At 40.1% G+C, this 72,089-nt stretch overlaps 2 protein-coding genes across 2 annotated transcripts; one reads left to right on the top strand and one right to left on the bottom strand.

Annotated features, from left to right (window-relative positions):
• Positions 1 to 25,960: 25,960 nt before the first annotated feature.
• On the bottom strand, positions 25,961 to 40,107 carry Ddrgk1 (DDRGK domain containing 1). Its single transcript, XM_089234309.1, has 8 exons — positions 39,875 to 40,107; positions 37,671 to 37,829; positions 37,427 to 37,530; positions 36,536 to 36,637; positions 34,423 to 34,545; positions 30,667 to 30,702; positions 29,855 to 29,911; positions 25,961 to 26,251 (listed from the first exon to the last, which is right to left on the bottom strand). Exons 1-8 carry the CDS (start codon positions 40,002 to 40,004, stop codon positions 26,045 to 26,047), a joined length of 918 nt encoding a protein of 305 aa, XP_089090435.1. The 5' UTR covers positions 40,005 to 40,107; the 3' UTR covers positions 25,961 to 26,044.
• Positions 40,108 to 40,770: 663 nt separating this feature from the next.
• On the top strand, positions 40,771 to 57,043 carry GCS1 (mannosyl-oligosaccharide glucosidase). The gene is made up of 3 exons (XM_089234308.1): positions 40,771 to 40,850; positions 48,896 to 49,475; positions 53,697 to 57,043. Exons 2-3 carry the CDS (start codon positions 48,900 to 48,902, stop codon positions 55,596 to 55,598), a joined length of 2,478 nt encoding a protein of 825 aa, XP_089090434.1. The 5' UTR covers positions 40,771 to 40,850; positions 48,896 to 48,899; the 3' UTR covers positions 55,599 to 57,043.
• Positions 57,044 to 72,089: the final 15,046 nt, after the last annotated feature.

Genomic DNA, 72,089 nt, shown 5'->3' with positions numbered 1-72,089 from the left:
TCAAAATGATTTTAATGTGGAGAAGAAAAAGTAAATTGAAATATCGTGTAAAAAAAATATCAAATATGAAAATGCTCGCCCATGGTCTTTGCATGCGAAAAGAAATTTAAAGTATTAAGTGTGACCGAGCGAACAATTTTTGTAAATAACTTTTTAATTTGTGGTTATACATACATATTATATATTGGAGAAACAATTGTTTTTTGATTGCGTCAGAAGTTAGTTTTGTACATTCTCCGTCGTCGCTGACATTTCGATGTTAGTGAATGTTAAAAAAGAAAAGAAAAAAACAATGGGCATTAATGTCATGTTGCGAAATAATAAGCCCCTTCCCCCTGTTTTTCTTATTTCCTTACTCTTTCTTTATTTTTGTGTATAGAATTTGTAGATTGGTGATCGATCATTGATTGCCTATTCACCTGTGTTCGATTAATTTCTGAAAAGTCAAGATATTCCTTCGCCAACTCCCTCACATCCCTCGTTTTGTTCCTTTTTAAAATTTGTTGGGTTTTTTTTTTTCATCCTTAACGACGTGATTTTAAAAGAGGAAAAAGAAGAAAAAAAGCACTCGTTGTCTTTGCTTTGGATGAAATAAATTTATAAATTTAATACCAATTTATATTTGTTTCGACTTGTTTACTTCATGGGGATGTAGTCAAATCCCGTTATAACGAACACCAAGAGACCGTAGATATCCCTTCTTTAAAACGAAATTTCGTTATAAAGGAATTCCAATTTTTTGCATTGTTCCTATGTGAACTTGATCTGGGGGATTAGTAAAGTGTTCGTTAAAACGAGATTTTTTCGCTATAACAGTATTCGTTAAAACGGGATTTGACTATTTCCTCGTGGTGCATGCTCCCTCATTAAGTATCGTTAGACTTGGAAAAACCAAAAACTACTAGTCCGCTAAATGAAAATCTGTTCTAAATGATAATTTTCGCGAATATATTAGCATGAAGGCTGGGATTACACAAAAGTTTCATAAAAGTTCATTTATAAAACTTGAAAAATGCAACCAATAAGTATCGGTTACATTCGAGCAAATGCAACCAATAGCCTTACTGGTTGCATGTTTCAAGTTTTATAAAAAAAATTTATGAAACTTATAGTGTAATCCCGGCCTTAGAAGAGTGGTATACCACCAGGGAGGTGCAAAAAGCTATAAAAACAAAATCCACTGCTGATCGGTGATTTTCCCATACGAGATTCTTCCGTGACCAATGTATCACCACGGGGAGAAAGCGAAGTAGGTTTTTCTAGAGTGGTCCCCGCGGAAACCCGACCTTCGTCGCATTGGTGGTCGGCTGAAGTTGGTTTCCTGTGGTTCCCAACTTCGAGGCGCAAATGCGGGCTGATCTCCCGTTAAAAAGTCTCGCCAATGAAAGCAACAGGTCTCTACGATAGCGTTATTCAATCATAATTTAAAAAAAAAAAAAAAAACTGGTAGTGGCACTCCACACATAAGATAAACATTACGCAGAAACAACGCTCACATCCCAACATGTATCAATTGGTTAGCGGTTCCGCTGAAGAATATGGACGAGGTGCGTGTGTGGTTTAGTAGTAGTAGTCCCGGGGACGACCACAATTTTTTTTCTCGGTAGTCCGATTGTTGAATCAGTGGTCCACCTACGAACAAAGCTGCATTAAGAGTTTCAAGCGGCTTTGATGTTGAACGCTGCTCATAAGTAGAGCCCGGATTATATGCACTGAAAATGCCAAATAAACGAAGTTAGAAATCCCGGAACATGGACCAAAACTAAGAAAATATGCATTTAAAAAAAATCACTGCAAAAAAAAGATGTTTTTAATATGCATATTTTCTATTTCTTAAACCAGGATTACACTATAAAAGTTTGATGAAAGTTCTTTTACAAAACTTTTAAAAAAAAACCTATATTGTTTACGTTTTGCTCGAATGTAACGGATACTCATTCGTTGCAATTTTCGAGTTTTATAAAGTAAACTTTCTAAAACTTGTGTAATCCCGACCTTAGTGCATATTTCTTTTACAAAAAATATATATACCGTATATACCCACGTATCTATACACTGCATTTGCAAATAACTGGAGTGGTGTTTTGGCTGGCATGCCCATAAGTTAAGGGGGCCCTGGGATAATTTATTTAAGTATCAGGCAATCTCTTCCTTCAATTCAGAAACAAACTCAAGTTAGGTGGAAAACAACACCCAATGCCTCATAATTAAGAAATACCCTATGTTGAAAAGCACCAATATATATATATATAAATGAACACATTGAAAGGGGTCTGTTTTGGGGGTGGGGGGGGGATTTTTTGTTCAATATTCTAGCTATAGTGGCGTCATCTGTTGGGAACATAGTGGAAGACGCGAGCGCATGCGTCCTCGTGACCAAGTTTGGGACGTTGTTTTATACACTTTACTCTTCAATGCTTTCCCTCGCATATTGAGTAGGTAAAGATTTGAAGTCGTCATTTATCTTTATCGGATCTTTCAGGTCAAGATCAACGACTAACTATCAGTAGAGAGACGTATGACCGCGGGAATTTGCCAAGCTTCCAACTTGGGCCCGATGATCCACAATATTTTCGTGGTTGATTAGCCTATGGTACCAAAGGGCATCCTGCGTTTATACGCTGACGAGGTTTTATTGATTGTAACCGACAGGAAACCCGTGAAGGCGCTTAGTAACCTCCAGGAGCTGATCACAAATGTGGAAAGATGGAATGCATACAACAATGCCAGGTCGAATGTGAACAAATGTGTGATGATATGGCTCACAAACCGAGATATCCCATCAAACACGAAGATCATAGAGCGACAAGATATTGTGCCATCGACTCAAACTTAAGTACCTGGGTGTCACCCTGGATGAAAGACTCAACTTCAGGAGCCATATCAAGAACAAAATCAAAAAGGCTCAGATCCTCTTAGAGAATCTAATTGAGATTGTGCTATCCGAAGTCGAAACTGTTTGAGGACCGAAGTGTTTTGATGCACGAACAAATCATTCGACCAGAGTTGGCAAATGTTGCTCCAGCTTGGGCTTTCGCATCTAGCAACAATATGTATAAATTACAACGATTCCATAATCGCGTCCTCAGGCGCTTCACTCTCTCTCTCTCTCTCTCTCTCTGGAGCACCAAAATTTTCCCGCCTCAACGATCTGCATAAAGATTTGTCGGTGTCGTCCATGTATTCCCACATCAAGGAACTAGCTCGAAACTACTTCAAAAACCAAGAAAGCTCGTTTCACCAACATCTGAGAGAGATCTCCAATTATGATGCTCACGAGTTTCTGATACATCTAAGGGAGAGGTCTTCAACCTTTTTATAATCGCTCGAGCACTGTCTGTACCCATCATGAAAAGAAGAGCATTATTTCGGCAAGTTTAACATACATATGCCCGAAATCAGTATGACTTCATCCTTAAATACAATTTTTATAAGGTGTTTATAATTGGGAAGTTGATCGAGCGACCATGAAATGTGACACGAGCTTCGAGCACTCTGGGTGGTTCAGGGAGCACCGTAGTGCTCGCGAGCAGAGCAGCAGGTTGCTTGATCTATAGCGTAAAAACATTTTCTATATACAAAATGTGAAAATACAGTGTGTCGTAAAATAAAAACTCTTCATTTTTATACGGTCCCCCCCCCCGTCCCCTAACTTCCATTTGAATAGCTGTTGCCCTATCTCTCCTGAGGCCAACAAAAATAAAAAAAAGTACATGTTTCTAATAGCAATATTCCCTGAGATATTCGAATTCAAATCGGATGGGAGAAAAGTTATGAAAGAACAGCATATAAACCAACGGGCAACGCTCCTTTCCCTCATTTATGCTGTTCTTTACCCAGGGCCGCAACTAGGGGGGAGGGGAGCAGGCGGTTCTTGTGCCCGGGCGCTGGACCCGAGGGGGCGCAAATTTCATTCTGAAACCTCTCCTCCAACATTACAAGGGGGGCGTCAAAAAGCGCGCTTGCCCCGGGTGACCAAGCATCTAGTTGCGGCCCTGTCTTTACCATATATTCTGATTTTTTGAATTCGAATACCCCTCAGCGAATATTGCTCTTAGAAATGGAGCTTTTTTTGTTTGGCCTAACAAAAGACAGGGCAACAACTTATTAATTGATTGGAAGTTAAAGGACATTATTTTATGACACACGTTATTTTTACTCTCGAAACTGGTACAGAGCGATTTTTGAACACATTATTGAGCATTTACTGAATTGGAACTATTCCTCTACAGCGAACGGTTGATTAGGTAAATGCTGCATTAGGACTTACAGGACACCCTGTACATACACGGAGGTTTTCGACAGCTGACTGATGCGGAGACGAATTCAGGGAAGAAATAAAATACAACTGTCATTGCGGAGAATCGATTACAAATATACAGGGTGTCCTGTAAGTGCTAATGCGGCGTTTATGTCATCGACCGTTTGTCGCAGAGGCACGGTTTCAATTTAAAATAAAGTGTGTTCGAAAAATTACCCTGTACAAGTTTTGACAGAGAAAATTCGGTGTGTCATAAAATAAAAAAATCTAAATTTTTATACGGTCCCCCCCCCCACCATGTGCTCTAACTTACAATTAGAAAGTTGTTTTCCTGTCTCTCCTCAGGACAAGAAAACAAATTGCATGTGTTTCCCAGTGCAGTATTCGAATTCAAAAAAATCTGAGAAAATCTGAGAAAGGACAGCATTAATGAGGGGAAAGGAGCGTTGTGCGTCCGTTAGTTTTCGCTGTTCTTTCATAACTTTTCTCAGATTTTTGAATTCAAATATCTCAGCGAATATATAATATCACTAAGAAACATTTAGAATTTTTTTTCCCGTCGAACTTTCTAATTGGAAGTTAGGGAACAACAGGAGGATTGTATAAAAAATTAGATTTTTCTATTTTGCGAGACACTGGATTCTCACTCTAAAAACTGGTGCAGGGTAAGTTTCGAACGCCCTTTGACCATTTTTTTAAACTATAATCACCGGACGGTTGATCAGATAAAGGCCACATTAGTAGGGGCGTAGCCAGAAATTTCGTTCGTGGGGGGGGACCACTTTCATTTCGGGGGGGGGGGACCAAAGTGACAGAACAATGGATTTGGCCATCTTTTTCCCTTTTTTCGGTCATTTTCTCACATTTCGGGGTGGGGGGGGGGAACCATACCCCCAAGTTCCCCCCTCCCACCCCTCGCTACGCCCTTGCACATTAGCACTTTGGGGCCCTTCAAGTATTACGTCAGCAGATTTTTAGCCATTTTCGACCCCCCTTCTCAGCAAAAAATTTCGACAGCAGCTTACTTAGAACATTTCATATCTTCAGAAAGGGTGGTTGATGACGTAAGCAACCTTCAAAACCCCCCACCCCCCGTCATCAATTGTCAGAAAATCCGAAACCCCTCACCCGCTCCGATGCTGACGACGTAATACTTGAATGGCCCCAGGGACGTCATTTCAATTTTTTCCGGGGGGGGGAGGCAAATAACATGTACTTAATGTATGTGTATATACCATATTTAGTGTATTTTCAAAAGCCGGAGTGGGCAACGGCCCCCTGATCCCTCCCCCCAAATGACGGGCCTGAATGACCCCTTCAACACTGTGTACACAAATATGTATTTTTGTAAAAATTCAACAGTTCATCTTTCAAGACAATGTTTGAGGTAGTCTCACGATAAAATACATCAAATAATGTATATGACGAACTGGTGGATAAGGCAATTTTCCGCAACAAATAAAATTTCACTTTATTTTTCTCTTTTTTACCTTCAAATATTATAATTTCACACAAATACAACGCCATAACCGGCAAATTGCCCGACGAGGTGGTGGCTACAAGACAACTGCATGAACTGCCATATTTCCTGCCAATGTAATATTGTGTTAGGCCACGATTACACTATAAAAGTTCTTTCATAAAACTTGGAAAATGCAACCGGTAGTCTTATTGGTTACCTTTTTTAAGTTTTATAAAATAACGTTTATCAAACTTTTATAGTTTAATCCCGGCCTTACTCGAACATGAAGGAGAATAGTGCTCTTTTGAGCTCGGTGCTCTGTATAATGGTCACGGTCACCGAAAGAGTCAAGGTTTAACTCCTCAGTTTTGTAACATGCCACCATAAACTTTCTTTCAAATCGAGCACAACTCAGGTCTATCGCCATCTACGTGCAATTTACTACCTGGCGAGTTGTGCCGGAAGTATGTGTGTGTACCTAACAGTCTGAGTGCGTATTAAGAGGGTTGTGTCTGATTTTCCACCAGTGATGCCATCTATATTTCAGAGGTGAAGTGAGTGTAATGATTGAATTACATTTGCACCGTTTGTGGGTCTGTTGCTCTCTGTGGCGAGACTTTTTTTTAAACAAGAGATCGGCACGCATTTGCGCCTCGAAGTTGGGAACCACAGAAAACCAACTTCAGCGGATCACTATTGTAGCGATAGTGGGATTGTTATGTCCCCACAGCGGCACAAATATATGCTGTTGAAATTCCGAGGCACGCGTAACAATCTAGTTACTATTATTACGCTTACAATGTATTTATCAATATGCGGCACAGTAATTGAAAACCGGTCACCATTTTTGATGGAAGAATTATTAAAGTCGTTTTGTATTTGATAGGTAGTAGAAGGAGTTCCAATTCAATTATGTTTCATGTGTAATATAATACTGTAGTGTACTGTATAGTTGTTTTCAATATTTTCTTGCAGGCACATTTTTTTTCTTTGCTGAGGAAACTTCATTCTTACATGTTTATTGGTCAAGGGGCCATTCAAGTATTACATCAGCAGATTTTTAGCCATTTTTGACCCCCCCCCCCTCTTTCCCCTGTCAGCAAAACACTGATCTCCCTTCCCCCCTTGTCAGCAAGATTTCGTCAGCCGCTTAGAAAATTTTATAACTTCAAAAAGGGTGGTTGATTACGTAAGCAACCCTCGAACCCCCCCCCCCTTTCCCCCCTTGTCATCAATTGTCAGAAAATCCGAAACTCGCTCTTCCTCCTCGATGCGGACGTAATACTTAAATGACCCCTTATGAACAAAAGTGACACAAACAAAGGCACCATTATTTTATTGTAAATAAGTTTACAAAGTACGGACGTTCAGGGTCTGAGAATGTTTCCGCGTACACAGAGTTTTCTTTGCCGCGGAGAAAAAAAAACAATTTCCCCCATACTGTGTATACGGCAGGATGTTATTTTGCCATTGCGCACAGATATCGAAATTGTGTGGGTAGAGAAACAGGTCTGTGCAAGTGAAATGAAAATAGAATACGCATCTGTAAAAAGAAAATTAACACGCACGTATTTCATTTAGGAATAAAAATTTTCTTTTTCAGGGGAGTGTTAATGCTCTCTCACCCATGACAGCCCCCTTCCCTTCGTTAAGCCAGACCCCCAAGTCTAAGGATCACGTTGAAAGTTTCCATGGCCTTGAACTGTCATGTAATCACGTTCACAATTTCCGTGGTCGGGGAATAGCGTGGAAATTTTTCTGGGATTCATGTGGAAAATTTAAGGTCTCGGAATAACATGCAAAATTTCCACGCCTTCTAAATCGTGTGGAAAATGTTCCTAGGAATCGCATGCACAATTTCCGTGGTCTAAGAATCGCATGCAAAATTTTTATGGTTCAAGAGTCATAAGCAAAACTTTCGTGGTTCAGGAGTCATAAGCAAAACTTTCGTGGTTCAGGAGTCATGAGCAAAACTTTCGTGGTTCAGGAGTCATGATCAAAACTTTCGTGGTTCAGGAGTCATAAGCGAAACTTTCGTGGTTCAGGAGTCATAAGCAAAACTTTCGTGGTTCAGGAGTCATAAGCAAAACTTTCGTGGTTCAGGAGTCATAAGCAAAACTTTCGTGGTTCAGGAGTCATAAGCGAAACTTTCGTGGTTCAGGAGTCATAAGCGAAACTTTCGTGGTTCAGGAGTCATAAGCGAAACTTTCGTGGTTCAGGAGTCATAAGCGAAACTTTCGTGGTTCAGGAGTCATAAGCGAAACTTTCGTGGTTCAGGAGTCATAAGCAAAACTTTCGTGGTTCAGGAGTCATAAGCGAAACTTTCGTGGTTCAGGAGTCATAAGCAAAACTTTCATGGTGTACGAATCACAAAGAAAATTTCCATGGCCTTGAAGTCACTTTGAATTACTTGGAAAATTGCTGGTCTGGGAATCGCGAGGGAAGTTTTATGGTGTGGGAATCACGTGGAAAGTTTCCACGGCCCCGAAATCGCCTGCAAAACTGTCATGATCTGAGAATCTCGTGGAAAATTCTCCCATGGTCTAGAAAAAATTTCCATCCTGTAGAAATCGTGATGAAAATGTCATGGTCTGGGAATCAACTGGGAAAATGTCCATGATCCAAACCAGGGATCTTTAACCTTTCTTTATGTCGCGAGCGCTGCATATGCGGAACAACAGAAAGAAAGAGCGCTCTTATATGGCAACATGACCACTCTGACGAATGCTCAATCCAAGAACAGCATTATGCGATGTCTCGAAACGCAACAAGAACGGGATGGGCCATGGCCCGATTTCAGGCGGCGAGGGGGCTTAGGCTGGGCTAAGACTGGCCTAAGTCTGAATTATTATCTCGAATCTATTTTTTTGGTTAATTACTGGCAATTTTGGTCGTTTCAGCCTATCATTTTCATTTGGCTGCAATTTTTTGCATCTAGTTTTCAATGTTAGTTTTGTTTCGGATCACCAACAGAATTTTTCGTCCTTTGTTCCACTCAAGATAATAAAGGGGAAAAGTTTCCACATTTTTACTTTCATTAATGAAATAAATCCCTTACTTTGAATTTTTGTGTTTGTGGTTTCATTATTATTACTATTATAGAATTCGTATGAGCCTAAAAATCTAATTTCCGTCCTGTTTGGTCGGCAGGCATCGAATTATTCCCAAAGCAAAGCCTCTTTTGGTTGCTTTTCTTAAGCTTAATCTAATGAGAGATTTTCCAAGAATAACTTCCTATGGTTATAATCTAAGAATCATTATATATTGCCCCATGTCTGGAAACGTTGAATGGTTTTATGGTTTTTCGGCCGGTTTGTGATTTCATTGTGCCATCTATTCGGAGGATAAATGATCTACGGATCAATAGCCCATGTCTAGAAATTAAATTAACTTTCGGGTAATAGGTTGAGCTTCGAATGGGGCTGAATAGATAAATTCTATGGAATTCGAATGTTCCGTACGTTATAGTACTCAGGCTATCAATCAAAATGAATACAAAATGTAGAATACATATTCTTATAAAATATGTATTCGTATTGTTATCTTTCTATGTTTTATTGATGCACACTCACACACATGTAAATGGTTGAATATTGCTTTAAAAATTCCAAACTGCGCCTCAAAGTTAAAAACCATTCGAAAAACCTGAAGAAAGCACTACGAAGTATCAAAATTTGCCTATTAAATCTTGTAGTTCCTCAAAAAGTTCACGTGTAGTGTAGTGTAGTGAATGACTCAAAAAAATGACAAAAAAAAATTATAATTTTTTGGCAATATTTGATTAAAAATTATCAATCAAATATTGCTTCGAAAATTTTGCCCTGTCTGAAAAGAATACCTGCAGAATTTTACAAATTTCACGAAATCTGACTCGATAGGTCAAAAGTTTCGGCTCTCAAAGTTTCTCTCAAAACGTTACTCAACAATGCTTCAATGAAGCGAAATATCGACCCGGGGAATCTCAAACAGTAGTCAGAAAATTTTCTAGTGTCTCTAAAACTAAATGAATGCCTTAAAATTTTTACTAATGCCGCTAAACGTGACTCAACAACACCTAAAAAAATGTTACAATTGTCGAATAAATGTGAGTCAACAAAGACTAAAAAAATTGACAAGTATCGTAAAATGTGTCTCTGAACACTGCTTTGATAAAACGGAAGAATTTCCCAAAAATCTCAAAACGAGTGCTTCGAAAATTATAGTGTGCCAAAAATGAAAACTAAAACTTTTAACGAGGTGCCGGAAATATTTCCTCAATAATACATAAAAAATTTTATGAGTGCCAACATTTGTGACACGAAAATGCCTCAACCGTTAAACAGGTGCCACGAAATTTGACGCAAAAAAGAATTACAAGTGTCAAAAATTTGAAGGGAAAAAAAATTACAAGTGTCACAGGATTAGACACTAACAACACACATTTTAAAAGTGTCGAAACTTGACTCAAAAATGCCATCAACATTTGAAAAGCGTTGCAAAATTTGACTCAAAAGTGCCTTGAAAAATTAAGAAGTGTCACAAAACTTGACGCAAAAATGCCTCAAACATTTAACTTATATTGCAAAATTTGACTCGGAAACGCCTTAGACATTTAGCAAGTGTCACAAAAGTTGACGCAAAAATGCCTCAAATATTCAACAAGTACCACGAAATTAGGCTCAACAAATCATATTTTACTAGTATCTAAAATTGACAAAAGAAATCTCTCAAACATTTAACAATTGACTGAAAATGTGACTCAAAAATGCCGCAAACACTTAACAAGCAACGCGAAATTTGACTCACTTAGCATTTGAACACTTAGCAAGTGTCTGAACGGGTGAATCAAAAATGCTTCAAACATTTAACTAGTATAGCAAAATTTGACTCAAGAACGCCTTAAAAGTGTGCAAACTTTACAAGATGTGACTTAAAAGTGTCTCAAGTATTTAACGGATGCCACAAAATTGGCTCAAAACCACTTCGAACATTTATTTATTTATACATACAATAATGTTGGCCGAGGCCTAAACATGAGAATGCGGTTGATGGTGACAGAAAAAAAGTTTTATATTTTTCGAAAATATAAATGGCGTGGGTGAATATAAATGGCAAAATTATATTCACCCACGTGTAATTTAACAAATGTCACAAAATTTGACTCGAAAATGCTTCAAACAATCAACAAGAGAAGCAGAATTTTACTTAAAAATGTCTCAAACGCTTAATAAGTAACGCAAAGTTTGACTCAAATATTTGGCAAGTGTCTGAACGGGAGACTCGAAAATGCTTTTAACATCTAACAAGTATAGCGAAATTTGACTCAAGAACGCCTTGAAAATATACACATTTTACAAGTGCAACACAAAAATGTCTCACGCATTTAACAGATGTTACAAAATTTGACTTTGTTAAGTGCTTCGAACACTTACAAATGTCACAAAGTTTGACTCAAAAATGTCTCAAACATTCAAGTGTCGAAATTTGACTCAAAATGTCTGAAACAATTAACAAGTGACGTAAAATTTGACTCAAAATGCCTCAAACATTTAACTAGGGACATAAAGTTTGACTCAAAAATGTCTCAAACATTTAAGAAATGACGTAAAATTTGACTCTCAAACGACGTGGCAAAATTTTCGTCAATGGCTCTTACAATTTTCACAAATTGCGGTTCAAAAATGTTGCAAATATTTGACCAGTGTCACAAAATTCGATTCAACAAATTTGACAATTTAAGCAACTGTCAACAACCATTTCAGTGGCAATGGTATTTTTTAATGATATTTATTTCCTGCGAACTACACATTTTATAAGCTGTTCACTTTTGTGAATCACATTCACATTAAAAACAATTAACAATCACATCTTGCACCAAAGACAAGGTTTTCCAATGCAAATTAGAACCCAACCCCCATTGTTTTCGTGAGCCACATTCAACTAGAAATCGGAGACACGATAATATTCATGGGACTAATAAGAGCTCATTTTTTTCAAGCTGAATCGTCAATAGCATGCACGTCAGTATTATACAGCTGTGTTTACAGAGAGGCCCATAATAGGTAGATGGAGTTCCCATCCATCCCGGGATGATTCACCATCTCCCTCTCTTTTTTACTATTAACGTGACCCATTCTACCTCTCGAACCGCCCTCACACACTTTTTCTGCCCCCATATATAAATACCTTCCGCACAAAAATCATGGTACTTTAGTATCCTCTTTCATTTGCAGGACATGTTGTTCTCTTCCTACTCGATCTTGATGGAATGGACGGAAAGCTTTTTGTGTCTATAGTTACATCGATACCCCGGGCTCTGTAGCTCCTCCTCTAATGTTGAGGACTTGCTGATAATGACATTGATGACGTCAAACATTGAGGAAGAGAATGAAGATTTCGCGGGTGCCCATTTTTTTTGGAGGATTAATAATCTCTTGATGATGAGTTTTTTGGCAGCGGTTTCCTAGTAGTCATTAGTTAATGATGATTTTATTATTATTATTATTGAGAAATGATAGTTATCATTAGCTTGAGAATTCTACTATATACAAAGGATTCGTCAAACTGCGCTATTATTAATGACTTCTTTTGTGTGTGTGTCTATTTTGGACGGACAGGCAGATGCGGATTTAGGTTTTTTTTTTTTGCCGCAATTTTCCCCATTCTAGCATAATTTTCCGGACCCCACTCATTTTTGAAATTGGCCGTTCTGGCTTAGCCTCTTCCCCCGCTCCAAGTCACATTTTTTGTCAGTCACATGCTTGTGCAATTTCTTCGTCACTTTTCCGGTCGCTCACTGACCTGGTCATTCGATCTCTAGGTCATTAGTTTGGTCATTCGATCTCTAGGTCACTCTTGATCATTCGATATATAGGTTACTCTTTTGATCATTCGATCTGTAGGTCATTATTTCGATCATTCGATCTATGGGTCACTCTATTGGTCATTCGATCTCTAGGTCACTCTTTTGATCATTCGATCTCTAGATCACTCTTTTGATCATTCGATCTCTATATCACTCTATTGGTCATTCGATCTCTAGGTCACTCTTTTGATCATTCGATCTCTAGATCACTCTTTTGATCATTCGATCGATGGGTCACTCTATTGGTCATTCGATCTCTAGGTCACTCTTTTGATCATTCGATCTCTAGGTCACTCATAATAAACATTCAAAATTTCATTGCATGGACTTTTTTTTGCATGGACAGAAAATATCAATTTTATTTTTCCTTAAATTGATTGCCAGGTAGGCCTATATATGTTACGGTAAATGTGATAAATGTGGTTATTATGCATAATCGTGAGCACAGTTGAGTGTCGTGAGAATTCAGAAAGATGTCGGCGATACATTGAGCTGTAATTTGAGTCACTTGCTGAAAGTAGCTGAATAATAATAAACCCGCAGCATTATGCTAATGAGCAAAAGACGCGTAGTCTGATGAGCAGGGCCGTTTTAAGAACATCATGGGGCCCCCCCGGGCCAAGTGATTTTTCTGAGGCCCTACCTGGTAAATTCTCGAAAAACTCAACTACTTCTCGTTTTTCTGAGGCCCCTGTTCTCTTCAGGCCCCCGGGTGGGCCCATGCGTTAAGACGGCCCTGCTGATGAGAAACGCTCGAGCCTAACACACGAAAACGACGTTAAAATGGAAAAAAAAAAATTGAAGGAAGTATAAAGTTCGCAAAAAATCCCATTCGAACAGTATTTTTGAAACACCCCGTACGTAAAAAAACCTGCGTAAAAATTCAACGTCAAACGCTGTACCCTGTAGATAAGGAAGATACCCTGTGTTATGTAAGGAAATATCCCAAAATAAATCCGTAGAAATAGTCAATTTCAGGAAAAAATAAATAAAAGCGTCTGTAGAGAAGTATCGTCAAGATATTTTTTCCCCCCTTTTTGCTTCCAGGAAAAACCGGAAAAGAAGAAAAAAGGGGGGGGGGAAAGGAAATACTTCTTTTCCGGGACCCGATGCACGTCTAGATGGTTCTGATTGCCCGGAAATTCTTGGGATGTCAAAAGTAAGGGGAAAAAAAAACCTATCGTTTATCGATAACTTTTATCCCGAATACTTTTTTTTTCCCCAAGAATTTCTCTCCTGTATAGAAATAAAAGCTTCAAAGCTTTTGAGTGAAAGCAAACCACATTCAGTGGGTCCGGGTACAGCCCGGGGGCCTCAAGGTGTATACAGGGACGGGTCCAGCACGATGTAGTGGAAAGGAAGGGGGGGACTTGTAAAGCCACGGTATTCACCCTTCAGGGAAGTGCGGGCTACTTCATTGATTTCAAAACGTATCGTGGGCCACTTAAGTGATTTGAAAATGTGCCGTTAGTCACATTAGTGATATGGAACCACGCCGGGGGCCGCTTGAGTGACCTGTAAATAAGCCGTGGGGTCACTTTAGTGATCTAGGAATGTGCCGCTGAGTTCATTTTTCCAAAATTACGTTTTAGGTCGCAGTCCACGGCAGATGACGTTGAATGTCACATTTTGCCCTCGGGCGATGGCGGTAAGCATGCGTGGTGTAGAGGCTCCTTGGATCGTCCCTATTTGATATGGCTCGCGACCTCAAACCAAATTTTGTAAAAATGGGCCGTGGCACATTTATAGAGCACTTGAGCGGCCCGAGGTACGGTTCCCCATCAATCAAGTGACCCGCGACATATTTACAGATCATTTGAGTGACGCCCGGAGAACTTAGCAGCCCCGACACATTTTCCAGATCACTTCAGTGATCCGCGGCACAGATATAGATCAGTTAAATTAGCCCGTGGTACAGTTCCACACCACCTAAGTGGCTCGCAACCTATTGAGAGATTCCCGTTCCCTGTGACAAATTTACAGAACATTTAAGTGGCCCGCGGCGCAGTCCCACATCGCGCAAGTGGGCCATGGCATGTTTCCACTTGACTTTACAGATCACGTGACGTTTGGAGCAGTTTCAGCTCAGCTCACTTGTTTTCCGCGGCACAGTATCAGCTCACTTCAGTGACCCGTGGCACAGTTCCAGCGCACTTGAGCGGTCCACGACACCTTTCTAGATCTTCCGGGCGTCCCTTATCACTTAGGTGGCCCGCCACAGGTTTTAAAATCAATGAAGTGGCCCGCACTCACCTAAAAGGTTGAGCACTCTTAGCGATGGGAGTTCCTCAACTCAAATTTTTTCCACTATACAGGAACTAGCCACAATACGCGTCGACACCTTCTTAGGTGCTCATAATGCCGTATGTCGAGAATGCTCAACTTTTTAATAAATGCACTTTATTGGTTTGAAAACGTGTTGCGGGCCACTTAAATGATCTGTAAAATCACCGCATGTCACGTGGAACTGCACTGCGGGATCACCAGTGACCTGGAAATCTGCTGCGAGTGACCTAAGTTATCCGAAAACGTGCCGCAGGTCACTCCAGCTATGTAGAGCTGCACCATTGTTTAGAACCACACCGCTCCAGTTCCAAATCACTCGACCGTAGGTAGCTCGAGTGATTTGGAACTGGGCCGTGGGCTATTAAAGTGATCTGGAAGTGTCCCATGGGTCGTTTAAGCGTTCTTGAACTGTACTGCGGGTCATTCAAGTTATCTGTAAATATGCCGCTGGTCGCTCATTTATCTAGAAACGTGCCGGGAGTGAATCTGGTCATCTTGTCTCGAAACGTGTCGGGGAAGGGGTACGCTGAAGTGATATAGGAATGCACCATGGTTCACTTGAGTGATCTGGAACTGTGCCATGGGTCACTCAAATGACCTGAGAATGTGTCGCGGGCATATTTATGATTTGCGGCCTTTCTTTCATTCTACAAATTTTCTCGGCCACTCTTTCGTCCCCGTCACTCTGAACTTGCCGCCCTGGCTATAGCTCGCTAAGCCTCCCCCGTTAATACGCCACTGCGTCTACCACCATGAAGGTTGCCGTCAGGTCCAATGGCGTCGGAGCCAGGGATGTAGTGGGTGCCCAAGCACCCACAGTATTTTGTGGCATCGGTCTGAGCACCACTAGAATTGATTCAGAAATCAAATCAATGTCAAGTGATCTAGAAACGTTCCGCGGATCACCTAGATCAGTATTTCCCAAATTGGGCAATATCGCCCCCTCGTGGGCGATGGAATGGTCCAAGGGGGTGATAGAACCTACTGATTTTACATAGGATCCTATGGGTTATTATCCAGTGAGTTGGGGGGGGGCGATGTGAGGAAAAAATTTCTGATGGAGTAGGCGATAGAACAAAAAGTTTGGGAGACTATGACCTGGATCAGTGGTTCTCAACCTTTTTTTTGTCCATGGCCCCCCTTTCAACCATTTCTCATTCCTGTGGCTCCCTCTTGCGAACATGAATAATTTTCTACCTCCCGCCGGCCGTTTTTTCATTAGAAGATAGTTATTAAAAAATTGTCTGAAGTATATAAATATGTTTGAATTTAATTTGATTAATTTTTAATTCATGAAAATAACGAAAGAGCAAAATAAACGTAATAGGAATACAGTAAAAAATATTGAATAAATTATTTTCAATCAATGTAAATTCTGCGCTTGAAGACGACACAATGTCATCAAGTTACTGTACTGCATGAAAAATTTGTATTATTTCAAATTAGTTTATTTTTCTGTAAATGTGATTATGGTTTCGTTGAGAAAATGCCAGTTGTAGCTTCCAAAATACGCATTCTTGTAGTGATAAAAATCGCCAAATGTGGTAGGTAGCAAGCAGTTTTATTAATTTTATTCTCTTCATGCGGATAAAAGTAAGTACAGTCAAACCTCGTTAGTGCGTCACCCGGTTAACACGTCACTCCGCTTACCGGGTCACTTTTTGGAAGTCCCAATTGTCCTCAGGAAGGAATTGGCACAGCTATGGTTCACTCCGTTTAACGAGCCGTCACTCCGCTTACTAAGTCATATTTTTGCTCTCCCAAGAGTGACCCATTAACGAGGTTTGACTGTATATAATGAGGGAGTAGCCACACAGAAATGAATCAATAATGTATCGTTTTCAATAATGTATCAAGGATATACATAGGTCCATGTTGTAGCCATACTATGAACTTAAAAACGTGTGAAAAATTTTTTAAATATTTGTTTGAAACATTCATTCCAGAGAAATCATGTGCGCAGTCACCGGGCCGGATTAGCCACTAAGCAAAATAAGCACGTGCTGAGGGCATCAGTACTAAAGGGGCACCACCAAAAAGATATCATATGGTATTTTCTTTTTAATGCGCGATTTTTTTTTCAACATCGATCATCCGATAGAAGATCCTAAAATTGTAAGAACACTTGATTGTATAGTCGAAGATCGTTATCACAAGGATGGCACAAAAGATGAGAAACTAATAATATTGCAAACTAGACTTCACATTATTGCTGAGTTTTTCGATTAGCTTTTCACAATTTTTCATAAAGCCCGCCCGGGGCTGTCTTAACATTATCTTACGCCCACATACAAAGTGACTTTTCTGAGAGAGGAACTACTACTTTGCTAAAAATTCCTACCTACCTATTTGCATATTTACTCTTGAAAATCGGAACCAGATCTAATTGTCACTTGGTTGCCAGACGTGCTCAGGTGGGCCCATGCAGTAAACCAAGTTCTACAGAATAAGGACATGATTTTTGTGGGTCATTACTGGATCAACTGTGTAGTTTGATCTGTAGAAGTAAAAGAAATGCTACCAGGTGTAAAATACAAACTTGAGAATGTATCTAAAAGAAAAAGTACCCAATATAACGGCGATTCGTCAGAAATAAGATACCTATTGGCAGGGCCGCAACTGGATACTTGGTTAGCAAGGGCAACTACTCATTTAGGCAACGTAATGCTGAAGGATAGGTTGAATGGTTGAATTTGCGCCCCCTTTTGTGATGCGCCCGGGACACCAGACTCGCCTGCTCCCCCCCCCCCCCCCTAGTTGCGGCCCTGCCTATTGGTAATATTATGGCCATTATAAGATTCAATGGTTTCTCCTTGGAGTGTTGGTACAGCCTTTATCCATCAACCGTTCGCCGTAGCGGTATGGTTATAATTTTAAAAATTATCAAAATATGACCAAAAATAACCCTGCACGAGTTTTGAGGATGAAAATACAGTGTACACGAAATAAAAAATGTAAATTTTTGTACGATCCCCCCCCCCCCACCTCTAATTTCCAATGAGACAGTTGTTGCTCTTTCTCTTCCGAGTCCAACAAACAAATCACATGTTTTTAACTGCATTATTCCCTGAGATATTTAAATTCAAAATCGGACACAGGTCCGGGCTCGGAAGAATTTCGCGGCCCAATGCAAAAAAAAAATTTTTGCGGCTCCCTCTAAAAACATTTTATGTAGGTGTTCCCGACTTACAAACTTTTCGAGTTGCGAACGTAAATCTTGGAGGGGAATTTTTTTCCAGAAAGAACGCCTTTCATTACTCTAATTTTTTTCATTATTTCAGGAACGCGTCGATAGTCTGTATCGTAATCAAACACGACCCATTGAGAGAGAACGACATTTAAATTAATTTTACAAAATTCATAGATTATTAATAATAATTAGCGCGTGGTCCACCTGCTGACATCGTGGCTCGAATCATATTGTACAGTCATAAAAGTTTTTCATGCTTTTAAAGCGCTTCATCATCTCTTTATCAAATATACGTTACAATTCGATAACTGATCATTTTTCAAATTTTTTATTGCTATTTTTGTGTAATTAATGTAAATTAATAGAAGTAAGGGAATCAATTACTGGAATTCCATGAGAGTAGGACTGACAGGCAGGATCGTCGTAATAGCATCATAGCCCCCCCCCCCCCGAGCCAAGGGATTTTTTGGAGGCCCTACCTGGAAAATTCTCGAAAAATTCAACTACGTCTCGTTTTTCTGAGGCACCTCTTCTCTTGAGGCTCTTCGGGCACGGCCCGGGGTGGGGGAAGCATGCGTTAAGACGGCACTGCCTAAGGTTCGCACTAGGCGTCCCCCTTTTTTCAGTTTTGAATCTGGTAACCCTATCTGAAGAGCACATAATCCGTATCTTCACCTATTTGTTCGATCATACATATTGTCCGAATGTTTTTGTGGAAAGGAATAATAATTTTTTCCTACATAAAATCGATTATTGCAAATGTACGAATTTTTGGTACCGAAATTTTCGTCTCATAAAAAAATTTCATGCAAAAAAATGACAAAGAACTCTCTTATCTCTCTTTCATCATCTCATGAGTTGCCTGAAATTTCGAGATTAAATGGCAGCACCAACAGTATAATAAATCAAGCCTTTGGAGAGAGTAGGTGGTCGCCTTGGCAGTGCTGAGAACTGTCCCCCCCCCCCAATATCTTCCGTCGGAACATCACGTGACTCGGTGAAAACAAACACGACCCCCCCCCCTGTTATTTTCTTATGGAATAAATAGGAGTTTCAAACAATAAATGAAAAAATAATTTCACAGCATGGACGAGATAATTCCAAAATTAATGAAAGTTATAATTTCAGCATTAATGGAAGAAAATATTCTAGAACTAATGTAAGAGAGAATTAAAGCATTGATAAAAGTGATAATTCCAAAATTAGTGAAAGAATTAATGAAAGAGATAATAATAAAATTAATGAAGGAGACAATTCCACAATTCATGAGATATAATTTCAGAATCAATGAAAGAAATAATTTCAGCATTAATGAAAGAAATAATTTCAGCATTAATGAAAGAAACAAATCCAGAATTGATGAAAGCAATTATTTCAGAAGTAATGAAAGAAATGATAATTAATAAAGGAAATAAAATACCAGAATTAATGAAAGAATATTAAAAAAATAATGAAGGAAAATTCCAGAATTAATGAAGGAAATGATTCCGGCATTAAATAAAAATAATTTTATCTTTTTTCACCTCTCTTTAGATCAATGTTCTTCTCTATCCTTTTTTTAAATCTTTTTTAAACCCAATATTTAGAGACCGAACTGTACATTTCTATGGAAAAATTGCCAGGCGGGAACTTTGTTTTCGCCGAGTCACGCCTCACATTTGATGTCGCTGCAGTCGCGGTGGCTGGATTCTCCCTCCAGTAATAAGTCTGACCGGTAATGTCGTCTGCTTCTCTCCAGGTTACTTGTTTTGGACTTCTCCTTGTGTCCTTAAAAAATAACCGAACGGAAAGTTTGAACTTCCAGTTCTATTTGTGAGCTTAGCTTGTAGGGAACCGAACAAACCGTCTGTCGTCTGCTCATTAAGAGGCCCTTTGTTTTGGACGTCTCCTTATGCTCAAATAAAATAACCGAACTTTCAGTTTGAATTCCCAGTTCAGTTCACGAGTTTTGTTTACAAGGAACTGAGCGGAATAAAGAATATAGTTGTTTTCACTTTGAACTTCTTCATCACCATATGAGTCACTTTTAAATTTGACATTAGATGGCAGCACATTACTATAACGTGGAGAGTGGAAAAATTCACTTTTTACGATCTTACCTGTCGTTTGCTTGTGTGGAGGACCTTTGTTTTAGATGTCTACTTGGGTTTTGAAAAAATTACTGAACTGGAATTTTGATCTTTCAGGTCAGTTTATAAGCTTTGTTTATAAGGAGCAAAGCTGAATGAAGAATTTAGTTTTTTATACCTGAGCTTCATCACCACCTCATAACGCACTTCTCATTTTGAAAGTAGGTAGCAGCACCAACAATATTTTTAAAAATGAATTTCTTAAAGTATTCTAGAGTATTAAATTAATTTTAATTCCCTTTTAAAGTTGTTAGTGCCATTGTGAATTCGTGGCAAATGCTGCTACAAGGCAAAAAAAAAAAACTTCTATTGGCGGACGGCGTAACATTTCGAGTCACCCGGTATATACGGATTTTGTCATTGCGTAACGCAGTGACAAAACTGTTCATGTGAACATAATAATGATTCATTATCAGGATTTCAAGCCCGTCGGAAAATATAAATAAGGGGCCATTCAAGTATTACATAAGCAGATTTTCAGCCATTATTGACCCCGCCCCCCCGCGTTGTCAGCAAAATTTCGTCAGCAGCTTAGAATATTTCATATCTTCAAAAAGGGGTGGCTGATGACGTAAGCAACCTTCAACCCCCCCCCCCGTCCCCCCATCATCAAAAGTCAGCAAATCCGAAACCCCCTCCCTCCCCTCGATGCTGACGTCATACTTGAATGACCCCTAATCAGATTTTCAAATAAGAAAGTTATCAATTTGTTGACTTCAATTTCGATACGGTGAAAATCTTATATTTCGTTGGATGACAAGCTGCCTTCAAGCGGCTTTTTGGTTCGTAATATGGCCGCTCTCTCGCAGGCGAACGAACCAACGTGCGAGTTGGCTTAAACACAACACAATATTTCACATAATAGTCTGTACTATATTTAATATACAAGGCACATAGGTAACGGGGCATACGGCATTTTAATGGCGAACCGTTGGTCCTAGAGGCATACTTCCAGTTAGAAAAAGTACCCGAATAATGTGTAGTACTCAGATATTTGATTCATGTTGCCAGGGGTTACATAGTTATTAAAATAAAAATTTTAACTTTTTATGTGGACACCCTGTGCCCCAAAACCCAATTGGAAAGTTTTGTTTCCCGGTCTCCAACAAAAAAATTCATCGTTTCTAAGTGCAATATTCACTGAGATATTCGAAGAAAGTTGGAAAAAAAAAATTATTAAATGCGAGGAAACCATTTCACCCACATTTAATGCTGTTTTTTTTCCCCCAAATTTCCTCAATTTTTCGAATTCGCATATCTCGGTGAATATTGCAGTTAGAAACGTGAAATTATTTTAGTTGTCATCGGAAAAGACAGAGCAACAACTTCTTAATTGGGTTCTTTGGCACACGGGGATGGTATAAAAAGTTGTTTTTTTATTTTATAACTATAAAATATGAATGACATATCTGAGTTGGGCACGTGATTTGGATACTTTTTCTAGTTGGGTATGTCTTTAAGACTAACGGCTCGCAAGTAGTGCCATACGCCATGGTACCCATGCAGTCTGCATATACACGTAAAAAAATAGTTTGAGACGAAATACAGTCGACTCCCGTTCTAACGGAAAAAATATCGTTTTAACGAAAACTTTTCTAATCCCCCCCGGATAAGTTTACATAGGAACAATATAAAAATCTGAAATTTAACGAAATTTCTTTATTACTCCGGTCACTTGGAGTTCATTATAATGGGGTTGACTGTATTCCCACCAAAAAATCTGATATTTTTGCAATTTTTGATGTGAAAGCAGTCCTTTTTATAATGATTATGTCATTTTACTTTTATAAAATTTAAGAAGGAAACAAAAGGAAGAAAGGGTGGGGAGAAAAAAAGAAAAATGGCCAAGAGGGGCTCGGTTGTGCGTAAATGCCTTGAAATTCCACTTGTGCGCAAGGGGATTCGGGCCTCACTCTCAGTTTTATGACAAAATTTCACATTTATGAGACGTTTGACTACGGGCACGATTAATCTCTATATATAGCTTTTAATATTAAAATATTTCATTTATACGAAGCACATTTCAATTATTTGACACTTTCATTTTGACTCGAACTCCAAATCTTTGGCATTTAGACATCATTTCCAACTATCAAATCCACGAGGTTTTTGCAGATTGTGAAAAATGCGTCGCTTAATTGGTTTTGCATGCATATTATCAACACTAAAAACTACAAATTTTAGGTTGACAGATACAAAGATACGCATTGAGCCAGTTGTGGACATTTCAAAGTGAAGACTTGCGTGAGAATATATTGCACTTTTCTGAGAAATCAGCAGATGCAGTGAGTCTCAAATAAACGGATTTAAATTGCTTTAAATGTGGTCATACGCCATTTTAGAATTTTGTTTTTTCTAATGTCCACAACATTGTTTTTACAGGATAGGAAAATTGCATTGAAATTATTTGGGATGATGCAGGCCAGTAGGCTTAAGTAGTAGGGCAGTTAATAGGAAGCATTACAGTATAGATTAAAAAAAATTTAAAGATGTGGTGTCAATCTTAGTCCTACCAAGTCCCAATACATTATCTGCTTGGATTGCATATAGAAACCAATCAGCAAACCAAATGACGTTAAGATCGTCTTAAATATGTTTAAAATCCCGTTTTTCCTGTTAAATTGAAATGAATGGCATATGAACACTTGCGATTTTGAAACAACCGTAATTTTATGCAATTACAGTTTCTTAAGTTATACAGCAATTTAATTTCGCGGGTATTTTTCCTCACGTATGATTTGGTCTCTTGGAGTTCGTTATAACTAGGCTGACCATATTTTCTCGAGAGAAATACGGGACATTGCGTTTCCAAATACGGGACATCGCCAATTTTCACCAAAAACAACGCCAAATTCAAACAAAGTTGCCAAATATTGTTGAAATTACAGAAAAATCACAATGGCGAGAAATGATGCAAATTGCAGTGAATTACAATGTATTCCACGAAAGACAAACCTTCAAGGCAAATGTGGGAGATTAATATTCTCATATATAGTTGTAATTATCGTAAAATAATTTTTATGAGTTGAAAAATAATGTCAATCTTTGACTTCAATAAAGAATAAAAATTCAAGTTGGCTTCGTGTAAAATACGGGAAAAACCGGGACACTTTTGCCAAAAAGTCGGGACGGCCAAAAAAACAGAAAATACCGGGACTGTCCCGGGAAATACGGGACGTATGGTCACCCTAGTTATAACTGAATTCGACTTTATTTCTTTTCAGTGGAGGCAATGGATTGGCACCCCCCTCATCAAAAATTCATTGAAAAATTACCCCAGAGCAATCGTTCTTTATTCGATTTTTATAAATATATTCCTCATCGGACCACTCAGGTTTTGAGGTGTCGCGAGTTCGTTACCCGGTTCGTCCTTGTCAGAAAACTTTCCTGACACAGGGGTACAACAAAAAATGGCGACTTGACCGCAGCAAAAAATTTCTACCTCAGGGAGTCTCCCATCGAGGGGGTTAGCACACCAACCTCTCGATGAGTATAAGAAACAAGCCTGCCGTTCGGAATCGGCAATAAATTGTAGGTCCCGGGGTCTAATTAGCCCTCGTGTGCAGAAAATGACCGTGGTGCGACAAAAATGATCAATGATCAGACCACTCAGTGCCGGTTGAAGATAGCTTTGAGCTAAACTAGATGGCTATCCGTCTGTAATTGCATGAAAACGATGGGTTTTTTTTTACACACAAGCTTTCATTTCTCACCCATCTAGTTCTTTGATTGCATTTACTAGTAGCATTCAAAAAAATGTCAATGAATGGTCAACAAATCTTTGTCTGCTTTCTTTATGGCAGCCCTCTTTGAATGAAAAGTCTTCGAGCACACACAACTGTGTCTTTACAGTTACTCCATTTTGCTTTAAACCTCTTCTATAGTTTGTGTCAGGGCCTACTGTCACCCCCAAGTCGTAAACCCACCGAGATTACATGCAACGCGCTTTTTTTATTTCCTTCCTCATGTTAATGCTACTTGAATAGCGGAAAAATTGCGAAAAATATATTCTATGCATTTTTTGTTTGAAATTAAACTTTTTTTAGTCAGAGTGACTAAAAAAATTTAATTCCACAAACTTCTTCGTGGCCCTCGTATCAGTAGCCGTGACCCCCGTGGAATATCCTAGGGCCCCCCTGAGGTCATATGGCCCCCGGTTGAGAACCACTGACCTAGATGTTGTGGAACTGCACCGCGGATCACCTAGATGTTGTGGAACTGCACCGCGGATCACTTAAATGATCTGGCAATGTGCTGCTCAATTCATGTTTTCAAAATTAAGTTAGAGGTCACGGGACACATTTGTCCCGATGATCATGGGTTGGAGCATCATGCATGCTGTATGCAGGGGTGGGAAGTGACTAAGTCCATTTCGGAGCAGCTTTGGAGCAGCAAAATTCAGGATTCGGAGCAGTTTTGGAGCAGCAAATTCGGGATTTGGAGCAGCAAAATATGGGATTTGGAGCAGATATTTATAAATTGGAACAGTGAAATTAACAAGAATATTTTCGTTAACCCTCAACCCTTTTCAAAATAAAACTGCATTGTCTTTTGTTATCAAACATCTTTTCGTCAGCTTGATTTTTGTTTTTGGTGTTTTAGGCTTTTGACACCTTGTTTGAAAGAGCGGCTGTCATAAAATTTTTTGCACCCGTCTATTTAAGATGATTTTTGCTTACTGTGGGCACTATTTGCTGCCTTGAACAGCAGCACTTCAAATGAGCTAAAAAAATTTTATAAGTTTTTAATTTTTTTATACTTGGAAAGAAATTGTTGCAAAATGGGAGAGAATTTCGGAACAATCAACTCGATGTTTGGCGATTCAGCACTCATTATATGGCGAGATTGGCGATCTGACACCCGCTATTTGGCGAGATTGACGATTTAACGCTCGTTATTTGGCGATATTGACGATTTAACGCTCGTTATTCGGCAACATTAGCGATTTAACGCTCGTTATTCGGCAAAATTAGCGATTTAACGCTCGTTATTCGGCAAAGTTTCTAAACTAACATTCGTAATTTGGCGGATATGCGCTTTTTACTCCCGGAATGAAAATTTTTTTTCACGAAACATCGGGATTTAACACAATGACAATCGACTACAGTAATTTCTGCTGCTTCCAGTGACGACTTTTTTTTTTTAAACGGAAACACTCGAATTTGCACTTTAAAGCTGAAAGGCATTGCAAGCCATCTCCAGTTCCACGATCACGGACAATATCGGGGTTTCGCGATGGTTAAGCCCGATCAGGGACCGATAGTTTAAGTATAGTGGAATAAAACACGCTTTTCTCTCTCGTAAAGAAACGTTTCGTGGCTAGCAGGAACAAAATTTTTTTGGCGTCCTTTCCGAAATTCCGGACATACTGAAGCAAAATTCGCTATTTGGCGCAGAAAAATGCGAAAATACGCTATTGGAGCAGGATGGCGCAAGATATTAGTTTTGGCGCAGTGCGGCGCAATTGGCGCAGAGTTCCCACCCCTGTGTATGTCAATGCTCGTTACTGTCTCCTTTGGTACGTAAAAACATACAGTAGACTCTCGCTAATCCAGCACATACCAGAGCAAGGTGCGCCGGATAACTGGAAGTCAATTGGAAAAGCCCATTCAAATAATATAGACTTCTACGCAATGACATGTTTTTCTCTCAGATGCTCGAAGAAAACCCGCCTCAAAACGCCGGATTACTGGACGGGCCGGATTACCGAGTCTACTGTACAACGTTGTACATTTTAAACACTAAAAGGGGGGAAAAAAACAATCGAAAAAATAAATGGCAATACATATTAATAAAATAAAAATATATATTTATTTAATTTTTTTTTTTTTGAAACAGATCACACAAAAGAGAAAAACAGTTTCGGTTTCTTTCAAGACGAAGGCAAGTCCACTTGTAACTTAATGAGCGAATTGCTACACTCGGCTAGTTCTGATATAGACACTCGTCCCCTCTGTTTTATGAACTGTGCAACAGATTCTAGTTCCTCCCTAGTAATGTGAATTAACTTTCCTCTGTCATCGATGACGCCGATGAGCGTCTCTTGTGCCAGAAGGTCTTGAACTCTATTTATAGCATCCTGGCAAATGGAGAGAGGGAAAAAAATGCATCTCTTAACACACGATAAGAGTCAATCACAAATTCTTCTATAGCAAAACATGCAATGAAAAATAGAATTCAAAAGTAGTTATGCTATAAGAGAGAGAGAGAAAGAAGCACCAATGGTTATCGACAAGCCCTGAGTTGTGTGGTGGTGAGTCTACCCAGAAGCGGTTTTATGGTTTTGCCGCCCTTGTCCCATTCTACTCCAATTTTATTGCCCATTCTTTCCTTGAATTTGCCGCTCTATATAAACCACCACCAGCTTTAAGTCCCTCTTTTGTTCACAGACGGCCTTGCAAGCTCTCTAGGTTACTCTTTTGGTTATTGCACAAGCTCTAGGTCACTCTTTTGGCCATTCGCACGCTTGCACACGCTCTAGGTTGCTCTTCTGGTCATTCATATGCTGTCAAACGCTCCAGGTCGCTCTTTTGTTCACTGACGTGATTGCAAAACTCTCCAGTTCACTCACTGACCTGATCCTTCACTCTCTAAGCTGAGGCATATTTATGATTTCATTCTACAAATTTTCTCTGCCACTCTTTCGTCGCCGTCACTCTGAACTTGCCACCCTAGGCTATAGCTCGCTAAGCCCCCCCCCCCCCCCCGGTTAATAATAAAAGTACTAAACCCTAGACCTGAGGGCTCGATGTCTGAATATTAAAGGTTCTGCCATGGACAGAAACTCCATCTCTCCATCCACTGCATTGAATGTTTTTTTTGTCTCTGGTGTATACTGGTGTGAATATGTTTCACCCACAGCCAAAAATTAACACAGAAAGTCTCAAGGGTTGCGAGACAAAATTGACGATCTATCATGATCAATCTTCACACCCATCTTAGACAAAGCTTTTCCAATTTTTAATATTCATGGAGGAATACTGTAAACTTGTTCTATTGAGATGCCCACATCATCAGTTATCTCGAGCAACTTTAATCTGCTATCTTCCATGACTATGCCATTGACTTTTTCCATTATTTCCAAGGTGGTGGCCTAAACCGGATGCCCAGGATGCTTTCTTCTTTGGCAGACGGTTGTTAAATTCATTGATCTAAAATAAATTATCTTTGATGGGGGGGGGGGGGTGAAGAGTTCCCATGAACACATTTCAATTAAGCTTTGATCAGGGCACAGCTTGCAACTATTTTAGATAAAAAAAAATTTTTTTTCATTGATTGACACCAAAAAATAAACCACAGTAATCAATAAATGAGCTCTTTGCGCTCTAATTGGTTGTGACAGATTTTGAAGAGTGATACTTACAGGTAGACTTATTTAACTTGATTTTATCAATTTGTTTAATGTAGGACAGTCGTTCCCAAAGTATTTAAGCGATACATACAGTTGCAATAATTTGAAAGTGATTGTGTTGCAATCTCACAGAGGTTTACTTTATTTTTCGAATACAACCTACTGTATTATTCACCCGTACATGTAGCTACCCCATATATATATATAAACATTCCTTTATATAATTTCTAACAAACTGCACAGGCAACTGTGTCTTGGGGGTGTGTGTGCATGTGGAGTATATACAGAAGGCATAACAGGGCTGTAGCTCAGGGCAGTCACAAAAATGAGTGGTCACAAAGTTTGTATAGTCCACAGCTGGTAAAAGCCTGTCTAGAGAATGACCACACTGATCCAGTAATTTTAATGTTCCACTTGATTTCATCTATACCCCCTCCTTTTGTTTGGTAGATTAGGTACAATTCACCCTGTATATATTGTCCCATCGAAACAGTGAAGGCAGTAGAGGGGAGCTTTCCCACAAACTTAAAAAAATAAACAAATAAAAATATATTTCTTGTAATTTTTGTAGAGATATGTGACAGGCATCGCCTATGACAAAGCTGTGTTAAAAACGACACAACTTCTTTTGGTTTAGAAGAATCCCATTAAGGCTTCTGAATACCAAAGCAGGAGAAATATGAAAAAAATTACATGCCCGACTGGGCATGTAACTTAAAAAATGCATGCCTGAATGATATTTTACATCCCTGAAAAACATTGCTTATTTTTCCCTTTTGTGTGAGCAAATTTTCCCCACACATTCAAAACGAATGTGCTCCACTCTACTGATGAAAATATGCAGATAATATAGAAAATTAAGAGCATTGTACTTCATTAAAAAAAATCAAATTATTCCTTTGTTTGTTGAAATCTCAAAATTTTCTACAACGCAAAGAAATTTCCCTTGTGGGCCAATTTTGGACAATTTTTCTCCAGAGTTTTGATCAGTGATGGCCACCTAGTCTGAGGTTGGTATGACACTAACCTCGACAAATACAACCGATGAGCATATCAGTTACACTCGAGCAAATGCAGGTGATAATCTCATTGGTCGCATTTGACAAGAACTTTCATAAAAATACTATAGTGTGACCTGACTAAATCCCCCCCCCCCATTCAAAACAAATATGTTGCCATCTATTGATGAAAATATTTACCAAAGAATTTAAATAATGAAAAATATATACAGTAAAACCTCTCTTTTGTGAACACCCCAGCAGGACAAAAAATTTTCCCATAAAACAGGGGGTGATCATTAATCATGCAATGCATACTTTTATTACCAAGGGAAATTTATTATTTGGCCATAAAACAGGATTGACTGAATCTGAGGGGTGTTCCTTAAGGGGGTTTTACTGTATATATATATAGTCAAACCTTGTTAATGAGTCACTCTTGAGAGAGCAAAAATATGACTTAGTAAGCGGAGTGACTCGTTAAACGGAGTAAGCCATAGCTGTGCCAATTCCTGCCTGACCACAATTGGGACTTCCCAAAAGTGATTCGGTAAGCAGAGTGACGTGTTAACCGGGTGACGCACTAACGAGGTTTGACTGTATATATATTTTTTTTTGCATTTCCCATTTGTTGGAGAGAGAGCTCTCAAAATTTCCCATACACTCTAAAAAGGGTTTTAAAAAATACATGCCTGAATGGAATTTTTGCATGCCCCAGGCATGTCAGGAAATAGATTTGTCCAGTTGCCATTGTTTGTACAGTCAGCGATTGATATAACGACCCCCCCCCCCTTGTCCAATCGAAAATGGATGTTATATTGGAAGGGTCTTTATATTGAAATCAAAACATGTGCTAGTTATTTTGTGACAAAATTTAGGACTTATCCTTCCAGTGGTTATGGAATGGTCACTATAACCTGGGGGGGGGGGGGCGTCATAACAAGTGTTGACTGTATCACTGTTGCAGCTTTTTGCAAAATACATGGAGTCTTTCAATGAAATCAATTTTATTGGAATCATTCTGCTAATGTTGTAAGACATGCATTAAGATTGGTGGTCATCCTTTGAAGCAATTCTTGTAGACATATTATTATTAAATTTTATTTTCCACATTCACTGTCATCACCGCTTTTGCATGATTGAGAAATACTTTTGTCAAAAGTTGGAAAAGAGCTTATTACCGCCATCACAGTTCCAACTGGATCACATGTTTTATGACAACAAAAAGGTTTGTTTTGCATGCATGTGTTCTGCTGCCCAACAAAATTTTAATAGAATGTTGTAATCACCCTGTATTTGAAAAAATATTAATGAAAAAGAGAAATATACAGACCTGCGTTTTCAATTTGAAATGCGAAGCTAAATCTTCTAGGACTACAACTTTTTGTTCCTACAAAGAAAAAAAAAAGGGCAAAAATTTAAAGATACAAAATAAAAGACGAGACTAAGAAGAAGTATAAAGATACGAGAACAGTGGAGATCTCGAGTCAGTTGGGCATGCCTGTGCAGATTGGGAAAAACTCTCATTTTTCTTTGTTGACGGAAGTCACATGATCAATTTTAACGTATACATGTTATTCTTTGTATTGTCTTTCATGGAGATTTCATGTTTAATTTTGACAACCCCAGTAGGATGTCAACACTCAACTACGGCATGTAGCAATCACATATTTTTTCACCGTGCGCATGTACAAATACATGGAGGGGTCTGTCAATTACATCACGGCTTGATTAGTATTGGTGTGTGCGGCAAAGCAGTGCACTACCATTGGAAAAATGTAACCCAACTTACATTGCCAGTCTTGGAATGAATTACTGATGCAAGTCAGGATGTTGGTCTACTTGATCTTTTTTTTTTTTTTTTTTTTTGGCACAAAGGCTATTCGGGCTGTGTCAGTGGTATCGGTCTACCAACGCACCCACATTAAAAATGATATTGATGAAACATATGTGATGCAAATTCTGTTAAACATAAATGCTGAAATATTGTATGAACTGAATCAATGAATTTATTCCATGACGAATGGAAATTTATTTGGTTCTTGTTAAAAGTGATCCAAAAAGTGTTAAAGAGTGCAACTTTTTTTTTTTGGCCAAGCAGTGTACCTCAAATTTGAAAAATAAATGATAAAAATGAAATCTTACTTGAATGTAATTAAGAAACTCTTGAAACTTGTGTGACTGCAAAAAAATAAACCACAAATTACTGAACACATCTAAAAAAAATGACAAATAAAATTGAACAATTTAAAAAACTGAAACAATACTGACATCAATTTCTGAAACAAATCTGCTCTATTCAAATCTTTTTTGAAACCTCCATCAGGAACAATTCATCCTGACATATTCATCACAGATAAGTTTCCAGTTGCACAATTCTTGTATTTCACCACAGGGAAGGTTTAGTCTCATACTGGCATCTCGATCCGTTAAGTTCATGCATATTTCGTTCGACGTCCTTGTCTGACATGCATGGTTTAATTTAGATTTAAACGTGTTTCTTTATGGAGATGAGTTCACACGTCTGATCAGGACTTGACAATTGTCGCCATGGCTACCCAGGCTACTCAGCACCTGGGGGTAGCAATAACGACTAGAAAACTGGTATTGGCACCTATATGTGATTTCTAAATTGAAACTTAAATGACTGTGTTGAAAGATGACACCAAATTTACAGGATTGATTACATAACTGCTTTTCATGTTGAAAAGTGTAATAGCCTAGTCCCAGAAAAGTCTGAAACATTGTTTAGGAATGTTTTTCTTGAGCAAAAACATGATTGTCCCGTAATAAATTTGTCTGGCACCAAGTATTTTTTAGTTTGTCAAGCCCTGGAAATGATATTATTGCTAATGATAAAGCAATAATTAAGCTAATGATTCTGAATCTTTCATTGACCTTTGAGGTAGGCAGGGGTGTGTGTGTGTCCATAGGTATATAGCTTGTATCCCCCCCCCCCAAAGTAGAATGTTTAGCACTGTTCTGCGACGAGCCCTCGGCTGACTGGAAATGTTCTGCAGTAAAAATTCCCATACATGTAATAGTGTTTTTTGCACTTTTTCTTAAAATTCTTCCGAATTGTTCTGCAATTGAGCTAATTGTTCTGCGACGTATGTCACAGATTTTGGCACATTCTGCTTTGGGGGTATCCCCTACAGTATACTGCGGAAATTTGACCTACAACAGTTTATCACCAGTCACCATGACTATTCTTGAGTGAATGAGCCACCAAATAAGCAACAGAGTGAGTGAGAAACTGAATGAGTAAGTGACTAGCTGAACTTCCATACTCTCTCTCTTTTGGTCTCTCAATCACTCATTCCGATAGTCACTCAAGAACTACACATGGAGATCAATGGAATCTGAGCCAGGGGTACAGAAGGTGCTTGAGCACCTACAGTATTCTATAGCACTGGCTTTAGCAAAACCAGAATTTCCTATCTATATATATAAAATTGATTTTCTGTGTGTGTGTATGTTCTCTATACAAATCTACAATTTTAGATCGATCTGCGCCAAATTTTGCATATATACCAAATGGGACCCGACTTGAACGATAGGCTACTTTAAAATTTCGTCAGAGTAGGGCAAGTGCCCCAAACGGGCAAAAAACTGTCGGGCAACAATGGTTTTTGGACCTCAACAATCACTTTCCGAACGTTTACTTTGGTTACCGTGGTTCCCTAGCAATGCGTTTCAGACATGCATATGCCTTTACAATGGTTTGTCACTCCTTTAATGCTGCCAGTTATGTATAATAGTTTATGTCTTTATAATGGTTTGCCACATTTTCAATACTCTCAGTAATGAGGCTTTTGGAATAGACGTCATAATCATCACCAGCATCATTTTGAGGGTCAGGAAAAGGGTGATCCTCCTAGAAATCAGTGTTATAATTGCCGATTCTACTGTATAAATGCGGAAATTTAGTGGGGTTTACTGTCACATCAATAATTTTAAAAATTGTATTGAAATCTCGATTTTTGAAATATTGAGGTCGCTTAGAGATAGATATACGAAGCTCAGGAGATTAAATACGAATTAACCGGACCTACTTTTGAGTTGGATATCCATGCAATAACATTGATTTCAACTTTTTATTTATATTTTCTCAAGCATGAAAATTAATGTCTCCGTATTGTCTTTTGATATTCAACTGCATAAATTCATATGGTTTAGGATGTTTTAAAATTAATTATGGACCCATAAAGTACATCGAAAAAATTCCACAGCTTTAATTAAGCATTTTTGGAAGCTGAAACAGGCAGATGGATAACTTGAAGTTCAGGGGGAGGGAATCGAAATACCTAGCGTCCATCAAAAAAAAAGGGAGGGGGGGGGAAACTCTTCATTTCCACGTTTCTTTAAATCTAGATGTGGTTATTTCATGAGTCGCGCAGGAAGTCGCCATATTGGTTAACTTTAGACACGGTTTGCATGTCCCTCAAAGAAAGAGGGAGATATCACGTGTTTCTAACAGCCCCATTGAAGAAAACCCGGGCAACGCCGGGTATTATAGCTAGTAATCTATATAAATGCAGAGTCTAGCACCCACAGATCTAAAATACTTCCGGTGACTCTGATGAACTGTTATAAGTTAGTTCTCATTTAAATGTATTTTCTTGTGAATCATTAGGACATTATTTGATCTGTAGATCTATGAACTTTAGTAACACTAATTCTAAGACTTTTACTTTACTTACTTGGTGACATTAGTGATTTAATGTTCGTTATTTGGTGACATTTTTGGCAATTTTACACTTGGTATTTGTAGCACTTTAGGCACTTTGTTTACATTTGGTGTTGATAGCTCTTTTCCTCACAAAATAAAACATTTCCTTGAGATTTGGGGGAAATGACAATCAGCAACAGAAACCCTGGTTGCTTTCCCGCTCACCAGTGATTTAAAAAAAAACCCAGAAACCGTCCAGCATTTGCGCTTTAAACTTGGAAAACCAGGGAAAAACCATCTTCAGCATCCACCACTGCATGATCCTGGGTATCTATTGGCTTTCAAGATGAAAAGCCTGATAAGGGAGGGGGCATTCTGTGATAAAAGCAACCATGGAAACTTGCCAAGAAAAGTATAAAAATCGGTTCACAAGACATAAAATTGTAACCTTCTTCCTTCTTTTGTGATTTTTACCCGTTTTTAGTGACCTGTTTCTCATTTCGTGACTTTTCTACGAAGGAAGACACCACGTGTAGTCGCTATAAATCTGTTACCAGATCAGTGAACACCTTATATTAATTCCTATCTAGATTTTGATATTATCATTAAAGTTTTTAGAAAATGTAATTACTATAGTGACAATGGATAGAGCTTGGTCAAATGACTCAAGAAAATTCTGTGTAAACAAACTAAAGTAATGAGAAACCTTCTTTTAAAGGCAATCAAGACTTTACAAAACACAGTTGTAGAGAGTTTGAGATTGGATGTGTCAGCAATGTTTCAGATAAAGATCTGCACCAAGTGTTTGGCGAGGTAAGCCCTATATGTGCTATTGTCGGAGGAGTGTTGAGCCATCAGATAATAAAGTAGAAATAGGAAGTATTACATTCTCTGCAGTGAAAAATAATACTTTTGAGGGACCGAATGTACTCATTGGTATAAATGTTATTGATTCACCAGATCCGATTACAATTCGAAAAGAAGGTAAATCACAATTTGTGTGCAGCGAAGATTTTCATCTACTGTGCAAAATTCTGGTTGAAGAAGCATGTCATACCATTCCCAGGTCAGTAATGGAAAATGTTGAATCAGTGATGATCAAACCTTGTTTTGACCAGATCATCACAGTATCAAGTGGAAATAACCAGGAATACAATGGAAAAGGGAGAAATCATGAGAAATTACTAACATACGTGGAAACTACTATTTATACTGCAAACAACAATTACCTCTTCAATGGTATCATCCTGATCGAAACCTTCTTCCTCAACTTCAAATGCTGCTTTCAGTTTTAAGTATTCCTCCAACTCCCGCTTTTCTTCTTCTTCTTTCAGTGCCTTTTCTTCAGCTTCCTATAAAAAAATGAAAGCATTAGTACAGCAGTCGGTTGAAAAACATTCATAAAATTATAAAAAGCCACTTGTAATGAAGTGTTTGCAGATAGCTCAAATCTTTCCAGCTCACGTGATTCCATTAAAGCAAAGGAAATTTAAAAACTTCCTTTGCTTTAACTGCTGCCCAGGCACACTGGACCCCCTTTCGCCCTCGTTTAAGTCAACCTGCCAAGAGTGTAACAAACCGCTTGCAAACTGCTTAAAAACATGTTTCCGTATTGAAGTGTATATATGAGATAGCAAATTCAGAGGGGATGATGCAAATGGGTTAAGCGAGATCGCTTATGCCAGGTATTGACAAATTATACTTTAAAAAATCAGGAGTCAGCCAAATTTCTCAAGAGCTGAGCATATTTATTTCTAAGAAAAATGGTCTAAAATGTGCTCTTTTTTTTGTTTGTCTTTCTGGGATTTGGTGACTCCCTCCCCTTTTTCCAAATTGGCAGAGACATTATTGACACATTACAAGAATGTTGCTTTCCCCACAGACAAGGTAATCACACATAGAAAATGTTATGATATTACTAAATTTTTATTTACTGTTGCCATAGGTGGATGCACGGGGGAGGGGCAATTGCCCTGTTCAGGGGAAAAAATTGTATCGTCATAGGCAAAACCACAGAGGTGGACATCCCCCTGTTCACTATGCATAATTTCCGTGATTTGTTTAGCCCAGACTTATGCCATGATGGCAACTTCACGTGGTTCATGAAAAACTAGAAATTTAGAGAGAGATAGATGGTTTTTTCTCAGTTATTTTCCGGATATTATGCTGGGGTCAACTCGCAAAGAAAAGTCATCACGTCTCCGCCGAGACATGAACCCAGGCCCTCTTGCATACCGGGCAAGCATGCTACCATCTACACCACTGGCAACATGACCCACCCTGCCTTCTTTATTTCCCGGCGGACACGTGATGACTTTTCTTTCCGAGTTCACCCCAGCATAATATCTGGAAAATAACTGTTTACTAGAAATTAGTTACAGTGAAACCTGTCTAAGACAGAATCTAAATATATAGTCCCATCGGATAATTAATGCTTTCACATGCACCTTTGTGAAATGGAAATTTGCCTTAAATTGAACATTATTTCAGTACCCAGAAGTTTTGTTTTACGCAGGTGTCACTGTACCACACGTAAGCACTCACACTGATATATAGTAGGACATATGTTTATTTTTGATTGAAGGGTGCAATTTCTAAGAAATCGGTTATGAAAGTTAGCAAGCAATATTCAAAAATCTGACTTCTTTTCCTTATATTTGAAATTGTTTGAAAAACTCAAAAAGTATGTGTCTGTGGAATACCCTTTTGACACTTTTTGCAACACTTATTTTAAGTAATACGATATACAGAAGTGTGCAAATAAATATAAAAAATCTAAGCTAATCAAAAGAATGGGGGGGGGGGGTTAACTAATTTTGGGGTGTGTGGACTCCACCACATAAATGAAGGCCAACCAGTTGAACTATCATATCATGAATTTTGAATACAATTTCCCTGTCTGGAATTCATAGTAGACTAGCAATAATACCCAACGCTGCCAGGGTTTCCTTCAATTACTGGGAGGATTGAAAAAGTTACAAACCATTATAAAGGCATAAATTGTTAAACATAATACTGGCAGGATTAAAAAGTGGCAAACCATTGTAAAGGCATATGCATGTCTGAAAAACATCAACCACTGTAACCAAAGTAAACATTCCGAAAGTGATTGTTGAGGTCCAGAAGCCATTGCTGCCCGAAAGTTTTTTTGCCCATTTCGGGTATTTGCTGAGCTCTGACAAACTTTTAAAGTAACCTATCATTCAAGTCGAGTTCCGTTTGATATATTGTAGTATATCTAAAATTGTAGATTTTTGTATAACACACACAGAGACAGACAGAAAATCAATTTCATATATTATACAGATGTTTGAAAACCGTTAATTACAAATCAATAGTCACCTGCTTAAGCCTCTCTTCAGTTTCTTTAGCTTCCTCTTTCTTGCGTCTTTCCTCCCTTTCCAGTTCTCTTTGCCGCCTCTCTACCCTTTCTTCCAATTCTCTCTGCAAACAAAGTATTCCATGACTGTTCGTAGCTATTCGCACATCAAATGAATCAACAAATGTAAACACAACAAATTTTTGAAGACATGATTCTTTGGAAGAGTAAATAATCCTTTGCCTGATATAATCACAAAAGAAGTCCAACAGAAAGGTAAATGCACCAAAAATAAAATTTTAATTTGAATGCATTTCGACAAACTATGGGTGTCATCTTAAGAGGATAAATATAATAACCACTATCACATCGGGGATCTAACCCAGGGATCCCGCTGGACTAGATACTAAATCTTAACTCCCGGTTGCTCAGCGGAAAAAATATATGTCTGTGCATGATGGATTAGGAATTTCTTTTTTTTTTTTGGGGGTATTTGCTCTTTCATTGAACATGATGTATAATGGAGAATGCAATTTTAGAAGGGACAATTCATTGAAATAAATTGGAAAAAGAGTGGGACTGAGTGATGTTAACTGAGGAATTCCCAATTTTTTTTCAAGATAATTACTTTTTTTCATTTTTTATGTGGACTGCATGCATTCGTCCATGACAGTACATCTCGAACCACAGTAAAAGTTCAACCACGGATTCCAGCGCTCCCTCTATCTTATGTAATAGTAGAGTTAGGATTACATAAAAAATTACAATTTTTGTTCAGACACAGATATTTTGTCAAAATTTCAACGCAATAGAAAAATGAAACTAACTTGCGTAGTTAAAAAAAAACTAGAAAATTTATATATGCAACATATATTTCTTCAAATAAATTCGAGAATGCAAAATCATAGTCATACTTCTCTCTGAATTTTTTTCTCTGCTTTCATCTCCAATTTCCTTCTTTTTTTAGCGCCAATCTTTCCTTCTGGCAGTGCAATATCATCAGACAGGGGATCAGGTTCTATACAAATACAAACACATATTTTCATAACCGAGAGCTAAATACAAGAAAGCAATGTTCTCCCCAAGGCCTTAACAATAACTCTCTGCGGGTTATGAATTTTTTTTCTTAACTTGAGCAGAATTATCAAATTACCATACCAGGTTCGCCATCGTCTTCCTCTTCTTCGCCACCTCCTCCATCTTCTTCCTCTCGTCTTCCAGCAGCAGCTCGCATTCGAGCTCTGACATTTCTGCCTGGCCTTCGAGGAGCATCACCTCTAACTGCTCGACCAGCGAGAACACGTTCCCTCACGTCATCTGGGAAGGAAAAAAAAACAAGACCAGTAAGACAAAAATAGGCTAAGTCCTTGATTCTCAAACTTTTGTCACCCACAGTTCCCTTGCCCAATTCGTGGTTCATCAGAGGCTCCCCAAAATAATTTATAATGTATATTCTCACAAATAAAAGTACCACCTCAAAGCATAAATAGGCACACAAATCAATATCTCCAGCATGTCGCAACGCCCCCTGACAACAGTTAGTGATGCACACTTCGAGAAACACTGGGATAAGTCTTAACACTTATTATCGTGATCGTGAATTTTCTGATTTTTTCATGTGGATGAACATTCTAAAATTAGATGAAGAAATACTTCCGTGTTTGACAGAAGTCTGCATGATGCTAGCAAAAGATACAAAGTTTCTTACCCGGAAATGTGCTACTAAAATGGTTTCAAACTGCAATCAGCTTAAAAATTTAGGTTGCCATTGGGTTTGCTGGAACAGGTACTCCAAATGTAAAGGTTTGATTAATCCTGTGGCCAACACTTTCTTTTATGGTTCCAGAATTCTTCCCCCTCCCCTCACGATATTCTCACTATTGTTTTTGCGTTCATCCTGAAACTGCTGATAACCTTTGGCAATTGCATATATTTTGTGTAACCTACACTTTGTATACAATCATTTTCGTGGCCCGGGGGATTTGGGGGTGACACACACTCACACTGTCAGCACAACTCAATCGGTAGTAAATTGCCTATGGCGATAGACCGGAGTTGGGCTCAGTTTGAATGAATGAGTGAATGATAACCTTTGGCAGCCATCTTAAACTTTTACCATGTTGAAGACTTACGGCGAGCACAAAAATTCTATGTCGCCAAGGGCTCGAAACCTTGGCCAAATAGTCAATTTGTATCAACCCGGTTAGCTGGTACCACGGTAATCTGGGTTTCTCTAAGAGCATGAACATACAAGAGGATGAGGGTCTTTTGTAGGCATGTGCTATGCATGAACCCTTGGAGCTGAGGAAGGTGCCTTCGAGTCGGTAAATAACTATTATACAGAATACAGCTGTTTGGTGAGTTTTTTCTGTCAGACTTGATTTAGTGCTCTTTGTTAAGGTACAATCAGAAAGATAGGAATACCCCAAAAAAAATCCATGTTTTAGCTCCAGAAAGGATCATGTTGGCAACAAATCACCATTTTGGAATCGTCGAAAACTTGATGGGAAAATGATATACCATTCGAGTCAAAATTTGTTTGAAATTTTTACTTTTTGCGGATTGGGGTGGAAACGATCGCTCCTTCCAAGAGCCAAATAGTATGGAGGAAATCCAAGATATCGGCTTCTACTCAATTTGAAGCTGAAATGCCTAGCTCAGCTTCATTTGAAGTTCAAGATATCAGTTTCTACTCCATTGAAAGCTGAAGATGTCCGCCTCTGTTTCATTCGAAGCTGGAGCTGTCTCCACTCCATTCACAGCTGAAAATGTCTGCCTCTGCTACGTTCACAGTTGAGAATATCTGCCTTCGCTCAGGAGCGGATCTAGAAGGGGGGTGGCAATGGGAACAATCACCCCTAACGAGAACCCAATAACATGGGAAAATTTGTCGGTCCTGTAAAATATGGGTCTCAATCTAATATCCAGTCCGTGAGGACAATGAGCTGCCATATGGCGATGTGGTCTGGATATCTTTCAGTTTGACTGTTTCAATCCAAGGAGCCTACACAATAAGTCACCACCAACCAACATATCGTCCTTGATGCTGTTGAGAGAGAGACAGCCAGAGACTAAAAGAAATACAATAAACTATTCCCGAAGCCAATCAAATTCATTTTCAACCACAATCACAATCATTTTACTCCATGGAAATACCAAATTTACAGATTTAAACAACAAACATATGTTTGACTATAACTGATATTGAAGCTAATCACCAATAAATGATAATTACCATTAATTTTGTGAGGGGTTATTATAAGGCCGAATGATTAAAGACCTTAAATGGAGAAGTGGTAATTATTCAAATGAATATAATTATGGGAGATATAATTATGGATGGGGGTTTCTCACTTTCTCACCTTGTTGAGCATCAACAACAGGAACTTCGAGGGCCCTCCTCCTCCTCCTTTGGATGAGAGTGAAAGCGAGGATCGAGATGGCCACGACGACGCATCCCAGCGATAATATCAGCACTTCATACGATGCCATAACTTCATCTCACATTGGATGAAAACAAAACTACAAATCACAGGAGAGAGAAGAGATGGCGAATGTTTACATGCATCGTCAATGGCTCTGGGCGCCGTGTCGTTTGAAACTGATTGTTGGCATTGAAAAGCACTGCGATTAACGCCAGGAGAAAGAAAATTCGACAATCCAAAACAATTTTTTTGCATCTTAAATTTTTTTTTTATAAATTTCTATTTTTAAAAAAATGAAAAGACAATGAATTTGAGTTTTAAATTTGCAGAATGATTGGAGGATAGGGCAGAATATACTGTTGGTGACCATATTCTGTCGTTATAAAAAAAAAAAAAAAAAAAAAGTTTTTAATAATAGTTAGAAGCAGGCTTGAGAGATGGCATCACAAAACAGCTTCATAATTGGAAATAATGATATATGATGATGACCATATTTTCCAGAAAAAAAAGTACATGAGTACCATACAGACCGCATTTCTCGGGACATTTCCGCATTCAACTTTTTTAGGATCACGTCCAAGTGCTACGACAGTTTGCAATATTGCTTCATTTCCCACCATTAGCAACTTTTTGACTTTATCAATACTTGGCAACTTTGCTCACTTTTGAAATCGTTTTCGTGATGTCCCGTTTATTCGCCCGTATTTGGAATCTAATTTCCCGTATGGTCTTCAGAAGTAGCTGCCTCGGTATAACCTGCTGCTAAACGCACTGTTGCACCAAAATTGTTGTTAACCACTCGTTCTTGTTGAATTTTACTTGAGCATTGAACATTACGTGGTCGTTTTGTTACGGTCGGCGACAAAACAAAAGTTTCGCCGGAATTGGAAGATAAAACGTCTCTTTATTCGCTGTAAGTTTCTAAAATCAAAAGAATCAGTGCATTTACGGAACTGCCTTAAAAAGTTCGAGGTCCCGACCCAAGCGTTTGTTTGGGTCTCAATGTCCGATCTCAATTTTTATGTATATTAATCGTGTATGTTACGAAAATTTACAATCATTTATGGACATTGGGTCCACTAATTGGCTGCCTTAGCTCTTGAGAGCGCCCCCCACAGCCACAGTTGCCCCGCACTGGCCCGTCCTCGCCTGCCCCGGGTTCTAACCAAAGCAAGGACCCGATAGTCTTCACCACATCCCCGTCGTCAAACCCCTAACGCACTACCGGGCCATTACTCCGCCAGGGTCATCCGCGTTTCGTGAACGCTCACTTCCCGGCTTGAATTGAACATCTAGTCCAGTGTTTCCCAACCTTCTTTGTCCCATCTCGTCCCCTTCTACAGAAATTTTTTCTCCCATTGCTCCCAAACACAATCTTACCCATCGTATCCTATGTTATACCCATAGCCTCTACTGCCCACGTTGGATAATCATGATCTAGTCGATATACATCAGTGCTAAGGTAGAGCTGTCAGGGTAAGCGCAATCTGAGGTGAACCCACAGGACTTAACACACCTGTGGTCTGCAGACCTACTTGTAAAAACATCAATACGACCCAGCGCTTACCTACGTTGTGCTTCATCTTCTCCTGTCAATTCAATACTCCATGAGGCAAGTGTCCTTACTCCTGGGTGACGGATCTCACTAAGTCGTTCCCGTTTGAGGTCGCAAAAGCGCTTCCCCCCTTCTAGAAGATGGCTTGCTGCTCCGCACTCTCAACATTCCATATGACGCAGTTCACAGAGCAGAACGTACCCGTTAGATGGGCACCAGAAGAGATAGAGGACTCGCTTCGCTACAGAAATGCATCTAGTACAGGAATGTGTACTAGATGCATGTACAGTTAACGTAGTAGTTACTGCCTGGGCAAGAAAAGTGATTGAGGTGCCGGTACACTGTCCATTTAACTCATTGGCGCATGTGCACCTACCCTCCAAAACAGGGGCGTAGCCAGAAATTTCGTTCGGGGGGGGGGACCAAAGTGACAGAACAATGTATTTGGCCATCTTTTTCCCGTTTTTTTTGGTCATTTTCTCACATTTCGGGGAGGGGGACCAGACCCCCAAGTCCCCCCCCCGCTACGCCCTTGTTACAAAATGTGTCTTCAGTCAGCCCTCCTGGGCTGGGAACCTGCCATGACCAGTCACTACTAGGATGTCTGTATGATGCAGTGGTAAGATGCTTATCTTCCACTGTGAAGGCTAGGTCAAGGTCCACAGGTTAAATTCAGACTTAAGAACATCAGAAACAAGTTCTTTACCTACTGAACCTGGGGCGACCATCGATAGATGGCACCTTCATTTCCCTCCCAACTCCACTAGTTGGAAATTGTCATATGGTGATATATAACTGAAGTTGGTGTGCAGTAAAGTAGTTGTGACCTGGGGTACTGTGTGGGTATCGTGCTGGACATCGTCCTGAGGATTCAGGTTCAGCACTCGTTGGCGACACAGTGGTGGTTGCCCGAAGTTGGCTTTCTGCAGTTTTCCAGACGTGAATGTGAGCCAGTCTCCCACTTGAAAAAGTCTCTCCGCAGAGAGCACAACACGATACTGACACAACATGAAAATTCAAGCATTGCCATTTTTACTTAAGAAAATGGAAGGCAGCATGAGCATGGCAACTCAACAACATTATATGTGTTGGTGCCCCACATACACTTAGAATGCATTCTGGCGTGTGCCAATTCTTTAGAACTTCGGTACAGGAATGTGTACTAGATGCATGTACAGTTAAAGTAGTAGTTACTGCCTGGGCAAGAAAAGTGATTGAAGATCTCAGAATGATCATTTAGGGACAGTGGCATATTTACGGGGGGCTCTGCAATAAAGCCCAGTTCGGTAAGTTAGGAGGGCGTAGCAAAATTCTGAATAGCCTACTACAAACCGCTTCTGGCCAGAGAACGGGAGATTAGGTCAGTGAGTGACCAAACGAGTGGCCTACATAATGTGCAAGCATGTGAGTACGCAAAAGAGTAACCTAGAAAGTGAGGAACCAGGTCAATGATTGACCAAAAGAGTGACTTAGAAAGTGTGTGATAATAGGACTGACCAAAAGAGTGACTTAGAAAGTGTGTGATAATAGGACTGACCAAAAGAGTGACCTACAGAGTCTGCAAGCATGTGAATAAGGGGCCATTCAAGTATTACTTAAGCAGATTTTCAGCTATTTTTGACCCCCTCCCCCCCTCCTTATCATCAAAAGTCAGCAAATCCGAAACCCTCCCCCTGATGCTGACGTAATACGTGAATGGCCCCTAAACAGAAGAGAGTGCAAGCACATGAGTGAGCAAAAGAATGACCTAGAGCAGTGTTTCTCAACCCCTGGGCCGCAGCCCTGTACTGGGCCTTGACATTAGTCAAACCGGGCAGTGAGTTATTCACCTTTTAACCATTCATTTCCCATTGGACGTGTGTACTAAACCACGTGTGATCGGGTATTTCGCTCACGAAAAAGAAATAAACTGCGCAGTGGGCTTCCAAAGGTTGAGAACCACTGACCTAGAGCATGCTGAAGCTCATGGAAGCATGCAGGGCTGCAACTAAGGGAGGAGCAGGTTGCTCTGGTATACCCTGGGGTGGGGTTGGACTAGAGGGAGCGCCAAATTCACCCTTTAACTGCTCCTTCCAGTATATCAGTGTTTGCAGTCGTATTTTTTGCAAAATGCAAAAGAAAACCTTAGAATACAAAATAATCACTAGCCACATTTGCAAAAATGCATACAGGAAGCATGAAACAAGTAGACATCCAACCATCAGTCATTATCATTGTAGCATTTTGCTAAAGCTTTTCCCCCCATTTTTGCTTTTTTGCTAAAGGAATTTTGTATCCAGCTTAAACTCTAGTATATTATATGTGGGCACCAAAATGTTTGTTCGCCCCAGCTGGCAAAATGCCTAGTTGCAGCTCTGGAAGCGAGGGATCAGGTCAATGATCAACCATAAGAATGTTTCAGAGAGATAGTGACCATGGGACTGATTAAAAGAGTGATTTATAACATGTGAATGAGAGTGTGAGCATGGTAGTGATCAAAAGGGTGATTGAGACCCTGGTGTATTTACGAAAGTGTTTGGGGAGGGCAAGCGGGTTGTAGCACAGCGGGATGAATTTGAGGAAAGAATGGCCAAAAAAGTAGACTACTAAACCATACATGTACCTCGTCTCTATTCCTTTGCGGAACCTCTAACGAATTGGTACATGTTAAAATGTGCATGCATGTGTAGTTTGTTTCTGTGTAATGCTTGTTATGTGTAGGGCTACCATATGCCACCAATTTTTTTTTTTCTAACTATGAGTGAAGTGTAATGATTGAATAATTGTATCGTTGTTGGCCTGTTGCTTTCTGTGGCGAGGACAAGATAGCCAGTCAGGGCAAAATGATAACTTAATTAGCATAGCACAATTTCATAGTTCATGGAAACATCACAAAAATGAAGTAATTGAACTACAACTTACTCAAGAAATGTTAAATATGTTGTCCACCGCATTCTGGCTATGAAGTGAAAGCACAAAAATACTTGTTCAACAGCAGATCAAGAGTATGCCATGGTCATGATGTAGATGCGCTTGCAATTCACCTTTATAAAACCAAACACGCCCCCATTTTAATATTCCTGAGGAACTTCTAACATATAGGGGACTTCTAACAAAGTTTGCAATCCGACCACTGTTTCATAACATTTTGAGGTTACCCCCCCCCCCCACACTATCCCCACAGCCAGAAGTTGCATGGGTTAAGGTTAGGGAACTAACTGTCTGCCAGGTGTCATGTCATCCTGTTATTGTCAAAATAATTCTTCAGCAGCTGCTTTGCTGATGTTACAGTGTGCATCTTGTTCATGCTTCTCGTATTATGCTTCAAAAGTTGTCCACACACTGATGCAGTTGAAGTGCCGAAATGATGTGGTTGCACAAAATAGTATACTGCTGACCAAGTACAGCATCATCTTCTTGCACATTTTGCACTAGCAATTTTTTTTTTCTTTTGCCAAAAAAATTTCCATTGCTTCAGGAGTATCTATTCAAATTTTCAAGTCATTCTGATCAGTGCTTATTGTACAGTTTTGGAATCGAAACTTTAATTATGGAGCCGTTCAAGTATTACATAAGCAAATTTTTAGCCATTTTTGACCCCCCCCCCTTATTAGCGAAAGTCAGCAAAACGATGACCCCCCCTTCCCCCACCCCCTTGTCAGCAAAATTTTGTCATCAGCTCTGTCCCTCTGAATCCTAACTCATATTTTCATAAAGGGTGGTTGATGACGTAGGCCTAAGCATAATCCAAATCCCCCCTTGTCATCAAAAGTCAGGGAATCAGAAACCCCCCCCCCCCTCCCATCAATGATGACGTAATACTTGAATGACCCTATAATCACCCTGTACATAGCTGATTATTTTTCACAAATCTAATACTATTATACAGTAGAACCTTTATTAACTGGGCTTAACCACGAAAGTATAAAAAATATTGAATATTAAGACTGGATGATATACAGTGTGAGATGTGCTGCTACTTATGGGAAAGAAAATGAAAATGTCTGTGATGTAATGTAACTGCTAAGGGGGTCACTCAAGTATTACGTCAGCATCGAGAGGGGGTGGGTGGTTTCGGATTTGTTGATTTTTGATGACAAAGGGGGAGGGGGGGGTTTGAAGGTTGCTTACGTCATCAACCACCCCTTTTGAAGATATGAAATATTCTAAGCTGCTTATGAGATTCTGCTGACAAGGGGGGGGGGATCAAAAATGGCTAAAAATCTGCTTACGTAATACTTGAATGGCCCCTATTGTGTGCACTGATCTTTGTCCTTTAGGGACAGCTGGTGTCTTTATTGGATCATAAGATCACCTGCCCTCAGCATGATGGTGTCACTACTGTTGCTGCTTCTTTGTGAGGGGAAAAAAGCAAAGCAAAAAAACCCTGTGAATGGGTGCAGGTGAACAGACAGGATGCTTACATACCTGTCAGAGTCGTATCTAGACGTATCAGGGGTCCCATATCACGCCAACTGCACACGCTCCATACCATCGCAGAGCCTCTACCAGCTTGAACAGTCCCCTGTTGACATGTAGGGTTTTGGCATGGATTCATGAGGTTGTTTCCGTACCCGTACACGTCCATCAGCTTGAAGCAATTGGAATCGAGACTCGTCAGACCAGGCAACGTGTTTCCAGTCCTCAACAGTCCAATGTCGGTGTTGTCGGGCCCAGGCGAGGCGTAAAGCTTTGTGTCGTGCAGTCATCTAGGGTACGCGAGTGGGCCTTCGGCTCCGAAAGCTCATATCGATGATGTTTCGTTGAATGGTTCGCACGCTGACACTTGTTGATGGCCCAGCATTGAAATCTGCAGCAATTTGCGGAAGGGTTGCACGTCTGTCACGTTTAATGATTCTCATCAGTCGTCTTTGGTCCTGTTCTTGCATGATCTTTTTCCGGCCGCAGCGATGTCGTAGATTTTATTTTTTACCAGATTCCCGATATTCACGGTACACTCGTGAAATGGCCGTACGTGAAAATCCAAATTTCATCGCTACCTCGGAGATGCTATGTCCCATCTCTCGTGCACCGACTATAACACCACGTTCAAACTCACTTAAATCTTGATAACCTGCCATTGTAGCAGTAGTAACCGATCTAACAACTATGCCAGACACTTGTGTTATATAGGCGTTGCTGACCGCAGCGCCGTACTCTGATTGGTTCCATATCTCTTTATTTGCATACGCATGCCTGTACCAGTTCTTTTGGCTCTTCAGTTTATAAAATGTGGTAATAATGAAAAATTTAGCTAATAATGAACCAATATGATATTTTTCAAGAAAAAAAATTACATTTAGGCCACTTTCCAGGACTTGAGAAATCCCAGGCGTCAAGTCAATAGAAAATCAATAGCGGCAGGGCTTGACAAATCGGAAAAAAAATTTCTGTGCCATCCAACCAAGCGGGCCCTAAAAATTACTTTAATCTCGAGAAAAACAGCCCTAAATAATATTTTTTCACTTTTTTGGGACTTTCACCTGTGTCAAAAGACGTATTGCCACGAAATGAGAAAATTTTATGCTATTCATAAGACTCCTCTAGTTCAGCAAACATATATAGAATGTTTTAGGCACCATTACTGATTTCATAGTTGACCTGGTGCCTGCCAAGCTCTTCCAAAATTTTCTGTATTCGCTTGCTAAATTGGAGTTTAAGGATGACACATACTTTTCCATTTCATAATAATAGGCCTACCAACAGACATATACTGGCAGACATATTCAGCTTTGATTGACAGAAAGCAAACATCTTCAGCTGCAAGTAAAGCTGAGGCAGACACCATCAGCTTCGAATGTAGACTTAAGTTCATTGAATCGTCCTTTGTTTTTACGGGACAGATAAACTTTTTCCTTTATTTTTTGGCTCTTGGAAGAGGTGATCGCCCCCTCTGAATCCGCACATGCAAGAATCAAACCTCTTGCTAACCGGGCAAGGTCACTGACCATTATAAAGTGAAACCTGTACAAAACGGAATGTCAACAGACTGAAGTATATATGCCATTTTAGACAGTTTTCCATTTTATAAAGGTGCAAATAAAAGCACTAATCATTGAACAGACTATATTTTGATTCCATTTAAGTCCATTCCAGATAGGTTTCCGTCTCATACAGTGTCCGTTTTGGACAGATTTCACTGTACTATGGAGGTGAGATATTTTTTTCTCTTAAACAACGCATATTAGCGTGACTCACTGAGTAGAGACATTGCAGCCTATTTTAACTTCAGTTAAAAGCCTCCGAATGACAGCGGTAAAGTTGGATAATGATTTTTTTTTTTCAGCCCGCAATACATTGAATCAACTTTCTGGATGTTATGTCAAGGTGAACTTGGGGAAAAAGTTCTGTTGGCTCGAACTGAAATCTAACCCAGGACCTCCTTCTAAGGATACCTACAAGCTCCAATGTCTCTACTCAACAAGTCACGCTAATTATGTGTAGTTTAAGGGAAGGGGGAACGATCTCGTCTCCATAGTATAATGGTCAGTGTGTTTGCCCACTTAACAAGAGGTCCTGGGAATTCTTAATCTCGAAAGCTGACAGCTATTCTTTAGTCTATCAGGTATGGATTCAGAACGATGTGTTGAGAGGGGTGAATTACGTTCTTTAAATCATCCCATATTTTACAGGGACACAGATTTTCCCATATTCAGTTCTTGATAGGGGCAATTATTCCAATCCCCCCTTACTAGATCCATGCCGGAGCAAAGGCAGGCATGGGGCAGAAGCAGATGGGATATCTTCCGCTGCAAATAAAGTAGAGGCAGAGGTCAGATTCGAATGGAATAGAGGCATACATTTTAATCTGCGAATGCAGTGGAGGCAGACATCTTCAGCTGTGAATGGAGCCATCTTAATGCCTGGGCCCACCCAAGTCTCGAGAAGAGGGTCCTCACAAAAATTCGCTGTGGTTGAAATTTTCAAGAATTTGTCAGGTAGGACCTCAGAAAAATCACTTGGCTCGAGCCCCATTATGCTCTTAAGATGACCCTGGGAAGAGGCTGACATCTTCAGCTGTGAATGAAGTAAAGGCAGACATCTTCAGCTGCGAATGGAGTAGAGAGATACATTCAGCTGCAAATAAAGTGGGGGGGGGGGGGTAGACATTTGATCATTTGATTCAAATGTAGCTAAAGCAAACATCAGCTGTGAATGCAGCAGATGCAGACATCTTCAGCTTGGAATGGATTCCATAATGATGTGTTGGAGAAAGCATTTATTGTGTAGGTACATTGTGAAAGGAGGTGACGATCGCACCATTCTCTTTCCCTCTGGATTCACGCTTGTGGTCTAGCCCTCCTATGTCTTTCGCAATTCCTTTCTTTTTGTACCAGTGTCTCTGCTGTGATTATTTATAATCGGGCTCATATCTATTTTACGTTTACTGATATGTTTTAATGACATTTTTTTTATTTTCTCAGGGAAATGGCTCGCCAGCGGCGGCACGGTAAAGAAAATGGTCCTTCAGGCGATCCAAGGGCCAACAAAGACCACAAAATGAAACACTCTGGAAAACCACAGCCTCCAAACACGTTATTCGGGACGTGGACTCACAAAATGGCTCTTTTCATCTCCTTCAATGTTGTAATACTGATTCTAAGCATCATATACTTCTTCTACCAGAACTACCTTGAGAACATAGTGATAACGCCTCTGAACGTACCGAAAGTCGTGACGAAAACAGGACTGGACATGCCTTCAATGTATTGGGGAACATACAGGAGCGGCTTATATTTCGGTATGCAGGCACGTCACCCCATGTCGGTGCTCATGGGCATGATGTGGTTCACGCAGAGAATCATGAACAACGCGATCGAGATTCATCATTGGTGCGAGCAGTGGACGGCAGTGAAGAACTACAGCTGGGTCGTGCATGATGGTGAACGCTTCGGACTCCAGCAGATCGAAGACGGGAGCTCCATTCTTTCTACGTCTTTTGTGAAAGTCCCAATCGGGAAGTACGGAGGTGATTTCACTGCGAAGTTCTCTATGAAAACTAAGGTGATGTATCAATTCCCCATCATTTTCATATCTTTTGTAGTTTTTTAAACATGCGTTTTTAAGAACCATTACGCTAACTCATTACGGATGATGCTAAAATCTGGGTTGACATGGGTGCCTTAACATCATTTTCTAATATTGGGAGGGGGGAGGGGGGATGCCCCATGTTAGAATGCCTCTCTAACATGTCCCCTGCTTCAGGGTAGGGCCTAGTTATAGTCTGAAAAATATGAATAAAAGATCAGTCTTGGGCCACCGGGCTGGTGCTCGGCCAACCCCCTCTTTGTGGAGGCTATGACTTCTAGAATTGAGGGGTGGGGTGTTAAAAGACAAATCTTCTTCGCTCCACAAGATTCAAATGAAGCAAGCACAGACATCTTCAGCTGTGAATGGAATGGAGGCAGACATCTTCAGCTGTGAATGGAGTGGAGGCAGACATCTTCAGCTGTGAATGGAGTGGAGGCAGACATCTTCAGCTTTGAATGGAGCAGAGACAGATTTTTGCTCAATTTTTGCTCCCAAAGACAGTCTATGCTCCATTTTGAAGTTGAAGATAACTTACGCTGCGAACACACACGGAGTGGAGGCAGGCAAATCCAGATTCGTGAGCGATGTGTCGGAGAAGCAACTTATTGGATCATCCCTTATTTTGCCTGACAGACAAGTTTGCAGCATGATATTCTTGGGAGGGGGATAATCCCTCCCCCCGAATTCATGCTTGTGGTCTAGCCATTTCATAATTTCTTTCTTCTTTTACCGTGTCTTTGTTGTAATTATTTATAATCAATCTCGTATCTGTTTTATGTTCATCGATATGCTTTATTCTTTTTTTTCTTTTGCTTTCTCAGTGCTCTTTGAGAAGGGAGCCAAACAAACGAAATCACGAGGTGATTGGTCCCGTCTTCATTCTAGATTTCACTCACCATGATTAAGAGTCTTATGAATCGCTGTTTTCCAAAGTAGGTGATATCACTTCTTAGGTGGCACTTGAACAGACCGGGGGGAAAAAGAAACAGCAAATGCAAATAGGTTCTTAAGGAAACTGAGGTTGTTTTTTTTTTCTAAGATGGGGTTAGACAAGACTAATAAATTCAGAGGACTTTATTCTACTATCTACTCACGGTTAAATTTGTGACTACTATTTATCGTATGGAAATGAAAAACTATTTTCACACTCGGTCAATAGTTTTCTAAATGCAGGTACAAATGGCTTACGAGTGCTGTACTTCTCGCTGGTTACCTTTACTATTGCATTGAAAAAGTTCAGAGACTTATTTCATTGTGGAAGAATCCCATCAAATAGAACCTGCTTATTTGGTGTGTCTTTCGAGGAAACTACCCTGTGCAATTATGCATTTTTGCCATTATTGTTTGCACAAAGATGCAAATGCGGATTGCAAGTTTTTTTTGTCACACCCTGAAGTACCTTCGTCACTGCACTTATTCATTATCTGAGGAAAAAGTCTCACATGGGGCAAGATCTGATGAATAAGCAGGTTGTGGGAAATATCATAATGTGATGTTTTGAAAGGTAATCTGACAGAGATCTGTGAGCCGGTGCATTGTAGTGATAAAGTACCCACGATTTGGCCTTTCAAAGATCTGGTTGCTTGCGTCTCACTGAATCATGCAGACGTTTGAGGATTCACAGGCCCCTCCTGATGTCGGAACATCACATTTCGATAGTTCCACGACTAGCTTATTCCATTGATCTTGCTCCATGTGACCTTTTCCTTGGATTAAAGAAATTGCTTTAGGGAGGGCAACGATTTTTGCCAGTGCCTTCACTGGAGGGTGTAGCAAAAAAAAAGGCTTGTAATCTGAATTTATATCTTTGTATGAACAATGGCAAAAACGAATAATTGCATAAAGTAGTTATTTTGAAGGAAACACCAAATAAACAGGTTCTGCCTCTGCATTTATTCTTCTGTAATGAAATGAGTCTTGGAACTTCTTAAACGTAGTAGTATTTTGTGTTTTCTGAAAATGATCGGTGGGCTACGACAAAAATCTCCAAGGGCCACACGTTGAAGATCCCTGGTATAACGGAAACGCTAATACTGTATAAAGGTTTGTTTTACTCTAAAAACAAGTTTTTCCGCCCTCGTCATTTCTGATCACTTAATACCAGTAATTACTTAGAAGATCCTTCATTACGATTAATGTGATTTGGCCCTGGGAAGAGCCTTTTGTTAAATCAATAAAATTAAACGTAAGATTAAAATTTGAAGGATAAAAATCAAAAAAGGGAAAAAATGTGAAAAATATATAAAGAATGACACAGAATGAAAAGAGAAAACTAGCCAAGCAATAGGAAAGTAGCCAGGCAACCAGTGCTCCGGCAACCTTCGTTTTGACCAATCAGGGCGCAGGTGGTGAACTAGTGTTAAAAATATTTCATTAGTGTTTGACTGCAAATTTAACGTGTGGGCTGCCATGTTTGTTGGTATTGGGAAATTCGGTTGGCTTTGACCAAAAAAAAATTGGTTAAAAAAATATCTTAGCCTACATCGTGCATTTGCGGCCATCCCGAGAAACATAAATATAGTAGCCACCGTTAATAAGAATCACTGGTTACATACAAGAATCAACTGCTTATAAGAATCATAATAATCTAGCAGAGGATAACTGAATTTTTATATTTATGAATTAAGATTACTTTCATGATTTATAAGTTACTGCATGTTATGATAATTATCACTATCATAATTAATTATAATCAAAATGCATATTTATCTCACTTCATATTCATACTTGTCAAACACTTAACATTGTTTGGCAAATTGCATTTTGGCTTGCGGTACCCATCATTTTCGTCAATTGCCGATTTTTTGGCGATAGTTGGCAACCTCACTTGGATTTGACAATTTTTTTTGGCTGCAGTTACAGTCGAATCCCGTTATAACGAACTCCAAGAGACCGGAGAAATCACTTCGTTATAACGAAATTTCGTTATGAAGGAATTAAAGGTTTTTGCATTGCTCCTGTATAAACTTAACTTAAAAGGTGGGGATTTAGAAAAGTTCGTTAAAATGAGATTTTCGCTATAACGGTATTCGTTAAAACGGGATTGGACTGTAGTAACTGTATTGCGTTTTAAATTTTTGGCCGTAACTGGCAACTTTGATCGTCTTCAACAATGTTTTTAGCTACTACTGAACCACACATGCAACTCGTTCATATTCCTCAGCGGTACTTCTAACGAAATGGTACATGTTGGAATGTGTGTGTAGCGAACCTGACGTGAAGTTTGTTTCTGTGGAATGCTTGTTGTGTTTAGTGCTTCCATGTGCCATCAGTTTTTCTAACTGTGAGTGAAGTGTAATGATTGAATATCAGTATTGTTGTAGAGAGGCCCGTTGCTCGCTGTGGGGAGACTTTTTTTTTTAACGGGGAGATCGGCTCGCATTTGCTCCTCGAAGTTGGAAACCACAGAAAACCAACTTCAGCCGATAACCACTGTGGGGTTCGAACTCGGGACCTCGCGATGCGAATCCGTCACTATCACCACTCGACCACCATAGCGGCAATGTTTTTAGTTGTAAATGACAGCTTTGCTTGCCTTCGACAATGTTTTTGGCTGTTAGGGGCCGTTCAAGTATTACGTTATCATGGACGGGGGGGCTTCTTATTTCCTGACTTTTGATGACAAGGGTGGGAGGGAGGTTTGGATAATGCTTACGTCATGAACCACCCTTTGTGAAAATATGAGTTAGGATTCAGAGGGACAGAGTTGATGACGAAATTTTGTTGACAGGGGGGGGGGGAAGGGGGTCAGTGATTTGCTGACAAGGGGGGGGGGTCAGAAATGGCTAAAAATTTGCTTACGTAATACTTGAACGGCCCCTTAATAGCAAATCTGCTTGCCTTTGAAAAGGTTTTTTGGCTGTAAATGACAACTTTACTTGAATTTGAGCTTCTTTTTTTTTAACTGTAGTTGACAATTATACTCGCCGTGGCAACATTTTTGGCGATATCCGATACTTTTTACTTTTATGAAAGAAATATAGTGATAGGCATTCATTATGTTGTGTGTTTGATACTTTTCTAGCGGTTTTCGTGGGCCGGAACCCCGCCAAGGGCTTGGCGGGCCAGAGTTTGCGCACTCCCCTATTTTAGAGATTACCATGTATAATGAGTGGAGGGGTTTTTACAAGTGGTGCTTGAAAATGTTTTTCGTGCGAATGATGTTTATGATTTTTTTGTGTGTCTATTTTCTAGCCAGGGTCTGCCGTGATGCCCGCTTCGCTGCTGTTCTACACTCTGGCTCCCCCCGACAATGAGATGGATCCAGTCATAACGCAAGACGGTAGACTCGTCTCGATCTACGGGGAGACTGAGGCCCTGGGTAAATTCAGGATCCACTTCGTCACGAACCATTCCGAGAACGCCATATTCATGCACAATCACCTCCGGGCTAAAGTGTCCGACGCCACTTTCCTGAAGGACACCGTACTCCGCAACCTGGCCCTGTACAAGTCCGAGGGTAACTACCAGATCCTTGGGCTGATCGGTCGGCTGAACCCGCTGCCGTCGCAGATACCCGAGAACGGACGGGATTTCCTAGTGCACCAGGTGACTTTCTACCCGCCTTTCGAGATGGAAGTCCTGTTCGAGTCGGAGAGCGTCAGCCGAATCCAGACCCTGACCGGTAAAGCGTACGACGCCAAGCTCAAGAAGCTCACCGACGCCTTCCACAAGAGGTTCGACAACGTCTTTCAGTTGACGTCCAGGAACTATTCCGAGGACGACATCACGACCGCGGAGACGGCCGTGAGCAACATGTTGGGAGGAATCGGTTACTTCTATGGTTCCTCTCTGGTTCAGTCTAGTCACACGAAGGATCCGGTGTCCTACTGGGAAGCTCCCCTGTACACCGCCGTACCTTCCCGTTCCTTCTTTCCCCGCGGCTTTCTCTGGGACGAGGGTTTCCACAACCTGCTCATACTGCGCTGGAACCCGCACATCACCACGGACATCATAGCCCATTGGCTGGACCTGATGAACGTCGAGGGCTGGATCCCCCGCGAGCAGATCCTGGGCGTGGAGTCGAGGGAGCGCGTGCCCAAGGAGTTCGTGGTCCAGCGGAATAGCAACGCCAACCCGCCGACGTTTTTCCTGACTATGGAGAGCCTGCTGCGCGAAGTGTCAAAGGGCAGCCCTGCCCCCGACGACGTGAGGTTCTTCAGGCTGGCGCTGCCGAGGCTGAAGGCGTGGTTCGAGTGGTTCAACCGCACTCAGAGCGGACTCCTACCGGGCACCTATCGCTGGAGGGGCCGCGATTCCGAAACGGACAAGGAGCTGAACCCTAAGACGCTGACTTCCGGTCTGGACGACTACCCGAGGGCAACCCACCCGACCGTCGAAGAGAGGCACGTGGATCTTCACTGTTGGATGGCGTATTCTTCGAAAGTCCTCGCCGACATCGCGGATTTCCTCGGGGAACCCTCCGAGGTCTACAGGGAGACGTACCTCTACCTGAGCGACAACAAACTCCTGGACGAGTACTATTGGTCGCCCACGCATGGCATGTATAGCGACTACGGCTACCATTCCACGAACGTCAGACTGGTGAAGGAGCAGATCCCAAACCCTCCCGGCGTCCGCGATCCCCCCAGAATACACACGGTGCGGGTCGCCTACAAGATGCCATCCCCGCAGCACGTCGGAAACTTCGGTTACGTCAGCCTGTTCCCGTTCCTGCTGCAGATCGTCAAACCCAACAGCTCGAAGCTCGGCAAGCTGCTGACGGACCTGAAGGACCCGAAACAGCTGTGGACCCCCTACGGCCTGCGCTCCCTGTCGATGAAGTCGGCGTACTACGAGAAGCGCAACACGGAGCACGATCCCCCGTACTGGCGCGGCGCGATATGGATCAACATGAACTACCTGGCCGTGCGGTCCCTGCACCACTACTCCAACGTCAAGGGTCCCTACCAGGCCCAGGCCCGCGAACTGTACGTGGAGCTGAGGCGCAACGTGGTCGAGAACGTCATCAGGGAGTACAGGAAGACGGGGTTCCTGTGGGAACAGTACGATGACAGTAACGGCGAGGGCCATGGGTCGCACCCGTTCACAGGGTGGTCCGCTCTGTTCGTGCTCATGATGGCAGAGCTGTACTGAGTACAGACTGGATTTTGTTCTCCCCTCCTCCTAAGTCAAATATGTCTGTCGTGTGTGTCTCTTTTACGTACGCCTCGCACAAACGAGCTTAACATCTTGATATGATGGCTAGTTATAGTTGGATTTGGTCCTCATGTGGTGTCCTCTGTGGGACATCGTGTTAATTATTTGTACTTTATCTATGTAAACGAGTGCTGGTCGATGCCTGGAAACTTTTCAGTTTAAAAAGATTAAACGTTTGACACGTAATTGCAAAGATAGGCTTTCATAGCCAAGATAGGCAACATAGCCCAGGTCACACACTGCGACTGGATGTGCCTCTCTCTAGTCGCTATGCTGTGCTCCAGGGGGGGGGGGCTGAAACATGACCTGGCATTTCACCATCACCATGTGGTTCACCTTGAAACACCGCGGCTAGTCCAGGCTTCCAAGGGTAGAAGCTCTCAGCTATCACCGTGGGGGTGGGGGGGGGGAAGCATCGGGGGATTTTCAGGTTTGAAACCTGAGAATGAATGAACCTGAATGAGCAGAAGTGGATTTAGGATTTCGCCGCCTGTGGGCCACACAAACTTTTTTTTTTTGCCCTTCTCTCATTCTAGTCTTTTTTAACCAGTCCCATTCCTCAATTTTTTTTCTTATCGTCCTGGGGGGTGTGCTTGCCAAGTGTGTGCTGTCCACCAGTCTCTTATGGCCCGCTTTGCCCCCCCCCCCTTCAGGCATGATATATGCCTCACTTGTGTGATCTGGGAATGTGTTGCGGGTCACTTAAGTATTTTGGAACTGCAATGTAAAATGTCACGTGAGTTTTCTGTAAATATGCCGCTGGTCACTGAAGTTGCTGAGAATTTGACACAGGCCACTCAAGTCTGAAAGTCACTCTTTTGGTTGCTCACATGCACACTTGCTTGGTTGGTCATTGACCCGGTCCCTCATTCTCTAGTCCTCTCTTTTGGTCTCTTCCTTGCCAGGTCAGTCTTTTGGTCAATCACAATGCTTGCAAACTCTCTAGGTCACTCCCATGTTTACACTTTCTTGGTTATTCCTGTGCTTGCACACTTGTCATGCTTGTACACGCTCTGGGTCACTTTTTTCATCGCTCCCAGACCTTGTACCTCTCTGTCTAGGCCACTCTTTTGGTCTCCCACAGGCCTTGTCCCTCGCTCACTAGGCCACTTTCTTGGTCACTCAGATGCTTGTGAACTGGGGGCAGGGGGCTCTCCCCCTGGCTTTTGAAAATACACTAAAAGTGGTATATACAGTAAAACCTCGATAAGTCGTCACCTCAAGTTATCGAAAAATTATGACGGCTTAAGCGGAGTGACGACTTAGGCGGAGTTCTGTCAGATTTAATGTGCAATGTTATGAAAATCGTATAAATTTAAAGTAATATGACATTTATTAAAGTATATGAATCGAAATAACATTATTAAAATTTACAGATTCTGAAAGAAAAAATAATAGCAATTTTTTATCTTTTTTATCTCTTATTACTTGAATTATTGTGGTGAAATGTACTGTACACTTTGATTTAAACTCGTAATTTTTAATTTGTAGACTAACAGAGCAACTGTTAGAATAGGTAGCTTTTCTTCATAACAGAACTCTCTATTGCACATTAATTTTACATGAACATCAAATTTAATTTTAGTGTTTGAATTCTTCATCAGTAGTTCATGATGCAACTACAAAGAAATCTCGAACACTTTTGACTTGGTGGAGGGGCCCTGGGCAGGGAAAAGTAAACAGAAGTCCTCAACTTGGAAAAGAATGTCTAATTTTTTCAACAAAGATATTTTGTTTCAATTTCAAGCCCTAAATTAGTAGAGTCCATGCTTTCTACGATTATTATCCTTGCCCGTTGCACTTTGACTTGATTAATTTGATTCTTCGATTTACATAATTTTTGATTTCCTTGCACTATATGTAATCTCTGACTTATCGATAAATTTTGGTTTTGCCGGAGATGCCCGGGGGGGGAGAAGTGCTTACGTTGCAACTTCTTGCGACACAGCTTGGGTGTCTCGCGGTTTGTCCAGTTTCTCCAATGGAGCCCAGGCAGAAATGAGATCTAGCCTGAACAGTTCCCAACGTTCCAAAAACCTTATTCGGCAAATGAACTTCCCCAGCGTAACTTCTGTTACTTAAACTGTTCCGTTCGGGTATAGGATTTAATGGTGGCTTTTAAGCGTATGACAATGCTTTTAACAAGTTCTTTTTTAATGGGAGCCATAAAAATAGTCTGTTCCTCTTTCTGAAACTTTTTCATAGTGACGACTTAACCGAAATTAGCGACGAGTAAACATTGTGGTCTATGAGAGCCGGAAGGGTCTGAAGTAAAATGACGACTTAACCGGAGTGATGACTTATCAGAGTGACGACTTAACGAGGTTTAATATAACGAGGTATGTATATACATACATACATTGAGTACATGTGCTTTGCCCCCCCCCCCCCCGGAAAATGTTGAAATGACGGCCCTGTCTAAGACACTCTTTTGGTCAAACACGTACTTGCAAATGTTCTAGGTCCGCTCTTTTGATCAATCACTGTGACCTAGTCTGTCTGTCAGGGCCGTCGTTTCAACTTTTTCCGGGGGAGGGGGGCGGCAAAGAGCATGTACTAAAGGTACGCATATATATATATATATATATATATACACACACACACCATTTGTAGTGTATTTTCAAAAGCTAGCAACACCCCCACCCCCCTAAATGACCGTCCTGCTGTCTGTCTGTCTCTAGGCAAGTGCGGATTTATGCTTTTGTTGTGTGTGGGCTATACAAATCTTCTTCCATTCTACTAATTTTCTTGGCCACTCCTTCCCCAAATCTGCTGCCCTTCCGAACCTGTCGCCTTCGGTAATCCCCCCCCCCACCCCCTTTAAATACGCCTCTGTAGATCAATGATTCCTCGATCTGATGTATGCGTTTCCCGGGCGGATGTGACTTACCATTGATGAGGTACGCGAGAAATAAGTAGCAGAGGCGCTAAAAAGGAGCTTGCCGCAGGTAAATAATAACCTTAAGTGATTCGTAAATATGGTACGAGTCACTTATGTGTCCTGGGAATGTGGTTCGCTTAAACATTCTGGAACCGCGCTCAATATAACGCTTTTTCTGTAAATATGCCGCCGGCCACTGAAGATGGCTGAGTGACGGGCCACCTGAGTGATCTGGATATGTGCTGCTTAGTTCATTTCTACAGAATTAGGTGTGAGGTCGCGCGATGCATCAGATAACTCCGAGGGACCATGGGTTGAGCTTAGCTTGAACCAAGAGTGCTCAACTTCATGGAGAGTACGGGCCTCAAAACATATGTTTGGAAACGTGTCGCAAGTCACTCAAGTAATCTGAAAGTGTGACTCGAGTGATCCGGAAATCGGCCAGGGTTGACGTCAGTGATCTGGAAATGTGTCGCAGGTTGCTTAAGTGATCCGAAGGGCCCCGCGGGTGAATGATCTTGAAATATGCCGCCGATCGCTTTAGTGATTTGGAAATGTGCCGCGGGCCGCTTGAATGATCTTGAAATGGATCACTAAAGTGACGTTTAACCAAGCAATACTTGTATGAAAAAAGATTTAATCGTTTTTACAAAATCGAGTTTGAGTTCGCGGCCACATCAGATGACTTCAAAGACCACATATGGCCCGCGGGTCATATGGTGAGGAGCATTTACGGTTTAAAACAAGTGTGTTCAACCTTTTGTGAAACGTGTCACAGGCACTTGAGTCTTCTGAAAAGGATCCTTAGGCCACTCAGTTAAAGTGTGCCTCGGGCCGCCTGATTGATCTGGAAAAAGCGCCAAGAGTCACTTAAGTGACCTATAAAAAGGCTGCGGGCCGTTCAAGGGAACTGTAAATGTAAGACGGGCCATCTCTGATTGTGCTGCTAGCCACTCAAATGATCACGAAGAGTGCCGCGGGTCACTCAATTGAACTAGAAATTTGACGCCACTTAAGTAATCTGAAAAGGTACCGGGTGTCACTTAAGTGTGGGTGTGCCGCGGGTTCAAATACAAATACAACGCCACAACAGACAAAATGCCCAACGAGGTGGCTGAAACCCTGAAATGCGCCACGGGCCACTTAAGTGATTTGATAATCTTTCGTGGGGCCACATCCGATGGCCTCGGGTTGAGCATATGTGGTTTACACCAGGGCCGGGGGCAGATCTAAACGACCAAAAATTTTTACGCCCCCGTGGAAAAAGGGCCATAATAATGCTTCTTCTGACTTTTTCCATGGCGTAGTGCAGTGGTTCTCAACCTTTGGAAGGCCGCGGCCCGGTTTCATTTATTTTTGTAAATGGAAGGCCCGGCCAAACACATGATCAACGGAACATGAATAGGAGAAAAGGAAACGACAAATCAGTAACTACCCGGTATGAATGATGTCACGGCCCAGTACCGGGCCGCGGCCCGGCGGTTGAGAAACACTGGCGTAGTGGACCATCTTTCACGTTGGCAGATATGCTGCAATAAATTCCAAGCATTTTTTTGCTGCTCTCTCAGCCTGCAATTTAGTAACTACGCAAAGAAAATTTTTTAGGCGCCAATACCAAATTTTTAGTCCCCATGGCAACCTGACGCCTGTCGGGCCCTGGTTTTGAACCCATCTGGGGACGGGGGCATTAATAATGAAATAAATCACGATAATTAACAATTTCTCACGTGAGTTCCCGTGTTTTGTCCGAATGAAATTGTTTGGCGACTTTTTGCTAATGAGATTTATTCCTCACACATTCCAAAGGGGGAGAGATGCAGTGAGTGTCATTCATTATCATGTAATTGATGTTCAAAAAACAAAAATTGTTTGCTAAAATATTGAAGCGTGTGTGAAACTTTATATTAAAGTGTTGATTCTGTTTTTCACTCTCGTGTGCGGGGTTTTTTTTTGTTTTTGTTTTGAACGTGAACAGCCAACGCCCTCTATAGCATAAGGCCTCGGTGCGAAGCTCGCGACGTCACTGAAGGTGGTCACGTCATCTCACCTATAGCCGTTGGGAAACTTCGAGCCGATTTCCCCGTTAAAAAGTCTCGCCGACGACGGTACAATTGTTCATTCATTACACTTCACTCACTGAGTTGAGAAAGAGCTCACACTTTAAAAAATTCATTGCAGATGGCAGCACTGCACGAACGAGCATTACACACAAACAAACTTCACGGAAGGTTCACTATACGTACCACCCATTCCAGCATGTACCAATTCGTTAGAGGTTCCGAAGAGGAATATGAACGAGGTACATGTGTGGTGTACCAGTAGTAGCCATTGGGAAATTCAATGGCTATAGGTGAGATGACCTTCAGTGACGTCGCAAGCTTCGCTCGGAGGCCGCCTTCTGTAGATGGTGTTGGAATAGCGGGAACAGAAAACGTTTATCGATGGAATGAGTATGGTGATATTCAAGTACAGTCGAATCCCGTTTTAACGAATATCGTTATAGCGAAAATCACGTGCTAACGATTTTTTCTTTTTCTTCTAATCCCTCAGATAAATTTCTATAAGAACAATATACAAAAACCTGGAATTCCTTTATAGCGAAGTCATTTCTCCGGTCTCTTGGGGTTCGGTATAACGGGATTCGACTGTATTATTTCATCGATGTGGGGGGGGGAGTGGTTGAATGGTGCTTACGTCATCAACCACTCCCTTTTTTATATTTTTTCAATAGCATCTTTACCGGAAATGCCAAAAATGAACGCCTTTTCCTTGTTTGTGGGAACCTGAACTAACAACTCCCGCCTTACACTAATGATAAGTTCTCAAATAACCTCTTTCTCTTTATAAGACCTGAAAACATGCCCCCCCCCCCTCCTGTCCGGTATTACTTATGAGTCGATGGCGGATCAGTCGGTTGTGTGTCCACTCAATGCTTCAGACACTGTCCTTGAGTGATTTTCTGGACTCCTGTACATAAGCGGATACGTGCTCTTCGAACGGGGGGGTTGGTTCACTGAGGGTGTCTGCATGGTGATCGGGAGGACATTGTCTACTTTCGCCCTGCCGCCCTATGAATATTCTCGAAGGGCAATCCCACAATCATAGGCGCACGTACGCAGGATCGAGTGGGGCACCTAAAGGTTTAGGTGGTGGGTCGGAATGGATTTTTTTTTTTTTTTTTTTTTTAATATTATATTCTATTCCGGGAAATACAGGACGAAAAAGGTACGTCACTGCAAGCATTAGTGGAAGGTCGAGGTTCGTTTACTTATATCTGTGACTCACAACAAACTCTGTTTGCATAGCACTCGCATCTAGTGAGTCTCTGACATCATAAGCTGAAAGAAGGGTATTGGGTTTTTATTACTTTTTAATGAGGTGACGGTCCTGGTTTCTTCTGTTTTTCTGGCTGTCCCGACATTTCTGCAAAAATGTCCCGCTTTTTCATGTAATTTCAACGAAGCCAACTTGACTTTTATTCTTCAAATCAACGATTGAAATTACCTTCCCAACTCAGAAATGACATTGCGATAATTACAACTACGAATAAAAGAATATTTATTTCACACTAGGAGATAGGGGGGCTTTTGCCCCCCCCCCTAAATTATCATAGATAGACACAAAATATTTGTGTATAAGATATTTGCATAAGTCCAGGTTGCAGTACGCCGCACTAAGTAATACGCAATAAGCACTCATTAAAATAAGCAATACAGCACGCGATGCATTACAATCAATAATGCACCACTATTTGCAGTGCACCACAATAAGCAATACAGTATAATATGCAATCCACTGCAATACGCGCATTAAGCAATACAGCATAATAAGCAGAAGGCACGACATTATGATAAGCAATACGGCACACGACGTTCTAAAATATGTAATGCATAACAATACGCCATAAGCGCTGCATTACAATAAGTAGTACACTACTACTTTACTTAACCGAACATTGACCTACTACCACTTTACCGCACGCCAACTCCGGGCATATATACCGCAATTTCCAACCAGAGGAGTCGGGTGGGAAATGAGGGCTCGGTAGTTAAAGAAGTTTCTTCTAACGTTCCATGCCTGGATTCGAACCCACGGACCTTCATAGACGAGCATCTTACCACGGCACCACTCGGGCGCAATAGCAGAGACTAGGGTGACCCAGTCTCTGTCGTTCGAATTGCTATGGGAGGATCGATCAGCTTCTGGCGAACCGAGAATCGGCCCCGCTTAGTCAGAGGAGCCGGCGAGATGCCATACGATTGCGGAGGGAATCAATAATCTTAGCCGAACAACGAACCATCATTGCAACAGGTCCAATTGATCAGCGCCAACCATGTCCCCTCCGAACATGTACCTCGTACATGGCCCCCGGGACGATTTTCACCATTTTTTTTCTTTTTCACGCTATAAATTCATCATAAAGGGGCCCGTGAAAGTGGTCGGGGGGCAGCAAAAGATTCCAGCATAGGGCCCTGCTCTAGGATGTGGGGGCCATGACCTCGTACACATCCCTCTACGCCGATTCGTAGACTCTACGGAATTTCTAACGAATCGGCACATGCCGGAATGTGTGTTCTGAGTGTATGCTTGTCCCTAACGTATTTATGTTGTCGAGTTGCGCTTGTTTCGTGTTCATGCTGCCATCTGGCTTCCATTTTCTGAAGTAAAGATGGAGATGATTGAATTGAATCATGTTTTGTCAGTATCGTGATGTAGGCCTGCCTGCTCTCTGCGGAGAGTTTTTTTCAATTGGGAGACCGGCTCACATTCGTGCCTTGAAGCTGGGAAACCGCAGAAAACAAACTTCAGCCAACCACCACTGTGACGTCAACGGAGTTCGAACCTGAATCCTTTGGACGAGAGCCCAGCACGATGCCCACACGACCGCACAGCGGCAGCCATAAGCACTGCATTGCAATAAGCAATTCAGCACGTATGCACTACAATTATGCAATAAGCATTGTTGCTATTAGAAATTACAGCATGCAATGCACTACAATATGGAAGGTGCCACTATTTGCAGTACGCCGCAATAAGCAATACACCCCCAATACGCAATAAGGACTCATTAAAATAAGCAATACAGCACGTGATGCTCTACAATATGCAATGCATTATAATCAGTATACATGTACTACTATTTGCAGTGCACTATAATAAGCAATACAGTATAATATGCAATCTACCACAATACGCAATCCGCGATGTATCGCATTAAGCAATACAATAAGCAATACAGCACTATACATCGCAATAAGCTACACCATATTATGAATATATATGGTGAATATATTATGAATATACATCAATACACCGTAACCACTGAAATACGATAAGAAAGCGATTTACTATAATCGGTGATGCACAACTATTTGCAGTGCACCACAATAAGTAATACAGCCCAATACGCGATGCACCCAATACGCCATAAGCAATGCAATAGTAATAACCACTGCATTATATTAAGCAATACAGCACGCGATGCACTACAATACGTGATGCATAACAATAGCAACGCACCACACTATAATCAGCAATGTATCATATTGCAGTGCGCCACAATGCATTGATGCATAAAAATACGCAATGCACCACAATCAACAATTCAACCACAATCAGCAAATCACCATATTGCAGTGCACCACAATAAGCAATACAGAATAATAAGCAGTAGGCACGACATTATAATTAGCAATACGGCACACAACGTTCTAAATTACGTAACGCATAACAATACGCAATGCACCACAATCAGCGATGTATCCCAATATGCAATACACCACAAAACGTAATCACCACAATACGTATAATGCACCACAATACACAATATGTACTGCATTATAATAAGCAATAAAACACGCTAGTGCATAACAATATGTAAAACACACCACAATAATCAATATAGCTCAATACGCAATGCAGCACTATACATCGCAATAAGCTTCACAATAACCCCTGAAATACGATAAGAAAGCGATGTATTATAATCAGCGATGCACAACCATTTGCGGTGCACCACAATAAGTAATACAGCCTAATACGCAATGCACCACAATAAGTAATACAGCCTAATACGCAATGCACCACAATAAGTAATACAGCCTAATACGCAATGCACCACAATAAGTAATACAGCCTAATACGCAATGCACCACAATAAGTAATACAGCCTAATACGCAATGCACCACAATAAGTAATACAGCCTAATACGCAATGCACCACAATAAGTAATACAGCCTAATACGCAATGCACCACAATACGCAATAAGCACTGCAATGCAATGAAAAATACAGCACGCGATGCACTATAATGCATAACAATGCGCGACGCACCACAATAATCGATACAGCTCGATACGCAATATGCACTGCATTATAATAAGCAATACAGCACGATACGCGATGCACTACAATATATATACGCAAGCAGAAATGGCAGTGCACCGCAATGCAGCATAAATTCTAATTTACTGCAATACGCGATGTATCGCAATAAGCGAAGCACCATAATATACGCAAAAATCAAAAGCACTGCATTACAATAAGCAATGCACCATTATTTGCACAATGCATTACAATAAGAAATACGGTATATAAAACACGCAATGCACCACCATCGGCGATTCAGTACAATAAGCAATGCACCAACCATCAAAGGCAATACAGCACAATAAGTAGTGCACCCTATCCGTTCAGAGCACCGCAAAAAACAATGCACCACTGTATTCAGGGTACTACATTAAGCAATACAGCACTAAATGCACCACCATTGGCAATACAGCACAATAGTTAGTGCACCACCATATTCAAAGCACCGAAATAAGCAATGCACCACATAAAGCAATAAACCACCATCGCGATGAGCAAAACAACACAATGCGTAATGTTTCACCATCGGCAATACAGATCAATAAGAAATACACCACTATAGGCAATACAAGACAATAAGCAATGCAGCAGTACACCGCAATGCGCAATGAACCCCCGATGCACCATAAGCACTGCATTAGAATAAGCAATATGGCACGTGATGCACTGAAATTTATACGTAATGCATAACAATGAGCAATTGACTAATATTTACAGTGCACCAAAATTGCCATTCAATTGCCAGCTTCCCACTCTGATTTCGATAAGCAATACACTGCCATCATAATACAGCATGATACACCGCAATACATACGTTATACACAAGGATAGGCGAATACCCAATAAGCAATAAAGCACAATACTACTATATGCAGTGAGTGCACCACAATGAGAAATACAGCACAAAACGCAATACATCACCATCGGCAATACAGCAAAATAAGTAGTGCAACATGGTGAGTAATGCACCACAATACGCAATACAGCATAATACGCGATTCATCGTAATAGACAAAGCACCATGATATGCAATGCACCACAATACATAATAATAAGCACTGCATTACGATAAGCAAAAGCACTAATACACTACACACACTAATCACAAAATAAGCAAGCAGCACCGAAATACAGCACAATACGCGATGTATCGATAGGCACGTAAAGCATCACAATCAGTGATGTGTGTAATCAGTAATATAGTGCACCACAATAAGCTATGCAGCATACTACCCAATGCACCACCATACGCAATAACGCTGCATTACAGCAAGCAATACACGACGCGATGCACCGCAATATGCAATGCATCATTATTTGCAGTGCACCACGATAAGCAAATTTAGCACAATGCGAAATGAAAAGCAAGAAAACAATGAGATTCATCCTCGACTCGAAATGAAACCTGTAAATTGATGCTATATGCATCAATTACAGGTCCAATACCGCCTTGGGTACCCAGACCCCGCGATGTATACCTCTCCATATACCTCTGGGTACATGCATGGCCCCCACAAGGGATGGGCTGACAGCCCTGGGGCTCGGGAGGATTTTAAATCTGGTCGGGGGGGGCCTGCTTCAGGATGTGGGGGCCATGGGTACATGCACAAAACCTGTAAGACAAGCTAAGAGAAGTGTATTGCGCTTTTGCTACATTTTAAGTTTTGGTAAAATGTCGATTTGTTTACTTATATTTGTTACAGACAACTGACTGTATGCAGTGACATCTATTGTATCTTTTGATAAGACATTAACATAAGCTGAGAGAAGTGTATTGGGCTTTTAATATGTTTTAGGCATTGGTGGAATGTCGATTTGTTTACTTATATTTGTTACAGACAACTGACTGTATGCAGTGACATCTATTGTGTTTTTTGCTAAGACATTAACATAAGCTGAAAAAAGTGTATTGGGCTTTTACCATGTTGCAGGCTTTGGTAAAATGTGGATTTGTTTACTTACATTTGTTACAGACAACCAACTATTTGCAGTGACATCTATTGAGTCTTTATAAACTGAAGTGTCATTAGTAGACTGACCATTTGTTAGGAAAAAATACCGTAAATTAAGTTCACAAATACAGAATATCATCAAAATTTATGCTAGAAGCAAGCATATTTGCCATCTGGTGCTAAAATCATAGAAAAGTGAATCGGGAAATGAAGTCCGCTTCGAATTGCAGTGAATTAAAATAAAAAAAAGACACGAAAAAAATGCGAGATGATTTTTCTCCTGTTTTGTAATCTTGATATAATATCTGAGTTTGGAACATACTTTTATTCATTGATTTGATGAGTAAAATTAAGAATTAAAAGTGAAGTTGGCTTCAACTGAAAATACGTGAAAAACCGGGACATTTTTGCAAAAAATTCGGAACAGCCAGAAAAATAAAAAAGACCGGTGCACGGAAATATGGGATGTATGGTCACCTATGTATGGCTCTTATTATTTCACAGCTTACTATAATTAGGCTGACCATATTTCCTCGAGAGAAATACGGGACATTGCGTTTCCAAATACGGGAAAATACGGGACATCGCCAGTTATCGCCAAAAACAACGCCAAAACCAAACAAAATTGCCAAATATTGTTGAAATTACGGAAAAATCCCAATGGCGGGAAATGATGCAAATTGCAGTGGATTACAATGTATTCCACCAAAGACAAACGTTCAATCAAATGTGGGAGATTAATATTCTCATATATAGTTGAAATTATCGTAAAATAATTTATGAGTTGAAAAATAATGTCAATCTTTGACTTCAATAAAGAATAAAAATTCAAGTTGGCTTCGTGTAAAATACGGGTAAAACCGGGACACTTTTGCCAAAAAGTCGGGACGGCTAAAAAAACAGAAAATACCGGGACTGTCCCGGGAAATACGGGACGTATGGTCACCCTAACTATAATGTAACAGACGGAGTCATCCAACTCCACACTATAGTCCGTTTCAGGTTAACTTTGCAGTGAAGGGGAAGCTACGAGGGAACCGCATCACTCGTTGCTATGGGAACGAAAGCCTCTTAACCAATGTATCGATGCGCGGCCTCTGTAAGGTATGGCCGATTCTCGCCAATCTCACTGAGAAAAATATTTTTTACGTGTAACGTAATTGCACAGTTAAATTAGTAATAATTATAGAATTAAAAGAAAACCATTGACGATACTTGCAGAAATTAAAGTGAGGTTTTTGAAATAATTTGTTTTGTTTTTTGATTAGAAAGTGTTTTAAAATTTAGAAAAAATAATTATCTTCTATCAGCGTGTCACTTACTCTTCATTGATGTGCCGTAAGTAACACTAAAAATTTCAAAAAAGTCATATATTTTTCTGCAATATTTCCCTTCCCTCAGCTGAAATTTATTTACAAAAAAAAATCCAAACAATATTATGAAAGCAACATGTAATTTTAAAATACTGTATATTAACCATGGCTCTCAAAAACTTGGGGATTTTTAATTTTTTCTTCAATTTATATGGAAAAAATTAATCTTAAATAAAATTTTTGAAGCCAATCAAAAAAAATTAAGAAGAAGCAGATTAACTCTGTTTTCACGTGTAAATGCAGGAATAGCACCAAATAATAATAATGATACGGAAAAGTTTAGAATTTTTCTACTCACTTTTCTTGCCGAAATTTCCGTCGCTCGACCTCCCCCCTTCCCCGAACGGTATACGTCGATGCCACTTGTTTTCACGGCAGCTTTAGTCTTTTGTTACGGTTGATGTGGTGCGTGGCTATCTCTGGTGAAAATAAAGACACAACTGTCACATAAAAGATGAAAACCCAAACCACTGTGGACCCCCCCCCCCTCATTTATTTTATCTGAAGAGACACTAAAGGCAAGGGGCATCGAGAGAAACAGGTGGGTGGAAGATGGCGTCCGTTCGTGCGAGTGGAAGTCGCGACTCTGTCAACACTCTCCGTGATCGGAAACTAAAACTATCCCATAAACATGGCAAAAAATAAATAATTAAAAAAAAGGAGGAATTAAAACCAAAACTTCTGCACCCATAGAGGGCCTCTCATAACAATATCGGTGCTCTCGTGGAAGAAAAACACTTCTTGTAATCTATGAGTGAATATCTGAACTCACTGAGCCTTGGGAGAAAATAAACTGATTGAATATTCGTTTTTATGTAAGCCTATAACTGCATGTAAAACAATGAAAAATTGTATCATTATGGAAAATTCAACCAAATAACGAAAAAAAAATATATATACAGTATACAATTGTGTAATGGAAAAAACACGAGTGATATTGGCGGGGAAATTTTCTAGGATATCGCGCCAGAGTGTCGTCGCCGTTGCTATGGATTTTTGATAATGGTAACCAATATTTTTTATAATTTAAAAATTTTAAACAAGTAAACATCGGTTCAAAACGATGTTTTTTCAGTATTTTTTCAAAATCCTATAAAAAAATTGAAATATTCTGTATAAAGGTTCATCTTAAACCTCCGATATATGAGAACTATATTTTGCGGCGAAGGAATACACTCTCTACCTTTCTCTTCACTGCAAAGTTAACCTGAAACAGACTATAGAAATATATATTTAGTGTGGTGAGTCACTAGCGGCTAAAAATCCGATATTCCCTGGTGAACTTGGCCAATCACAGAGGAGCGGGAGTAAGTTACTCTCGAACCGGTCGTTACTTCGTGTACAATACTTCGGAAACTGTCGCGACTTCGGAAACTGTTCGGAACTTACAATGCGCAAGCGCGTTCTCGCAATTTTGTAATATTCTGCGCTCTTTTCTCATTTTTTTCTGGCTCTCATCTTTATTTTTTTCCATCAATACTTTCTACATAGTTCTCTTTTTTTCATCAATTTCCTGTTGGTTCATGTATTTGAGGTTAATTGATTTTTCTTTTATAAGTATTTTTTCTACATTGTGTATAATTCTGTTTTTATTTTTCCTGCATTAAATACATTTTCCTGTTATTATTTTTCCTACATTACGTATATTTTTCCTACATTAAAAGTACATTTTCCTGTAATTTTTTTCCTACATTGTGTATTTTCCTGTAATTACTTTTCCTACATTACATGTATTTTTCTGTTCTTATTTTTCCTGCATATTAAGTACATTTTCTTGTAATTATATTTTCTACAGTAATATACTTTCCTGCAAAGAAGGATAAAAAATCTGAAAATCCTCTCCTTGAGAAAATTCTACGTACACCTATGCTTTCCTGTAATTAACTATATGTTTAATTGCTGTCAACCCCTTTTAAATATGAATCAATAGAATTAAAGAAATCTTTGGGATGAAATAAAATAGAATTTACAATGTCTAAGTCTCTTCGTGCATGCCGTTTCCATGATTTATTCAATGTGGGGGGAAAAAAGGAACCAAAAAATAAATAAAGCTGTCTAAATTCATTAACATTCGAGCACTTTCAAAGTGGTTTACTACAATTTCCGCTTGTATCGCTGAACTTTGTGACAAGCTTATGACTTTTGAATGTAGAAAACTAATCTTTTCCACAACCCTTAAGGTTTTTCTTGACTTGGTACACACTGTGGATACAACACATCCTCAGACCAATATTTTGGGATTAGCTCATGATTAGTGGTAAGCTATTAAAAGTTGTTTTAGCCCCACTGTTTGGGATGGTCAGCTCAAGTTGGTTTTTCAATTTTAAGGTGCAAATCTAAGCCAAACTCCCATTTAACCCTTTAAGTGGTTTTTGAAATTTTCCTGATCAGCATTATAATTGCAACATTTGAAATTGCAAAACCTTGCCATTACATGTGTGGCTTTCTATGAAGAGAACCCTTTTTGTATTATTTATATATTGAGCATATATTTCTCTTTTTTTTTCTCGCTTCTTCTTCTTATCTAACCTAGAACAATAGCTAACTCTGCCCACTGACAGTTGATTGGTTGGAGGGGAATGGAAAACATTTTATTGTAAAAACAGTTTCACTGCATTTTAATAGAAGACAAAATATTTCGGGTGACAGAAATAAAGCAGATCAGGTTTGACAAGATATCTCAGGATTGCCCCTGAAAGGGTAAAAAAAGTCTCTTTGGGCAGAGCAACACGGTCTATGATATTAAAAATTTAATTCATGATCATGTTTATTTTTAATATTGTAGAATCGTGTCTGCAATGTCTTATTGATGGCCTTATCCTCTCGGCTGTTAGAATAATTGTTTATTTTACAGTTTATATCTGTTTATCTACTGTATATATATGTTTATCTTCAATGTTATAGAATGTCTGTGATCTCATATTGATTTTGATGGTCTGATCCTCTCTGCTATATTAGGAAATTGCTTATTCTATAATGTATAAAAATTCAAAACACCACGTACATCTGCACAGTATTACAGAATACTTTGAAAAATAGCATTTTCAATCTATGGAAATACAAGCAGCAATTAAAAAAAAAAATTTAAATTTCAAAATATATAAAATCGTGTTTATTTCTAATTGTCTTTGGGACTATGACATAGTGTGTGCAACTTTGTTTATTTATGTTAAACATCATTCAATAACATATGACTTAATAAAAAATTTTGTGTTCAAAAATTTTTTCCCTCTCACTGTGTATAATTATTTGTACATTTCTATTATTCTCACAACCGTTCAAATATTACGTAAGCACCAAAAGGGAAAATAGGGTTTTATATTTGCTTTTAATAGCAAGGAAGGGAAGGATTGGAATGAAGATTATCTAAGCATTTGGATGAGAACATATTGGCATGGCTTTATTCAAATCGGGTTTGAAGAAAATTGAATATATCAGTTTATCGAGGATATATAACTACAGTACCTTGGCTAACAATTTTTTCTTTTCTGCCTTGGCTAACAGATGCGATTAATGAACATTTTCTTTGATACAAATGCAAGCAATGACATAAATCAGCTGCATCATGAGATGAATTTAAGCTAATCATTGTCAGAATGTCACTTGAGCATTGATTTACTTACATCCCCTTTTGTGTAATCTGTTCTCCAGATGTACCAAAACACAAATGGATGGGGGACACCTACACACTCGACTGTGTTAACACTGGCTTAAGCAGAATAAAGCTGGTGTTTGTGTGCATAGTTTAAAATAAAAAGATCTGTATCTTACACTCCTATAAATTCTCATTTATAGCTCTCAAAGCTATTCATTTTAGCGTTTGGTCAGTTTTTATCGTCTTTATAACATTCC

This window comes from Pholcus phalangioides, unplaced genomic scaffold, assembly GCF_987345545.1.
Source record: "Pholcus phalangioides strain wild (caught in Gottingen) unplaced genomic scaffold, Ppha-v1.0 ptg000008l_1, whole genome shotgun sequence".
Classification (NCBI taxonomy): domain Eukaryota; kingdom Metazoa; phylum Arthropoda; class Arachnida; order Araneae; family Pholcidae; genus Pholcus; species Pholcus phalangioides.
The sequence above is the reverse complement of the archived record's forward strand: the minus strand, read 5'-3'. Positions and strand labels throughout refer to the sequence as shown.

What these genes read in the sequence shown, in the direction of transcription:
- GCS1 (XM_089234308.1), top strand. Translation starts at nt 48,900, where the DNA reads ATGGCTCGCCAGCGGCGGCACGGTAAAGAAAATGGTCCTTCAGGCGAT. An exon ending in AGTTCTCTATGAAAACTAAG is followed by an intron (nt 49,476 to 53,696) that starts GTGATGTATCAA and finishes TCTATTTTCTAG; the next exon opens with CCAGGGTCTGCCGTGATGCC.
- Ddrgk1 (XM_089234309.1), bottom strand. Translation starts at nt 40,004, where the DNA reads ATGGCATCGTATGAAGTGCTGATATTATCGCTGGGATGCGTCGTCGTG. An exon ending in AGAAAAAAATTCAGAGAGAA is followed by an intron (nt 36,638 to 37,426) that starts GTATGACTATGA and finishes CTTTGTTTGCAG; the next exon opens with AGAGAATTGGAAGAAAGGGT. An exon ending in ATTTCAAATTGAAAACGCAG is followed by an intron (nt 26,252 to 29,854) that starts GTCTGTATATTT and finishes TCCATTTGCCAG; the next exon opens with GATGCTATAAATAGAGTTCA.